The following is a 72,089-nucleotide window of genomic DNA, read 5'->3' as shown; positions in this document are numbered from 1 at the left end:
GCCACTCAGTTGGCCATCCCACCCACCCAACTGAGTCTATGTTTAGCTGTGGGCCTTTTCCAGTGACAGATGTCGTGATGTGTCACATTGGACAGATGATTTTTTCCTTTCTTGCCTTGGTACTGATGTATGTAGTCCAAGTAACGCCAAAAGATATACGTACATACGTATACTGTTTCTTGTAACTGAACTGTTCACCATGGCAGTAGAAGAAGACTCACCACAGTTACAACCTACGACTAACACCAAACATTCTCCCAAAGCGTTACTAACGAGATGATAATCAATAATTTGCTTATCTGCCCTAAAGCTAAGCCAGTACGCATACATAGTATCTGGAGTACACTATATCTCTGATTTTTTGTGTCTCGGCAGTAGTGCTCAATCGAACTGACTCACCCTGAGCGCCAACTGAGAAAACAAAATCTCCAAGACAGAATCTGGATCTGCTGCAGAGTCTGTTTGCAGTCATTATCACCGATTCTCAGTTAAACTTGACAAACATCTCAACCGGATTTAATGAATTAAGGAATGAACGTGGAAACATGCCTTGGCCGGAAGAAAATTAGTGAGTGAGTCAGTTTGGGAAAAGAAGACAAACTGACGTTTGTCAAGTTGATGTCTCACAATAAATGATATCAGAAAAGAAAAAAGAAATAAAAATCGAGTAAACACTTATGTACACACATGGTTCGCAATGATATATGCTGGTCACAATGAATGTGTTAACAGACACAAACTCTGTGTGCCAGCAACAAGAGCGTCTTGCTGCGGAATTACAAGGGGTAACAATTTGTGTAGACACCCACTCACAGTTGTTTCCCTTCATTTCCTGTTAGAAACATGGAGGCAGATAGGTTGGTAGGAGTTACTCTCCTGTTGAGTTTACTTGTTTTTCAAGTCGGGAGTGCAATTGAAGTTGATCTGACTGTTGAAATCAATGCTGGGTCCACAGACTGCTTTTGGCAAAAGATAAAAAGTCAAGTTTCAGCAGAACTTGAATACCAGGTATGTACAATCGCCGTCCTTTTGTCGTTGATAACGCATGTCCAGGCATCGCAATGACAGATCACTTTGACATCAGTGAAGCAGTCTTATGATCATCGTGATGAAGTATGTTCGCCACAGCAATTGACCTAGTAAAAGCAGGTGAACAACGGATTTTTCGTAATTAAAAAGAAAAGAAAGAGAATAGTTCTTGATTCAACAGGGGAACAGTGGTTTTTTGTTTCCAAAAGAAAGGCATTGACAGGCGAACAGTGAGTGGATTTTTAGTTTCATGTTGATTATCTTTTTGTTGGTCATGTTGAGCACTAGTGATCAAGTGCGCTAAACCAATGATCAAGTAGTACATTGGATTTTATGAACATCTGCTTACGTCAGTTGAGAAAAGAAAGCTGCACTGGTATGGCCACATAACAAGGTCCAACTGCCTTGCTAAAACTAGTAAAACAGTTGTCAAAGGAACTGTTGAGGGAAGGAGACGGAGGGGAAGACACACACACACACACACACACACACACACACAGGATGGACATACAACATTGCATAATGGATAGGAAAATCATTTGCAGAGACTTGAGTTTTGAGACAATACTGTCAGAACAGGAGGAATCTGGTGAACAGTTCTTGTGTGCAGCGCCCCAGTGATTGTCTGCAGAGTTAAGGGAGAAAAAGAAAAAGAAGAAGAAAGACCAGCATGACATTGGCGCCACATACACACTCACAAACACACAGTGACACATTTGCCTGTGCGGGCACACACACACACGTGTGTGCGCACACACACACACACACACACACACAGTGCATGCTATAAATCAAACTATCTTGTCCAATAATAAACTGCAAAGCAACATTAAGAACCACGAAGAAGAGGCAGACGCATCTTTACTTGTGCATGTCTGCATGGTATCTCATTCTCTGAGGATCCCTATTTGCTGGATTGTTGGGAGCAGTCATTGTTCCTGACTTTTTCATTAGTCCTAGTGAAAACTCATCAGCCAATCAATCATCATCCATGTCATTGTCAAAGATCAAATCAAGTTAGCTGATTCCCACCTCTTCTAATCTTTCTCATTTTTTGTCAGTGTTACACGCACATTTGCTTCTATTCACATGTGATGTAAACAAATTGTGTGTCTCGTGTGTGTGTCAACTGTGTGTGTGTGTGTGTGAGAGAGATCATAATTCAGTGCATTTTAATGTACATCTGCCTTGGGCCGCAACACACAAGGGAAATATAGACAACAGGGATCAATACTAAACATTTATTTAGATTTTGATATATGTTATAAATGTATGTCCTACTGAGTCCAAAATATAGCAGACACAGATCTCTTCCCATGTACTACATTACAGAAATATCATTTTATTACAGTATATAATTTAAGTATATAAGCCCATTGAAGATAGGATGGTATTAACACCACAACATGGTATGATAATATGATTTATGAGAAAGATGTTAGATAAGCAATATACTGACCAGTTATGAAATTGTAGCACGAGGAAGCAACGCGAGTAAAAGAGTAGGCTAATTATGTTCTTTTTTCCCCCTGTTGTTGGAATGAAAAATATACATACTAATCTAGACAGATTATGCATGTGGTAGCTATTTTTGCTCTGCATAGTTCAGAGAGTGGTGGCATAACTATTTTAAAAACATGTCTGAGATTGTGTAAATAAAGAATACAACACACAAGTATATAACTATTATTAACACATTTTTGCATAAAATGGACTTCAATTTCTACTTTTGTGATACAAAATGGACCATTTTTGTCTTGATCACAGTTGTTGTACCAGTATACAGTGATATTAAGGGGTCGAACTAGAACTTTAGAAGTACTAAAACATCTAATCTTACCTGTGTTATTGGAACTTGGAAACAGTACTTATGCATGGCATGGATATGACTTTATTTAATTTTATCTTTTTCAGATAATAAATATAACTTTAAAGGATTTCTTTTTCTCAAGATCACAAGCCATTCTTGAATGAATATATCTATTTGTTGTTGTTGTTTTTTAATTTACGCAGCTTCTCCTAAAAGAGTAATAATTAGTTACTAAGAGGAGTTGGAGTTGGTAATGTAAAAGCTTTCCAGGTGAATTAAACACACACACACACACACACACACAAACACAAAACAAAACAAACAACAACAAAAAACAAACAACCCCCCCCCAAAAACAAAACAAACAAACAAACAAAACAAAAAAAAACAACAGCAAAAAACCCCATCAGCTGCCAAGATAATATTCTAGCGATAGAAGTGAAAGTCCATTGAGAAGTTTGTTTACATTCTTCATTTTAGCTGTATCTTGCATGATGTATTGCGAAGCCCTGGCATATGTGTAAACAAGCAAATTCAAGCACATGTTACTGTTCGTAAGCACATACACACTATTCCCATCTACATCCCACTTACTGACTCAGGTGTGTCTTATGTAACTTTTACATTCAGCCAGCCATTACCTACATATAGAGCATGTCTGTTCTTTCAGTGCATCTGTTTCATTTTGTGGTTGTTTTATCAGTGGTTAGAATCAACCATGCAGTGAAATTATTCACTTTAAATTTAATACAAGTTACTTAACATTTTGGATATTTTATTATTTATGTCATGAGATCATAAAGACATCATAAGAATGTTTTGTCTGTGAAGGTGATAGATGGAGGCGACCTTGACATTGATTGTGCAGTGTATGCTCCGGATGGTCGTGTGCTACAGATGGAAAGTCGAAAGACAGAGAATGTGATCAGGTAAATAGTGTTAACCATTCATGTGCTTCACATTTTGTACACATCTCAGCATGTACTGCAATGAAAAGCATGAGTTCTGTTGGTTTTGTCCCTTGAATTGAAGCAAGGGAAAATTCACATTACAAATTGTAGACCTTATTTATATGTTTACGATAGAAGATAACCATTCTCATATAAATCTGTACATGTGTATATATGAATATTTTTTACACTGTGAAATCTGAGGGAGCCCCGAATTTGAAGCGAATATCTTGACTAGCAGCAGGACAACATACTGACCTAACATTGTTACACTGGTAACAAGCTTGAGATGATGATTAAGGAGTACCTGGCTGTTTGGTGCTTTATTATTGTCGGTGCTGTATATATCTCACATTTCTGTTTTTTTCATAAACAAACATATTGAGATTTAAATTCTGTTATTTTTCTTTCAGATTTGAAACAGATGTGGAGGGAGAGTACAAGATATGTTTTGATAATAGCTTCAGCCGAATGTCCACCAAGGTGGTCTTCTTTGAGCTGATTGCTGAGCATGACGATGACAGCGACGATGATGATGATGATGACTGGAACATAGACATGGAAGAAGTCAAGGACATGGTGGATTTCACGGTAGAAGACCTCAAGGTTAGAGTTCATATACATATATATGCATATATTTGTTTGTTCCAAATCATTCAAACAGAATCATTTGCCAAACACTACATTTAACCTTTCCCGTACGTCGTGGGTGTGAAATCACCCAGACAAGTGTTTTTGCTCTGTAACTCAAGTAATATTGAAGCCACTTCCACATAATTTCATGACTTTGTCCATAATATAGTTTACTACATATCCACTGAACATTATTTTCTTTTATACATAAACAAAGAAGTTATTAATCAATTAATGTCCCAGTACGTCGTGGGTGTGACGACACCCATACTCCCAAAGAATAAACCTTGCACGCCGTACGTCGTGGGTGTGGAGGCACCCATGCAAAGCTTGCGCGCCACGCGTTGTCGACGTGACGTCACTTGGGCTCGCTACAGAGAGAGGTCAGAGTGACCTTGTCTTTTGTTGATCGTATCCCGGTTCAAGTCTGCGGCAAGTTTTACTCTAAAGTTGTAACTAATTTCAGAAAACAATATTTATTGCACTAGATATCTTCAACAATATTGAATGAACTGTTTTTCTTGTAGAGAATGATCGGGAGCAACTGATTGATAGCTTTTTATCTAGTTGGAATTAAAGTGCCTTTCTAAGAACTGGATATTTTTGTAAGTCTGAAATCAATTGATCTAAAATCTAGTTGATGTAGAAATTTTATTCTTATCCTAATCTGTTCAAAGTAGAGAAAACCCGACTATGGCTAAAAAAAGAAAGATAGTTGATATAGAAATTTTATTCTTATCCTAATCTGATCAAAGTAGAGAAAACAACACTCTCTTCTCACGGGCAAAACTTATTCACAATGCGCCTGGTCAAGCACTGGAGTAAATAGCCTACACGCACAAGTGGAAACTGCGCATGCAAGTCTGCTGAAGAAAAGTCAAATTTGCTTTACGGACAGGTGTGGGTTACTGTGCACCCACGACGTACGGCAAGGTCTTATTTCTTCAGTGAAACCATGGGTGCCTACACACCCACGACGTACAGCAAAGGGTTAGTTCGTACACAGAAACCATGGGTGCCTGCACACCCACGACGTACAGCGAAGGGTTAGTTCGTACACAGAAACCATGGGTGCCTGCACACCCACGACGTACAGCGAGGGGTCATTCCTTCTTAGAAACCATGGGTTTCTGCACACCCACGACGTACGGCGCGCAAAATTTTAGGCGACGTACGGGAAAGGTTAAAGCTGTCATCTGCCACACATACCTGTGTCTGTTTGACAGCTGACCACTGCATCTCTTTAGAATCAACCAACACTTAATTTGATGTTAGTATTACCTGATCTAAATGCACGAGCTGTTTTGACCAATCTTTTTTTGTTTTTCTTCAGGGCATCATCGACAGAGCCAAAGAAAACCTGGACAAGTCCATCCAGCTTCAGAACCTGATCAAAATGCATGAGGCACGGGACCGCAATGTGGCCGAAGCTAACTTCTCCCGGGTCAACAACTTCTCGGCCTTCCAGCTGTTTATCATGATCACCGTGGGCCTGACTCAGGTGCTGATGATCCGCAGTCTGTTCCAGGAGAAGAAAGCTGCGCATCAGGGCCTCAAGCAGCAAACGTAACGCATACTCACCATCTGTTAGATCACGAAGAATGGGGTCATGTGTGTTCTGGTGCTGTTGGTGGCGTCTTATGCAAAGCAAGGGTGGTGTTTTTGTTTTTTTTGTTGTTTTTTTATGTTGGGATTGTTCAGATGTGTGATAGTGTGAGTGATATTTGGTGCTGCTGTCTTTTTTTTTGAGGGGGGGGGGGTGTCTTTTTTCTTAGCATTGGTTATTGAATTTTTGTCCTTTTCTCGTTAATTTATTTACTTACATTTTTTTTGGTTTGGTATGTTCTTTATTTGTTCATTGTAGTTTGGATAACATTCAGAGAGCATGCATGTGACCAGACATTTTCACGTAGTTTCGTAAGAAACTTTTAAGTAATCAGTTGTCTGCAGTGACAGTGACAATGAAAAATGTTGTGTGAGTTCACTGTTCTTCGACCAACAGACAAGTTCTTTTAGGGTAAATCACTAAGACAGGGGAATCTGTTTCATGGGTGAACATTTCCTTTATTTGTACAACTGTTGAACAACATGACAATTTATGTTTCACGTTATATGGGCTACGTCTTACACTGGTTGACTGTAATTGAAAGTATGTAGATAACAAGAACATGCCCGCACATGATGTACAGTCTTGATTCTTCTTAACATGTGCCTTCTGCTGTTTCTTCAGTTGAAACTCTGGTGTATACATCAAAAGTGGGGCAATATGCTGAATTTTTAAGGTTGGATGATGTTTTGATGACGAAAACTGAGGAAGGCCTTAGTTACAGCATACAACTAGAACTGTTTTGTGGTCCTACCTGTCTGTTGATGCTGAACACGCTGTAGGCTTTCTGAATATTTTTCATATTGCTGCTTTGTTTCACACCTTATCGGTGGCATTACTGTTAAACTGCTCATCCCAAATTCCACCATTATTGGACTCATTCTGTTGTAGTCCCAGTGCCAGCAGTCTACACAAAACTGTCAGGAAGATATTATTAACTTAGTTTGGAAGGGCAGAACCACATAGAGAAGTGTCATCATGAGTAATAAAGGAAAGGGAAAAAAAATCTGATCAACATAAGAAATGTTTGTGTGCAATCCTTTTATCACAAAAGGAGTTCAATATTGCCATTTAGTCATTTTCTGTGATTTACATTTTGTAAAAGGAGTACCTAAAATACTCTTTGTAAACATGGGAATAATGGCATTATTAAGCATTTTTGTCTCTCAGGACAGTTTTATAGTTGCTTGATTTTGGTGTGCTTCTGTAGACCTCAGTTAACCTGTATTCTTCAAGTTAATGAAGTAGATACTGCTGCCATAACACTTTTTGCTTTTTTTCTCTTTGCTTGTTAATTTGTTATTAGGAAGCAGAATCAGATATGAAATCATTATATTTGCTTGGGCTTAATTCTGACAACGAAATATTTTGTAGCATCTTGGTTGGGTTTTTTTTTTGTATTGATTAGCTAGTTTCCAACATGGGATTTCATAGTGCCAGTGTCCCAGGTAGCCTACTAATTGTTTTCCAACTACCAGTCTGCTCTTTTTCTCTGACATGTAGTTTGGTTTGTTACTAAAAATATAATGTTATCGTGTTGTGGTATCGTCACATGAATATGTGCATGTCATGGTTATCATTATGGAAGAGAAACGGAAAGTGTTTTGTTCCATCTACAGCAGTTAACGGAGACGCTGTGGCAGAGTCGGTTATGCGTTGGACTTTTGATCCAGTGTTCACCAGTGATTGGTGTTTGAGCTCCATTTCAGCATGATATTGTGTCCTTGGAGGAAAGGCACTTTACTCCAGATTTTCCTCACTCCACCCAGGTGTGAATGGGTACCCGACTTTGGATGGGGAAGGCTAGAACAGCAGAAAGAGAGGATTGGGCCCTACCTTCCTGTACCAAGCCCTAGACACAGCGGATATGAACTCACTGCCCTGTTGGCCTTAAAAGGCTATAAATATTGTAAGCGTTGAATGAAAAGTGTTGGGTATGTTCTTGTTCGAAGCAAAGCAGTTTTAAGTATGTCATCAGATCTGCCCGATCAGGGTGTGGAGAACAAGGACACTAAATTCTAATGGCTGTTTGGTGCGGGAGTGCAAGTACATTCGCACAACGCACATGACAGAATTGAGTGCATATGTGGTGTGAATGTGATGCATGCCATGCGAAATGAGGTGTTTCCTTATCAACAAAAACTGAATGGCACAAACATTGACAAATAGTTATTTCTCTTGTGAACAACATCACAGTGCACCTCCATTCATATCAGTGATAATTTTGAGGCAAGTAAATTTTCTGCATTTTTTTATATATTTTTTTATGTTCCTTTTTGTATTCCAAAGGGATTTGTTTGAACGTACATATTTTTGATAGCATGTGTTGTGGTTGCTAAGAAATCCTGGTGACTTACTTTCTCTGACCTCAGAAGCTGCGAGCCACGCCACTGAACACTTGCCGCTGCAATTTTTTTTCGTTTGTTTACGTTAAATAGTGACAACTGAATTGTATACTGAATTTGTTACTGAAGCTGCTACATTCATTTTCTCTTTTTAGAGGATAGCTTCCATCATTACATTTTATACATAAAATGATTTGGTAACATCAAGTTCTTTGTAAATTCACATTTTAGTTTGATTCAGAACTCATTTCAATAAAGAAGGGAATAATGTTTGCAGTTGTTCTCAGGAAGAATACCTGCACAAACACATCATCCCAGGAGATGAATCATTTGGTAAAGATGTGTCAAGGGATGGGCGGGAGACTTGATGGAGGGCAGTGGGAAGAAGTTAGATTGGAGAGCAGGGGTGGGGGTGGGTAAGTGGGTGAGAAGATGATCAAATGAGATGAATTTAACGCGAGGGTGGGTGAGAAGATGATCAAATTTATGAGATGAATCAATCCGACATGTTTTTGGTGTCACAGTTTTAAAGCTTGCAAGATTTGTCTGTGTGAAATATTTGGAGAAAATGTTGTTTTCTGCGTGCATTGGAGTGTGAACGTACCATGTTGACCATTTAATCAAAGGCAGTTTGTATGTGGGTACCAATGGAGAAATGGGCTGTTGGAAGTACATATGTGTAAAGATGACTTTTTTTTTTTTTTTTTTTTTTTTTTTTTTAAAATACAGTTTTGCTCAATTATCCATCTTCAGTGAAAATGCAGATGCACTGGTTCTTTCTAATTCTATGCACTCAGTTACTGTGTTATTGAATCTGTTCTAAGAACTTCAGTGTGACTTTGCTCATATTATTAGCTTTCTTTATTTTTCCACATTAAATTTCTTTTTCAGAAGGGAGTAAAACATTAGAATGATTAACTTTTTAAAATTTTCCTTCTGTTTTTCTTTTCAATTTTTATTTTATTTTCCACTTTCCTTGTTTTTTTTAACAAATGAGAGCCAAATGATACAAAAGCTTTGGGTTACAATGGACTGTTGTTTGGTTGACGTGTATCATAGTTGATTGGCATGATAGCCAAGTGGTTCCAGCATCAGTTTTTCACTTGAAGGGGTTCGAATCCTGGCAGAGCCTAGAGAGTGAACAAAGGGGATTTTAAACTCCTATCTCCTGAATCAAGAGATAATGTGCAGACCGGAGATGTGCTTCCTGTTAGTGAGCATGCTCGCATGCTAGTGGTGAGGGCGAGGACCACATGTGCAAAGAAATTAATGCGAGGCAGTAAGGAGATTTTATCCTTACCATGCAGCAAAATTGCTCTGAAGGCGACCTTGCCTTGACTTGTGAGAACCTGGCCACTCTTGCCGCAGGGTGGAAAAAAAGAAACGCACTTTTCCTATATGTCTCGGGAGAACCTCACCTAATTAGTGTGTCAGAAATGCACCTCTGTTGATGCCTGAATCCTGTACTTTATATTTACACTTGCAGGTTAGATTTGCGCTTTTAAGATCCCACAGCCCTAGTGAGATGTGCATGGAAACATGAAAATAGAAATACTCAGCATGCATTATTCATGACATGTCATCAGCAGACTGATGTTGGTCATGTGAAGGGAAGTAATACTACTGCATGCACATGGGTCATTCGTTCTCTGTGGGATTCATTCATACTTTGTTTCTATGTTTTTAAAGTAAATGTTATTTGAAGATCATTCTTCATGTTTGCGTGAGTTAGTTTTTATGCTTGTACATGTAACCCAGGCTTGTGTAGATGTGCCTCTTCTTGGCATTATGTTACCCAGAATGTCGTAAATGTGCCTGTGTGATATGTTGTGATGGATAATCATAACTCTGTTTTCATGACTACACTTTCAAAGTTAAAGAAGTTGAGTTTATTTAATAACTTCACACAAGTTGGAATTTACGCCCAACTGTGCAAGAGACCATTCCAAGAATGTTAACATTTCTTTGTGCTTTAGGTTGTGTTAAAACCATTTGATAATTACTTTTGCTTACTGAGAGAAATTGTTTTCAGTGTTGAAAAGTATTGAGCGGTATTTCTTTTTTTCTTTTTTCTTTTAATCGTCTATCAGAATTTCCTTGTTTATTTTTCAGATTAATTTTGGATAACGACAATAATAGTAGTAATAATAGTAATGATGTTCATAAATGATAATGCCAGAGACATAGCCAGCACTCTTTTTTTCTTTAAAAAAAAAAGAAAAAAAAGAACAGACTCAGTAATTATCAAACTGATGGGCTGTCTCTCTCTTGATACATACAGTACTAAATGAAATAAATGCCATAAGTGTAAGCAGCACACTTTTCCAACGTCACTTACTGCCATCAGAGATCATTTAATGGACAAATATCAGTATTAAACAACAAGTAATCATATCGTTGATAAGTTAGCCTAGCTATAGCATTATGTACAGTTTGTTAGGTACCCTGTAGACTGACCTGTGTATGTAACAGTTTCACTGTTTGTGTCTATAAACATGAAATGAATCCACTGTTGTTTGCATGTATGGAATGTTCTTCTTTTCCATTACAGTTGTTATTCCTTAATAAGCTGTGTTCATCTTTTCCAACGAAGTATTAAAACAGGAAGAACTGACGTGGTTTTTCACAATGTATAAGAAAGTCCTGTCATTCATTTGCTGCATTTGTGTTGGCATAAGTTTAAAGTGAAATGAAAACAACACCAACAAAAGATTAAAACAGGAAAGTGAACATGCCCTCCCATTGCATTTTGTACAAGTGGTCAGTTTAGAAAACTGATCAAAAGCAACATTTTTTAAACTACTGGTGATTAGTTTGTACCATATAAGCAATCAGCTGATTGTGAACAAATTTGATTGGTGAAGATATCTACCTCTTTCTTCTTCCAAATGCGCACACACACACACACACACACACACAGTGTCTCAACATATAAAAACTAAGAGGAGACAAACTAAGCACTAATTTTTTTATGTCGTTTTTCTGAATACATTTTTTTTTTTTACTGAGTGATGCTATCAATCATCAGAATATGTTTGTAAATGTCAGTGAATATCAATATTTCACTGTCAGTTTGAATATCTGTTTGATATTACACCATCCACCTTAAATGTCCCAAAACACATGGTTTTCTGATACAGAAATGCTTTGAAGTGTGTCAGATCATCCTTGTGGGGTATATGTTGGTAACAAGTGCAAACTTTATGTTATCAGCAGTCTTTTAAGTCACATTCCTTGAGGTCATGTAAGTAGACACTCAATGATACCCAAGAAACACTACTGAAGCGGCACTTTTTTTAGCACTGAATTAGGCACCATTGCGTCTCACATTGAGCAACTTTTTTCTGGCCTCAAGAGTTATTGTTCCTTCCTTTGACGTCAGCAGTTGTTCGTAAAACAATCCATGAGTGCAGATAAGATGAGAGATTTTAAGCGTGTGAATATATGTATGAAGAAAGAAGCACTTTCATCTGCATGCAGTCAATATGTGTGAAGAAGGAAGCATTTTCATCTGCATGCAATCAATTGCAACAGTAAATACAAAATAGTTAACAAAAATCAAACAACTACAACTGAAACAAATATGAATGAAATATAGAATAAAAAGAAACACACATACAAGGCAAGCAATTAAAATAAGAAGGAAAATGGGCCATGTGCACTGAACTTGTGTGCACCCACACATATACTCACTTACACATGCATGCACACACACACACACTTGCATACATGCATGCACACACTCTCACAAAGATACATTTTGCATAATCACGCTCCCTCATAGATGCCCTCTACCCAGACATATACATACCCCAGGCCTCATAGGACTTCGAATTGCTCTCGTCATAGTGGGCTGTTTGAATGAATTATTGAAGCAGACAAAATTCATTCAGCCGAGTGTTGTGCTGTTTTGTTTTTTGGGGTTTTTTTTTTTTTGGTCCTATGACTGAATTAGCATCAGCATGTACAATATTATGCATTTTTATATTTTGAATAAAGTTAACATTTCAAAGTGATTTTGCATGACATGCGAAGTTTAAAATCTTGTTTTGGTGACCTTAAAGTTAAACCACCTTTGAATTTTATTTTGAAGACCACACTTACTCTTCATTTCTGGCAATAACACTAGCAATAGGTTGTAATTATTTCTGTACATATTCTACGTGAGTGTCCTGCAATAGTTGGACTCATATCCATGGCACAGATAGAACTGATCTCTCCTGCAGACCTTTAACTGCTTTCAGTACTGTTCCCTATACCCCCCCTCAGAAGTGTTGTTGGTACTGGAGTGAAAGCATCTGCTGTGAATGTAGCTGTTGAAACATTCAGCTTTAAAATGTTCCATCTTCCAAAAATCCTTCATATGCCTTTCATTTGACCTGTCCTGAAGCGAGTCCTGATCCAGGTGCTAAGAACACTTTGTCTTCTTCATATCATTTTGTACAGATTTTGATATATTTTTGCAATAGTCAGGGTGGTCATTAATCATATCTTATTTCTCTCTCTTTCTTTGCAATAGTCAGGTTGATCATCTCTTTTTGTAGCTTTGGTTATACCCAGTTTGTTAGACAATCTGTCAGGTTTACAGACCATGAATCATCAGAACATTTCAAGTATATGTCTCATCTTATTCCGCTTACACTTCTTAACGGTAATGAGGTTATGTCTGAAGTGCCTAAAACGTTTATTGTATGGCCCTAATGTTTAAAAAAGAAAAGTCAATGTGCCAACTTTTTCATTTGGAAAGTGAAAACAACTCATATTTTTTGCTAGTTGTGCATCCTCAAGTACAGCGTGCAAAATATAAAATGTTATACTGTTCTTACGCACTGGCATAATTCAGGTTTGTCATTGTTACATGGCATGAAATGCATAATTCAGAATTGTATGTCAGTTGCGTTGTGTTTTTTTTCTGCAAAAAAGAGTCTTAATTGTTTGTAGACATTTTTTGAATGAAATAGTTATGACCTGTAGAAGTAGCTGTGTGCCATTATTGCTGTATCGTTGGACTGACAACATGTGAAGCAGGAACTGAAATATGACAGCTTCAATATTGTTTTTTCTTTGTCCTCTATTGGTTTTGCCATTTTTAGTCTTAAAATTAACAATGAATAAAGCCTCACCCTTTTTACTTGTTCCTAATGCAGCCTTGCCAGACACAAAGATAATGCGCTTGCTTGCTTATTTAGTTTTAAACAACCTCTGTGACGCTTTATGAACAACAAAAGTGATGTTTAAACTTAGCCAATTCAACTAATGAACCATCCTGTATGTTTTGTTGATATGGTAAAGAACAACAACATCAATGTTGAGTGTACATTACTGGCATGAAAAGCGGTGTACATTTAATATATATACTACTGAAAATACTGTTGAATAAAATGGTTCATTTTTTTAAGTCACAGCCAGTGTGTGTGTGTGGGGTTCGTGCGAGTGTGTTTATTCTTGGTGGAGAAATTTCATTGTCTGCATTATCTTTTCATGGATGTTGGTGCACGCAAATATTCATGGAACACACAGTGAGTTTCCCCTCTTTGTTTAACTGAATCAAGATGAAGGTCAAAATTTGGCAATCATTTCCAGTACAAACATTGAGCCTCACCACTGGCAAAGAAAAAACATTGTGAGAGAATCACTTTTACACTGTTCTGATACAGACCCAAATAAACCACCATGATCCTGACTTCATGTCAAGCTCACTTAGAAAGGTCCATAAGCCTGCAGGACATTTTAGAAGGATATATAAATGTCAGGCATCATTAAGAAGTGAAACTGTTCTCCAGAAATACGCAAATAATTTCTCAAAATCTGTTTTTCTTGATCTTGGCATCTTGAACAAATATCATGGTCAATACTGATGATTAACTACTTTCAAGTTACATTCAGTGATGTATCAAACCACATCATAATTGGTCCAGTGGTCAGTGGAAAAAAATCAGTCCTCATGCAGATGCACCCATATACACTTGAGTCCTGGCCTGGGTTTCTCCCATTCCAACCCCACTCCCCAGTTCTCATAAAGGGGAAAAGCAAAAACTGGATTTTTCACTCTAGTTGCTATGTCATTTCTGTCATATCGTTATTTCATTAAAATCTTCTTTAAATAAATAAATAAATATATATATATTACTTTTCCATTATCTGCACTGTTTCTGTGGCATTCTTCTAATACTACTGATCCTGAGTCACACAGAGCAACACTAAGCTTGTCAGCTACAGACCCTGTGCCAGCAGTCCACAGGGAATTATCAATGTAAAGTCTGTTCCAGTTTCTCACTGCATTCAGATAAATCCATGTATCCTAACCACATCTTCTCGGCAGATGCCTGACTAACAGCATAACCCTGGGTGCTTAGTCAGGCCTTGAGCGCATGCCTTTACATTTGTGAACCTGTCAGAGTGGACGTCTACAGAATTTGGCCAGAGGACAACCCTTATGTAGCCGTGGGTTCTCTTTCAGTGCATCATATGCATGGGACCTTGGTTTATTGTCTCATTCGGATGATTAGAACCCCAATTTGATTGTTCCCAAACTTGGGAGAAAGGGCAAGAGAGGGAACAGAACCCAGACTCATGGACACTGTATTGGCAGATGATTGATTTTAGTGTCTTAATCATTTTGCCACATTCCTCCTTGAATGTAAGGTTAGCAGGAGGCCATACATAGAGAACATCCTGCATTGCTGATGAGTTAGAATAGTGTACCCGAGCGCCATTTCTGATTCAATATGAGCAGAAAACACCACCTCCATCCCTATATATATGACAACAGTAACTTCGTTACCAAGCCAGGGTGAGTGAATATTCCCACTGGAGTGAAGACTGCCATATCCCTCTGGTCACAGTTCCCCATTCATCTGCCAGTGCAGATGACTTTGATAGGAACTTACCACACAAGTGTGGAAATGGAAACAGAAAAGAAGTTGCAAATGAGGTAATAGATGATGAAAGTCCACAGAATTCAGCTCAGTTTTGCTTTCTTATATTTGATGATGAGTATCAAGACCTGGCTAAGCATGTTGGGTTACTCTGCTGGTCAGGCATCTGCTTAGCAGATGTGATGTTGCATATATGGATTTGCCTGAATGCAGTGACACCTCCTTGAGTAACTGAACGGAATGGATGATGAATCATGACAATGCAGCAATTCAAGTCCATTTCATGTTTAGGAGTACATGACATGGCTACACATTAAAAAAAAAAAGAAAAAAAAAAGTACTTAACCAAAGCTCTACAGAAACAAAATTAAATATACTTTGTGTGTAAGGAAGTAAGAACATAATGGTGCTCTGAATATTGACACTTCTACATCAACATAACATAGGCAAGACAATATATGTTCATGAACATATTGATTACAAGATATTGAATAGCCTAATTTTGTACAAGACATACATATAGTACCCATTTTTGCACTAATTTGTTCTGTTCCATAGCTAAGCTAAAAGCATGTACTGACAAGGCTATATACTTTATGCTTCCTTTCATATTATATTCTGACATCAGCCAGGCCTGAGAGATACAGACACCTGCAGTTAGGAAATTTGAGAAAGTCTCAGATATGCGTTCAAGAAGTGCATGACCCTCAACTATGTGATCATACTCATAGTCTTCTCATTTGAGCCCATTACCACACTCTACTGGGGGTAGGTTCTGGCCAAGGCTGAAAAAATCTCACCTCTGTTGAGGCTCAAACCCGAATGTTGTCAGGTGTTAGTCCATGACACTGTTTTGCCACAGCCTGGTGTAAAGTTAATGATGGTTTAGATTACTTCTGTGTTCCCCCTACCCAACCCCTAAGTCACAACACATAGAACAGATGCATGGATGGTATGCAGAAACAAAGTAAATTATAGTGTGTAACTAATTAAATATAAAAAAAAGTGTTGATAGATATAAGTGCCTGGCACTGACATATTGTCACTGAAAATTCGAGTGGGGAAATTGTATAAGAGAGAGGGAGAGAGGTCGGTCAGCTTTATTGTCAGAGAATGTAAATTCGATCGTAACATTAATTACATCATACTTAATGACCCTTTAATTCGACTTTCTTCCCAAGTCAGCAAAAAAACCCAACACAAAAAAACAACCACACAAACCCCCCCCCCCCCCCCAAAACAAAAAAAGCAAACAAGCTCAGAAGACAGAAAATCTGGAAGAAAGAGAAAGCAGCCAACGATCCGAAACAGTAGCCACTGACGAATGCTATGCAATACCAGGGCGCGGAAGTTGCGTGGAACATTCCAGGTAAGTGACGGAAGTTTGGCATAAAGCTAACCTCGCCTCTCGGGTCACACTTGTCCCCCCGATCAAGGAGGCCAGTGAGGAAGTGTGTTGCATGCAGTCACGTGACATCCAGCTGCTTGTACAAGACCCCCTTTTCCGGCGGTTCGCGCCAGATTTTAAACACTTGCTTTATTTCATGGTAAATCGTCTGATAATTCCATAATGCCCTTGCTGGGAAAGAAACAGTTTAGCCTGGCAAAAGCCCTAACCAATATTGGGCCGGATGAGGAGATTTACACCATTCAGCACACTCAGGAACGGTTCCGATCAAAGGAGTATCCTTTTGTTACCTTTCGCTCGCCGCATCCAAGATGGCGCCTTACTTGGGTTAATGTGCAATATTATTTATTTTGTGTATATCTCCAGTATAAAGGTAAGGAGAAAGGTAAAATTTTGTATGTCGCCTATTTTGCTACAGAAGAAAAATATAGAACCGTTTCGTTCCGATAGGTTCTGTGTTTAGAAAGGAAAGAAACATGTGTGAAAATATGTACTTTAGCACAAAGATCGTGTTTACATCCCTATGGTGACCACGTGGCTGAAAAAATGAGTTAATATTGCCATAGCTAGTGTGTTTTGATAAAGATGTGCGTTTGCCGCAATGTATAAAATGAAATTAAACAATATTTTTATTGTGCGAAAATTTGGCGGTCCGCCATGTTTTCTTTGAGGCCGCATGTGTCGTCTGCTAGGCCTGAGGAATCAGGATAAGCTTTTCTTGCTTTTTGCCTTCATCTGCAAAGTATTCCTACGAGTGCTATTTATTGATCTTTGTTTTTTGTTTGTATTTTACTTCATTGAAGAAAATGTGTCTGTTTTAATCACCCTACATTGGCTAACAAGTTAATTTTTCAATTCGAAACAAAGCACGGACCACGCGGTAAACATGTCCGACTGCGATACGGGTGACTGAAAACTCAAAAAGTGAAAAGCGACGCGATCAAGTCTGAATTGGGGAGCGTGATCGGAGAAAACAAAAGAATGTTTTTCATACTATATGTGTTAACAGTTTCTTGAATTATATGTCATGGAATGTATCTTATCGACCATTGTTGATATGAATAATGAGTCAGATGGTTAAAATGGTAAATGCCATGTGGTTATATAAATTAAACATCTCATTAACATGCATCAGGAATATTATTAAGTAATAAGTTGTTTTTGTATAAATTGTAACCTTATTACATTTCATCATGATACATGATACACCCATGCTTGGATGCACTCCCCCCCACTACATCCCACCCACACCCCACCCACATGTTTATTCACACAGAAGTTATAGATTATTGAGGACAAACATTGAAATGAAAAGTCATATATTTCAGTGTATCACCTCATTAAACAAAATCAGTTTGCTTGTTATAATTAATTTATATACTGATTTTACTCTCAGCCAGAAGTAAAAATAACTTTACACGTTTTGTTTTACTGAATTCCAAGTTGTGTGACAACCGAAAAGAAAGGTTTTTGGGTATTGTTATTAATGTTAATTTGCCTTTTTTGTGTTAATATTAGTATTAAACCAAAAGGGCATCAAGAATGATATATTCCAGAAGAAAGAAATATATATATATATATTGTAGAACATTGCTATTCCCACAGTTGTGTGCAGTGGTGCAGTTTAACTGATAATATCAAGTCTTAGATTTGTCATCAGGATGAGATTTTAGATATTTGGATGCAGTGTTAACTTTAAAGGGGTTGGTGGGTGGGTATTGTATACATATATATATATATATATATATATATATATATATATGCATGGTTTTCACTTGCTGTTTTAGTTTCACCAGGTGGATCTATAAACTTGGTATTGCTTTGTTTAGTTTCACCAGGTGGATCCATAAACTTGGTATTGCTTTGTCTTTGTCACATTAATTGAAAACAAATTCTTTTCCTGTCAGGAAAGGTAAGTCTGTGCAGAATGCAGAGAAACCAATTGCCATTCATTGTATTTGAAAATCATTACACAATACACAAATAGCAGTATCAGAAAAAGAAATGGAATCTGGAAATTAACATGTTACACTGAAATTGTGAAGTTACATTTTTGCTTCTGCGCCTAAAACCAGAAACTTTAGTTGTTCAAAAAGTAGTACTGTATGATTTTAGAAAAGACTTCATTTGAAAGACTGAAAAAGGAAAGTCTGTTGTATCACGGTCTCAAGATTGTTGAAGTGTTTGAATAAAAAGAGAAAGAAAGCATACTGTCTTTAATGACAGATCTATGTATAATTATTATTACAGGTAAGTGCATCTAACTTCTCAGGAAAGTTTTGGATATGATTCTTAGCAGTACCTGTTAGAAAATGGTGGAGATTTTCCATCATGAGACCTGCTAGATCCATAATTCCCTTTATAATTTTGATAGGTTATCGGCTGTAGTACTTTCGTTTTCTCCACATAGGCGGATAGTAGTTTGCACAGGACAGGAATGTCAGACCCCTGCCGGAGTCTGCACTAGTTGGGTCACGGTAAGTATATTATTTAAACGTAATTTTAGATAGAAAAATCCCTTTGTGACACAGAAGATTAAAAGAATGAATGCACATTAAAGATTCTTTTATCGCTGCCAGTCTTTGGCACTCAAATACAAATACAATTAATCCTGATGATACAAACTCTGTTTTCTGAAACAGTTTCTTCACTGATTGTTGTCTGTCTATCTTTTCAGTCTGCTTTCTAATTCCCATCCTGACTGCTTCATCTTCTCATGACTTCAGAACACTTTATGTTCCAAAGAGTTGCACAAAAACTTTAACTTTATTCCTTTTATGTTGTTGCACCCAAACAATGGAATTCACTACTCTCACTCCTTTGCCACACTTCAACACCTGCATTGAAGAAGGCGCTCAAATGTCACATCTCATGACAAATCAGTTATGCGTGCTTAACCCCCTCTTTGTTCTCCCACCCCATCTAGCTAGAGAGCAGTGTGGATTGTGCTGATTGCACGTAATTTTCGAATCTCATTCTCAGTTCAGTCACTGAACTGAGATCAGCCTCTTCTTTGCTCGTCAGTGACAAGATTCTGGGCTTTTTGCCTGCGACTGTCACAGGAAGCAGTCCTGCCTGTGGTGCTCTCTTCAGGGCTGTTTTGCCCCAGTTCTGCGCTCAGTTGTGAGGATCCTTTTCCTCCGAGTGGCTCCTGTTCTTCTGTGTTCTCAGTGTTCTGTGTTCTGTGCCTTTCAGCATCTGGGTAGCAGTACCCAGTCGGCAGAACGTTCTGGGACAATCCAGTGAGAAGATCAGTCGTCATGGTGATCTAACGAGAGGATGTCCAATCAAAGACGCTGATCCAAAATAGCATAAGCTGTTCAGTGTCGTAAATTTTGGTTAGCGGAGTGGTAACTGTCTTTTTTTTTTCCGGGGGTTGAGTAAAGAGACGTGAAGGTTAAGTTTGAAATGAGTTCGTAGTGTGAAAAATATGCCTTGAATTGTTGTAGACTTATGTGATTTAAAGAGTGTGGTATTTTTGCTTGGAGGGAGATTAAATGGATTCTACTTCAGATCTGTTTCTCCATTCTCAATGTCTGTAAGTACTCAATAATTAATTTTTTGCTCATTGGGTTAAAGCAAGTTTACTGCCTAGTCGACATGAGTTCCACGAGTGGTTTTGAAATGCAGACAAATCTGTATGGTTAGATCTATGTTTTAATAGTGACGTTCACTGTTCAGATAATTATAGTTGAGTTAGTGTTGTTAAGTTTGGTCATTGTGAGATTGATTGCTGTCTAGTCAAGTAGATGTTCGACGATTTAGATCTGTTCAGTTTCAGATCTGCAGTTGTGATCTCCAGCACTGGTGTTTGGTCAAGCAGAGGTTCCACGGTTTAGAACTCTTGGGTTTCAGATCTGTAACTGTGGTTATCGGCATTAGAATAATTTTTTTGTTTCTGATTAAAAGTTTCTGGGTCAGTTTCTATCCAGGCTGAAGAGGGATTGTTTGGGGAGAGGTCAACAGTGTCTGGGTCTTCCTGCATGTAACATGAGGTGTGACTCTTGTAGAAGCTGAACACAGTGGTGATCCAACCTGATCTCTAATCTTTACACCAGAGAGTCTGCGTTCCCACTTTCCATGTCTTCCACTGACTTCCCTGTCCACCCACTGACTTCCCTACCCTTCCATTGACCATCCACTGTCTTCCCTGAAATTCCACTGCCAGCCTCCGTGGGTTGCTGCCGCCTGCCACTGCCTCCTGTCGCCAGCGTTCTCTGGCCTGGTGCTCGGCTGTTCCAGTGCTCGTTGTCGTCGTGGGCGGTGTTCTTCGTCTTCATCGTCACTGTTTCTCGTCGTCGTCACGTGCTGTTCTTCGTCGTCATTTTGCGTCATCGTCACGTACTGTTCTTCGTCGTCGTTACTGACTGTTACCTGTTCTTTGTCGTCGTCACTTACTGTTCTTCGCTTTTCTTTGTCGTCATCAAGTACCACTTCATCATCGTCGTCATTACTTCATCGTTGTGCTTGTGTGTACATATCACTCTACACACATATTCACACACTCACACACATTCATGTGCTATTCGTCTATTTCCCCCCAGAAGTGAATTTATTCATTCAGGAACCCATTGCCCTTCACTTGAAAGATCAGTTGTGATTATTTCCACGTTTGTAGCATTTCACTCTTTAATTTGCTGGATAACTTGTCTTCGTAGTGGTGTGCTTTGTTGTTTTCTGTTGTCTGTTAAACTCTCTGTGTATTGTCTGCTCCATGTGCTTAATAAATTTATATTGAACTCTTATCCTGTTATAGTCTGTGTTTGTGGTGTCAGGGTGTTAGTGCTGGGTTGGGTGGGGGTTATTCATCAGGTGACATCAAATCATATCTTTTAAAACTATTATTCTCTGTAAAGCTTTTGAATCTAATTTTGCTTGCTTTGATCTGGTCACTGGATGAGCTCTTCATGTTGATTTCTTTTTGTGCATCCTGGTTCCTTGGTGGATATTTTGACTGTGGTGAATGTGATTTGGGCCTATATGATGTGAGACTGATATTTTATTGATTTTTTTACTTGTACTTTTTGGTCACTTTTTCTTAAATTTGTATATTTTATTGTAAAGCATGATGAGCCCCATCTGAGATGGGTATAAAATAAGCCTTGATTTTATTTATTTATAATTATATAGTGAAAATAATATACATACTAAGTAACATAGTATGCAGTGAATGACACAGAATGCAAAACAAGGCCAAAAGTAAACTGTCCATCACTTAAATTTCATTAGGTTCAGATGCATACTGCTTATTATGACTTAACTTAGCATCAGGGAATATGAGAAACGCCTGGAGCTGTACAAGCAAGGCATCTGGACTTGCCGATGCACTGGTCACACAACGCTGACTCACGAAGAAGCGCTGAAGTCTGAGCAGGCAGCTTTGAAAACTCTCAGAGCTCAGTTTCACGAATCTTTTGAGAAGTCTGTGCTGCAGCTTGTCCATCACAGTAAGTTGATGGTCTATTTTCTATGAACATAGTTTTTGTATGTGAAAACTTTTCCTTTAAAAAAAAAAAAAGATTTAATATTCATTAATCCTTAAGATAGATTTTGCTTGGTCTGTCATTTGTGATATTTTTAGCAAGGATGAGCCATGATAATTGATAGTGATAATGCTTGAAACATCATCTTTTGTTGTGTGTAAGTGTATAAATGTACCCTTTATTGTCTCATGTAAGAAAATATGATGCAAAAGAGACACTTTTGTGTCATCGTAACGATAAAATGGATCAGCTTGATAAAAAAAAGAAAAAAGAAATCAACATAACAGTTAACACTGATATGTTTTTTATAAGATAATTTCATGCACTTTTTTCATATTAGATCAGACAATTGAAAGCAAATGTCCATTTCTGATATTTATGAAGTTACAGTTGATTTGTTTTGAAAGTTGCATATATGTAGCTTCATAAGTTCATTTCAGATTTTGTGTGTGTGTGTGAAATTGAAATAAGGTGGGCTGTTTCTAATATTAATCAAATTGATTCCAAGTTTGATTTGCTTGCAGGCACTGAATCCCTAGATTCTCTGAATGATCAGGCATGGACAAAACTTCACCAGCATCTTGTTGAAGGGGAGTCTGTCACCTTCAAAGTGAACAATGGAGCTAAAATGTATGTTATTTCTTCTCTGCTTCTGTGTTGTTTCCTTTCTTAGATATGGTTCAAGTTTGAACTATATGACTTCGTCTGCACTGTTGCGCTCATGCACAGCAGCAGTGGAGTAAATGCTGTGACTAGTGTCAGTGGTCACATTACATCAACCAAACAGACCCTCACCCCATGACCCCAATCATTTTCCCAGCCTTTCAGGGACTGTCCTGTTTGGGCATTGAGAACCTAAACAGATTTGATAAGGTGAAAACATTGACAGATTTTATTGTTGTAACTTGAATTGCAACATGTCGTGCAATTTGGTTTCATTCCAGTTCTTGCTAATCTGTCAAAAATAATATGCTGCTTGTGTAATACTCCAAAGTCAGACACATTAATGATGTGTGAGTCTGTAAGTGTATGTTCTTCTTTCTCATTGATAGGTGAGGTATATAGAAACTCTCAAGTCTTGCTCTTAGAAGCAGTGTGGATGATTTATATATTAAACCTGTCTGTGTGTTGCATTGTATGGTATCTTTTACTGACATTCATTTTTCTTCTTTCAGCTTGAAGGGTGCAGTGATTGGAATCTCACCAAATGTTGAGGTGGGTAAAGTGATATTTTGATTGTATTGGACCAGAAGAAAGTGCAGATTTGTTGTTAAAATTTTTTTTTTTTTTTACATATCAGTTGATAGATTTTTATTTCAGTATCACTGTTTCTTCCATGTTCAACTGTCAAGTCAAAACGTTTGGGTTGTTATTTTTATTTTTATTTTATCAAATTTTGATATTTTTGGTAGACTGAATTCAGTATTATAAAGAATTCATGCTGTGTAAATAACCATCACAGATTTGTGACTGGCTTTATGAATCTGTTGTTTGCTTTTGTTGAAAAGTGTTGTTTCAATTTTGATCTCATTTTTGGCTTTGCATGAATTTTTTTTTCCAACATATTGTTCATCATTTCACGAAGAGTAAAAGGTAAAATTGAGAAAGTCACTAAATTTCACAGTGTTTTGAATTGCTATCAAGTGATGAATAACATTACAAAGAAAAGAAGGCTTGAAAGTGTTTTTTTTCTGTTGGCAGTAATTGAATCAGAAGAATTATAGTTATGTAATAACATTTTATTGTGAATGTGTTGTACAGAACTTTAAAGTACTTTAATGAATTGTATTATACAGAACTTTTCGATGCTTTTTGTTGGAGCAAAAACATGCGTTTTGTGATAGACACTCCGGCCCCTTCCCTGGAAGTAGTAACATGGAGAGGTTTTTTGTACAGATTACTGGTCATATGTTGTCGCAGGACACAAGTACCACATCCAGCAAATGTAACTCCCCCTCCAGTGACAAGGAGAACAGCTCCGATGGGAAAAAGTCCCCCAAAAAGTGGACACCTCCAAAGGTAGGCACAAATCACTTGTAGTTTTTGGATCACAGTCAGCTGGTTCTCAGAACTTTCTTCCTGGGGCAGCTTTGCGTTCAGTGAATGCTTGAGAGCAAACAGCACAGAAATCTCACTAAAGACGTAAAGTCCCTTTTATTTGCCAGTTCTTTTTGTATTGTTGGAGTTAATTTTTTTTAAGGGAACATATTTTTGTGATTTATCAGAAATCTTTTAACACCTTTCTGAAGCAAGAAATAGTAGTCATTGAACTAACACAGGGAAAAGAAGCAAAAGTAGCAGAATTACTGAAGCAACACAGAAAAAAAAAGAATAGATGGAGAAGGAGATTCCCCAGAACAGATTGAAATTTGAGCTGATTGAGAGTAAGCAGGCAATCAAAAGAAAGATCATGATGGAGAAAGGTTTTAAACCTGTACAGACAGAAATTATGAACACTGACTTGGAAACCATATGAGATATTCCCAACAGATGTGGAGGAAAAATCTGACCTGAAAGATTTAATACATTTTTTCCAGATTGGGAAGAAAAATATGACCTGTGTTTTGTTATATTTGTGTGTGTGTGCAGTTGTTGCCCTACAAATACAGTGTGAAGCTGGAGGATGGGCCTGTCATCAACTCTGTCCCTGTGGAAGACCTTGTGTAAGGCCTTTTATGTGCTGAAGATATGTATTGAACTTAAGTGTAGTTCTGAAGTGCAGACACATAAACCTTTCATTCAATGATTCATAAGACTGAGGACTGTCTGAACGTCAAGAAATTATTTATTGACCAAAAAAAAAAAAAAAAAAAAAAAGCGTGAAATTTCTTTCCACTTTCTGCAGCCGGACATAATGGGCTAAAAACCTGCTGTACAAATTGTACTTGAATATATCAGTTTGAATAGTAAACAACAGGCTTGGACAAGGCTGTCTTTGTTTGACGTTGGTGTGACAGTTCTTTTGCTTGACAAGCGGTGCTTGCATCGTTTCAGGCGGGTTGAGAGAACGCCGTCCAAGGACCTTGTGCGCCTGTTCATCCGGTCGAACGCTGTGCGCTGTGGCACAACCAGCACCAGCCCCTGGGTGGTAGATGAGCCTCTGGTGAAGAAGTATGCCCTGCCCAGCAAGTTTGCCGACTTTCTCCTCTCCCCAGCTAAGGTAGGCAAACCAGGGCTGTTTAAGCACAGGGGAATAGTGTTGATGAATCGTAAGATCTTTTTATGTTTTCAGACCAAACAGGTGATCAGGTAGGCTGTTATTATTTTCTAAATTATTATTATTATTATATATATATATATATACATACATACGTACATATATATATATATATATATATATATATATATATATATAATTTGGTATATTTACATGATCTTGTATTGTTGTCAGGTCGAGTGTTCTGAACAGTAAAATCGAAATTTTGAAAACGGATGTATTATTGTTTTTTTTTCTATCACAAAAGGTCAACAACAAAAAAAGAGTATTTATGGCTCCATTGTTCCATGAAAAGTATGACAGTGAAATAAAAGATGACTGCTGAGTTTATAAAAGTTACAAATGGAGAAAGTTTCGTAAAAACTGTAGGTTGTAAAATAAGACTGGCTTTTGATAAAAGGCGTGCAGTGTTTCAGACCATAGGTATGTTTTCAGGAATTGTGTTCACTGGAAGTGAGAGAGGAGGTAAAGGCAATACCTCAGAGAGATGTTATGAGAATTCTTCAGTAAAGAAAGCAGAGATAGGTGGAGATGTGAGTACAAATCAAGTTATGAACATGGAAGAGAAAAAGAGCAGATGGCGGAAGGTCCAGAGCAAGGGGGTGGGTTGGGGGGGGGGGACATCTTTGCTTTCTTTTCTGAATAATACTCATAACTTCTCTTGGCTCTTTCCCTCTACTTCCACTGTGATATCCAGTTTACACAGCCCCTGAAACATTGGACACCTCTTATCAAAAGTGAGCCTTTTTTTTTTTTTTTTTTTAACAACCTACAGTTTACACAAGCTTTCTCCATTTGTGATCAGTAGTTTGTGTGGCCTTTGTGCTGGATAGAGTGTGGATGTGTATATCTGTTGGTGCATGTGTGCGTGTGTGCGTGTTTACTTTGAAAGTCACGTTTTGGTGTGTACATAACATTGATGTAATGTGTTATGTAAACAAAAGTGTTTTTGTAAAGCACCTAGAGTAGATTTCTGGATAGTGTGCTATATAAGTATCCATTATTATTATTATGTGTTTCCAGTATAACTTATTATGTATGGTTTTAAGAGAATGAAGTACTCAGCAGTGAATTATGAAGAAGAGTAAACTATCATGTGCGTTGGTGCAGATGGCAGAAGCTGCCAAACGAGCAGAAGAGCTGGGAAAGAAGCGTAAACGCCAGAGCCAGGATGGGGGAGCAGCAAAAAAGCAGAAGCTCGGAGACTCGGGTGACAAGGTCAAAAACAAGAACAAGCTGACGCCTGTGTCCCTGAACAAGAAAGTGAAAAACCCCAAAGACTCGGATAAATCGGACAAGAAAAAGGACTCAGACAAAAGCGAGAAGAAAAAGAAAGAAAAGAAAGAGAAGAAGGAAAACTCAGTGGATAAAAAATCTTCTCCCAGCAAGGCCAAGGCGAAAGAGGCTGTGATAGAGATCAGTGACTCGTCTGATGAAGAGGTCAGCCTGGCCAGCATCAAAAAGATGAAGACTGTGAAGGGTGGAAGCAATGACGACTCGGATTCAGACGTGCCGCTGGCCAACTTGGCAGAGCAGGGAACGCCAAAAAAGAAGACCACTTCAGGATCCTCCCCAAGCAAACAGAAGAAATCTGACACACCCAAAAAGGACAAGAAAACACCCGGAACACCCAAAGCGAAGAAAACGGATGACCAGAAGTCACCAGGGAAACGCAAACGAACAGATTCAACCGATTCAGATGTCCCTCTCAGCAAGCTGACGCCCGGCACACCTCAGAAATCTGGCAGCAAAGGCCTGAAGGAAAAGAATGAGACGACGCCCGCAAAGCCTGGGTCCAAAACGCCACAGAAGTCTGATGAAAAAAGGGGTCGGGGCAGACCCAGGAAGGTGGACGAGAAACAAATGAAGGTGAGAAACCTTTGAGGGGGAAGATTAGATAACACTAATCATCTGTTCTCTCCCTTGCTTGCTTGGTAAACCAGTTAGTCATGGCCAGGGAATGGAAAGGCTTGTGAGAGATCAAAAACGGGCGTACAAGTGTTCACAGTTTGAGGGTGAAAGCCTGCATAAAAATGATAAGTGCAAGATTGCTGTACAGTCTAGTTCATTGTTTTGTAAGTCAGTTTTTATTTCTTCCATAAACAAAGCCTTTGAACATGGTAGTTTGGCAAAGGTAATTGAGAAAAAAATTGTATACTGTTGCTGCTTTTTATGTTTTTTTCTCAATTGTTTTTGCTATCCCTTATGGTAATAGATTTTGGGGAACAGCAAGGTAGAGCTTCCAGTGGTTGGGAGGTTTTCAAGGCCTGACCAATGTTGCCCCCTCTTTAAAAAAAAAAAAAAAAAAAAAAAAAAAATCAAGCAGTTGTGGTGTAGCATATATGGATCAGTCTGCATGCTTTGGTGCCTCCTTACAGCTGAAACGAAAACTTGTAGTGAGAGAGGATGCCTGATTTTTTAGTTAGCCAGCAAAGCTTCAATGATAAAAGTATATACATACAAGACCTTGAGTCTACTTGACCTTGCTGATTTGTCCAGGCAGACTTTCTGTGGAGAGTTTCCCATGTTACATGGAATTACAGCCATTACTGGATTTGCCAGGAAACAGAAGTTGTTTTATTGATGTTCATCTACGATAGGCATTTGTTTTGCCCAAATTTCTGCCCCAGCGTTTTGGTGTCGAGCCACAATGAAAACTGCAAGGTTTCAACATTTTGTTTTTTGAGGTAAGTAGATGACATAGTTTTCCATGTTAGTAATATTATTCGTTTGTTTTTCTCTGAAGATAATTGAAATTGCCAGCCCTCAGATTCTGATTGACAGCTCAGTGTGTGGGTGTATGAATGGGCACTTGTTGAGTTGAATGCTTGTGTGTGAGTTATGTTCCATTCAGTAACTTCATTTTATTGTTACTGTGTGCTACTTTGACAACTGTGAGCATGTGTTAAAAAAATTACCAGAGAAGGATAACATCAAATGTTATGACATTCATATTGAACAATGGTTATGGCTCGGTTATATTTTGATTTTAGTGGCTGGATAAAGAAGTTAACCAGCTGACCTGTGTTCTATTGTTTCTAAACTTTGTTATCTTAATTTACAACTGTATTGTGTAAGAACAAAAGGTGCACAGAAGGACATTTTTCACTTTTGCTCTATTGTTCCTTAGCACAACAGTGTACACATATATTTATGATTGAATAGTATTGTGATTGACCAGTGTAAAACAAGAGTTTGGTAAATATGTTAAAGAAAGCTCAAGGCTAGTTGTGCTAGACTAGAGGTGAAAGATTAGCGGAATCTGACATATGTAAGCGTTAAGATACATTGGTTCAGCTTTTCTGGCAACATTTCCAGACTTCCACATCAAAAAAAAAATTTTTTTTTTTTAACCTACTGACACAACTGTTGCTGAACTGTGTTGGCTGCATCATAACAGCACACTTTATAGCATGCTGATGATAGGGATTACAAATTCACAGCAACCAGCAATGTTAAGAGGCTCTAGTAGCAAACGTTATAGAAATTGTTCAGCAACTCCCCAGCTGTTATGGGCTCCAGTAGACTGGGACCACACAGTCAAGTCACCTCACAGATGTGTCTTGGGGAGTTTTGCTTGATTTTTCAAACCAACATTGTGGTGTGTGTGTGTTTCTTGTGACTGACTGACACCATGATACATAATGAGGAAGCGTAAAGTATAGGCTTGTGACGTAATCCCAAAGTGAAATGGATCTCCATAGCAACATCATCATGTCATTGACAGCCATCATCATAAAAGAGTACTGAAAACGATCACAGGTTCTGTGGCCTTTTATGCCCTGCTCTTATGGTTTGAGTTCCCTTCACTTCGATGCCTATGGTAAGACATCATGTCAAAAGTCTTTACTGTCAGCAAAACCATAGACTGTTGTTGGAAGAATGTAGTGGTGGTCTCCACTTGACTCCAGGGGAGGCACTTACTCTGTCTGGTTCTGCATCTGAGTGATTATTGTCACCAGCACAGGTGCTGGTGCTGTCCTCCCTATATGCACAGTATCCACAATTTTCCCCCTCAAGATGGAATGAGCAGTGTTCACAACAAGGCGTGGACGTTGACTTTGCCAGTCACACAGAGGAGTGGAGGGGAAGTAATGTGGATATAGCTCCTATGTTTGAATTAGCATTATTGAACTCCACTGAAGTGACTCAGCATGAGTGCAGGGTCTCTTCTGGTGTTTGGCCTTATGGTAACTTGACATTGATAATTCCCTATGAACTGCCAGCCCTGAGACAGTGACAGTGGGGCAGGTTGTGTACAGAGGATTTGGAATGAGACTTGAGAGGCGAGGGAATCATGCTACTGAAACCTGCACCATAACATCCACACCCAGAAATCCTCTTTACACGTTAAAAGGAAAAGCAGCATGTGAAACGTCAACCTGGGCTCTGTATGTTACAGATTTCAACAAAGGTCTTAAGTAAGACGCTCAAGGGGCGTTACGCTACTATCCAGGAAGCTCTGAGCAGTGTAGAGAAGGGCGATTCCATCCGTAAAGCAGCGACAGAGCACAATATCCCGTATGAGACACTCAGGCGGGTTTCAAAGGTAAAAGGAAGATCCCAGTGGAAGGGTTCTTAAAGAAATTCACAGCTCTGTGTGTGTTGTGTATGACTTTCAGTTTGAAATTTGAACCTTTTATTCAAGTGTCTTAACTTGGGCTTGAAACAGACTTGCTGTATGAACCTGGTTCCTGGAGATTGTAGTATGTGTATGTTTCCCTCCGTGTTGGCATAAGAATGACACGCTGACACCATTGCAGTATTTGTCTTGCTTTCTCTTTTCTTTTCCTCTATGTTTTCCTTGAAATTGTCATACTTTGGTGTTATTAACTCCCGTGTTTATATGCTGCTTCTTTCTTTTCACTGTTTTCCCTCTGTGTTGCTTGAAATGTGCGTGAGATGGTGGGCAGTGTTTGGTATCAGATGGTAGTTGTGGTTCTTTCTGTTGTTGTGCTTTCTACCCCTCTTAATTAACAGGAGTGTCCCTTGGTTCTTCCGTTTGAATGTCATCTTGTGTATGCTGAGTGTACTGTGCTAATATTCCCACTCCCAGTAACAAATTCGTCAGTAGTTTGTTAGCACTTGTGGATGAAGGTATTACTCATTATTGTAATTCTTGGGGTTTTTAAATTTTTTTTTTTATTGCAAATGATAACACTTGTCATAACTGTATGAAGGCGAATGAATGGCTCAGAAATGATACCATTTTATAGTACCATGTGTCTTAATCACCACTTTGTAAATGGATAGTAAGCTAATGAGAAGAAGTAGAGGGAGGAAATTATAGTACTTTGGGTAAGTGGTAAGAAAGTCATGGAAGGGAGAAAGGGGGAAATATTTCCAAATCTCTTGAACATTGAGAACCACTAAACAGAGTCATAGCACTTGGTATTTTAACTATTGGAAAATTGTTTTGATTTGCTGGTGTTGTGTTTCCTTGATTTGGCCATTGTAATATCTTCTTTGTTTCTGCTTATGCTTAAGTTTTTATATGTCTGTTTTAAATTTTTTTGGTTGTATATTTGGTTTCCTTATTTGCTTTGTTGATTAAAGTTTGTTTGAAGTGGTGTTCTTGTGTTGTTGTTTTTTAGTGAAGTTTGACTGGAACTTGTTAAAGTGTATCACATAGTTCCCCAGTTCCCCTTTGTAGCTGTGCATGTGTGTTGTGGATATTCTGAGTAAAAATGGCAAGGGTTTTACACTGGGTATGAAGTAACTGATGTTGTCATCTTCTCCCAGAGGTTCAGATATATAAACATTGTTTCTGTTCAGTTCTCTTGTTCATTTTAGAAACCCTTGCTGTCTTGGAAGATGATTTGTTTCTGAGATAAGGCATATGAAGAACAATCCCTGTGATTTTACACTTGTTACCAATTAATTTTGTCTTGTATTCATTGATATGTTGCATGATGTTTTGGATATTCCATTTTTTTTTCCATACTAGTTGGAAGAAGTGAGCATTTGATTATTTGTAAGGTACAGTGAAGGATATGACAAGGATATGAAGGACTGACTAAAGTTACTATGTTTTGTATAATGCAGCTTGGTGTTGACTGTTTTTGTTGACAATTTATTATTTTGCGTACTGTTAAGCAAATGATAATTTGTGTTTCCAGCAAGGTTGGAAGCAGATGACGCTGCTGGAAATTGCCAACAAAAACAAAAACAAGGATGGCAAGTCTTCCACTCCTGCCACCACGCCGAACAAGTCCACACCAAGAAAATCCCCTGCCAAGCCTCAGACCCCTCTTATTGTGAAGAAGTGAGTACTGGCCTCTTACGTTTGACATGATTATTATTGTTGCTACTTGCTTTTAACTCTCTCCATACGAACGGCGAAAGAGACGACGTTAACAGCGTTTCAGCCCAATTACCATCATCAAAATATTGCAAGCGGAACGCTCTTATACTGAAGAGGTGAATGTTGACAAAGAATGCCACAATTCTGACGACGGAAGCTAAAGGTTGGGTCATTCAGACACGCATAGGACATCCGAGGGGTCTGTGTAGAGGAGAAGAGAGGACTGGCCGTACTGAGTGAGTTAATCTCTTGGTGTCCTGTGGCACATATTGGCCGCCAGCAGAAATCTCTCCACTGTGCTGTCTTGGTTACCATGCCTCGGGTATGACGGCTGATCTCCTTCAGGTCTTTTTCCCTTGGTCTTTCTTTTATTTTTTTCCATTTGGTGTCGAGCGAAGGGCCACTCTGAGAATTGAATCTGGTGGCGTTCTAAGGCCATTCTGCTTTGATACAAATAAAATTCAGGCATGAGATATTTTCAGACTACAGTCAGAAATGGACTGAGGGAAGGTTTGGAAAGTGAGACACTTATAATTCTACTTGTAATAATGGGGTTAGTGCATTGATTTCAAACAGAAACTATCCATCTCATCTCTGATATTGATGGAATTTTGACAGATGTTTACTGTTGCTGCTAATGAAGAACTGTTGTTGTTTTATTGATATCAGTATTGTACAGAATTGTGTCAACGTATTATCAGTTGTTGTAATATTGTGCCAATCATTTGTTGTAATATAGTGTCAAGAGTAGTGTTAAGAGTTTTAACAGTACCTGGTGCATGAGCATGACTGTTGAAAAAATAGCTCAAGTCCTGAGCACTTCTGAGTATGTCAGTCTCACCCATTAAACATGGTTGCCTCTGCTGCAACCGGTATAGAATAGTTTACAGTTTCACTTATTTTGACCATCCATGATGCAGTTCTTTAAGGTTTAACATGATTTACATAAGGTTGACAGTGTGAATGTTGGTCTGTCAGCTCATTTGATAATATAACCAGTTCCACCGCCAGCTATGGTCTTCGATCAACAGTTTACATTTTCGAAAAAAATTGTACGCAATTTTACATTGCTACTTCAGGCTGCAGATATATTTGTGTTGCTGATAAAAGTGATATATATAATGGTGTTTATTATGCTTTGCTGTATTTAATGTTACAGTGTGATGTCTTTGGTATAAGAATAAATAAGATGACAAATACCATGTATTTTAAGATTTTGAATGAAAACCGATTAAAATAGACACAACAGACTTGCTTCGAGCAGAACTATATAAACAAAGAAGGCAGTGAGTGGAAGATGTTGACGGCCCTGTTGCTTGCTGTGCCCCTACAGGATGATGCAGGCCCTCAACAAGTCTGAGGACCGCAGCAAGTTCAACATGCTGCTGAAGAAGGCAGTGATGGTGCTGACCCCCTCGCAGAAGAAGAACCTGCCCTCCCCCCTCAAGGAGAAAGTGCAGCGCAGAATTGACCTGATGGAGGAGAGGAAGGCTCTGTGGGTTTGAAGATTTGGGCTTTTTTCTCTTTGTGTGTTACCTTCATGGAGGGGAGTACAGCATTTCGAGTTAATCTATTGCATTACGTTTTTGCCACAATTGAATTGGCTGTGTGAAAATCGGGCTGCTATACCTGGGGAGAACTCGTCACATATTATATTTTTTCTTTCCCTATCTGCGAGTGTGTTTTAATATCAAAGAGGATTTATCAACACATACTTAACCATGACCCACTAGTGCAGACTCCGGCAGGGATCTGACATTCCTGTCCTGTGCAAACTACTCTCCGCCTATGCGGAGAAAACGAAAGTAGCTACAGCCGGTTTTAGTATCAAAGAGGATTTTTCAACAGATTTTTGTAGAGGACAACCTTTTGTTGCCGTTGGTTCTTTTATGTGTCTTAAGTGCATGCTGAACACAGGATCTCAGTTTAGTGTTTGATCCAGAAGACTAGCTCCCAAACTACCAATCAAGGTTTATTGGGAGTTAAGAAAGAAAGAAAGAAAAAAAAAGATCCCTGTCTGTATATGGGTATCAAACCAGTGGACACTTGCTTGCTAGATGGGTTCATTACCACTTGTTACTGCTCAGCTTGGAGTTAAGATTCTAGATTTGTATTGTTTAGTCTGTCTGTCTGCCTGTCTTTTTGTCTGTATTTGATTTTTTTTTCATCTTGCTTGTACCATGCTTTGCTTTTCCTTTCTTTGAAAAAGGATTGAGAATATGTATTACTGTAACAGAATGAACAGGTGACAAGGGTTGGGGAGGGGGGTTGTTTGTTGTTTCTGATTTGGAATATGTAATGTACTCATTTTTGGGGGGTTCATATTTTGATACTTATAGACTAAAAATATTTTGTTTTGTTAATATTTTTAATACTTGCAGATAAAAAAAAAAAAATCCATTAGAACATTGTGCAAAATCTTGTTATTGTATTCTGTGTCTAGTATTTGGAATGCTCACATTTTCAAGCCGCATCCATTATTCATTTGCAGTGAGAAGATGTCAGAATCTGAGAGAGAGGCTTACCTGAAGGAAAAGAAGGAGAAGCAGAAGACGAAGATGAAAGAGAAAATGAAGGAGAAGATGAAGGAGATGAGACAGGTAAAGATAATAGGATTTTTGGGGTTTTTTATTGACTGTTTTTCATTTGGCAAGGAAAGATTGAAAGGTAATGTTTTTGTGATGTGTGTGTGGAAATCAGCTTGTTTAAGCCTGTTTGTACATGAGTGCATGCATACTGGGTGTGGTGGGTGGGCATTTTGGGTGCAAGTGTGTGTACATGTAAGTGTGTGCATACATATTATTTGCGTGTGTTGTATAAGACACCATATATGATTTTACCATTTAAAGAAAGAAACGACTAATATATTACTAATGACTCCTCCAGCCAATACCGCAGGACTTCACTGTTAGCCTCCTCCCCTCCCCTCCCTCCCAACCCGCTCAGTGCCCCTTCCTCCCATGACCAACTCCACTCTGGTTCTCCACACACTTATGAGTGTGTGTGTCCTGAAATGATTAAATGTGTGCAAGTCAAAATCATCTTGTAGTGAATAGACAATAAACCAGTGAGGATAAAAAACAACAAAAGAACTCCCAACTTTTTATTGTTCTTTGATTTATTTGATTTTAAAGTTATGCACAGATGATAAGCTGCTGTTTTCTTGTTCATACTGTGCCATGCTGATCAAACGTGTCCCTTGCGTAGTCAAGAGATCCTTAAAGGCAGCAATACCATATTTGTGTAAAGTTTTTTGGTTTTTTTTTTTCAAATTGAAAAATAGATACTTGATTATTAAACCCTTTCGCTGCCAGGAAAATAAGATTAAAGTGAAATCAATTTGTCAGGGTTTTTTCATAAAAAAGGGTGTATCTTTTCACAAAATTTTGTGCTCTTCGTTATTAGAGAAAGACCCATAAAAGTATATATTTTCTGAAAATAAATGAATAAAGAATACAACACACGTTTTCCCATTTTATATATTTTCAGTGACATGCTGTTGTTTTCCCCAAGCTAAAGCTACCAGTATTTTTGTCAATGAACTGAATGCAAACCAGGGAAAAGTCAGAATATTTCGAGGACAAGTTATTTCGTCATTCTGGCAGTGAAGCGTACATGCTTGCACTAATGAATTATCTTGTCATATTGGCAGCCTAGGGGTTAAAGATGTGTATCAGTTCACACGTGTGCATATGTCAATTGTCTGTGAATTTCTCTGCGGTGTCAGCGCTATGAGGATCAAGATCTGACGCTGCAGCCACTACCTGCCCCCAAGCTGGTGCCCACACCTGACAACCTCCCCAACGAACTGTTTGGGGATGTTGCCATGGTGACAGAGTTCATCTCCTCCTACAGCGGACTGCTCATGCCGGAATCGGAGTATCCCATCCAGACAGGTAACAGCGCTGCGTCTGTGTTAAAGTTTGAGATGTGTGCGTTTTGGTCATAGAGCAGACATTACAGAATCAGTAACTTTGTTGTCTCAGTAAGAGAAATTAAGTTCATATTTGTAATATTGTTGTCTTATTTGGATATTTTCAACAGATTTGGGCAGATTGTATTTAAGTTTGGCATTACTAAGTTTTAAAAACTTTCTTCTTGGTATGACTTTTGACTATTGTGTAGATGAGGAAGAACGCAAATAAGGAATTATATGCTATACAATTTTTTTGTGAAAAGAAAAAAGAAAGAAAAGAGGGTGAAGAGTTTGTGTTACTTTGATAGATTTGTTAATGATTATTGTGTAGAAGAGAACACTAAACAGATTTTTCAATTTACATATTTCATGTGTGTGTGTACGTGAACTGTGTCTGGTGTGTTACTGTAAAGCTCTTTCAGAGGTTTGAAAGCACTGTACAGATATACTATTTTTATCAGTAGTACAGACTTGGCATACAGCGTGTGTGTTGATGCTGAAAGTTGTCATGGTTTATTCACTGAGTGATGTGGTGTGAAGGAGGCATGGTGAAAGCAGCAGTGGTGTTGTCCTGTGCAGATGCCCTGATGAAGGCTCTGGCCTCAGGATCTCAGGGCTTTGCCTACCTGTCCCGTGTCTTGGGCGTTTTGCTGCAGACACTGCTGCAGGATGAAATCGCTGAGGTACACCCACACTTGTCTTTTTTTGCTTGCCTTTGTCGTTTCTGTGGCGGTCTTTTCTCAGTCTGTGCATCTCTTGCTCCCCCATTGTCTCTTCTGTGCATGTGTTTATGCATTTTATTTAAATTGTACATTAAGGTTGTGAAGATGAGATGGTGACGTAGGAAAGTAATTTTCCAATTTATATGTTGTTGAAAAGCCATAAGCAGGTATGAGATTCTTCAGAATTTTGTCTGAAATCGGACTGAAGGAAGATTTGGACAGAGGTGAATTCTAAGATTTTATGTTTAATGGTGGAGGTGATGCAGTGATTTCAGACAGAAACAGAAAAAATCAGTCTGATCCCTGATAAAACGTATCTGCTCACCTTCTATCCATCCTTAAACCAGGTTCTTTGGGAAGGACGTTCTGTTCAGCGTGGTTTTGGAATGTGAGCTGAATTAATCTCAGGAGGTTGTTTTCTTTAAGCACTCAGAGCCTTGAAAATTGAACTTTCCTGGCACTCACAGTCCTATTGTTACTGATGGTATCTTCTTCATTCGTGGGCTGCAACTCCCATGTTCACTCGTATGTACACGAGTGGACTTTTACATGTATGACCGTTTTTACCCTGCCATGTGGGCAGCCATACTCTGTTTTCAGGGGTGTGCATGCTGGGTGTGTTCTTGTTTCCATAACCCACCGAATGCTGATGTGGATTACAGGATCTTTAACGTGAATATTTGATCTTCTGCTTGCATATACATACGAAGGGGGCTCAGGCACAAGCAGGTCTGCACATATGTTGACCTGGGAGATCGGAAAAATCTCCACCCTTTACCCACCAGGTGCTGTTACTGAGATTGGAACCTGGGACCCTCAGATTTAAAGTCCAATGCTTTAACACACTTGGCTATTGCACCCGTCACTGATGATATAATCAGTGATGGGTGTAAAGTTCCCTTCTCAAAACAGAAAACAAAAAAGTTTGATTTTATATGACTTGTTTCTGTGGTGGTTTGTATCAACAGGGTTACTCTGAGCTGAAGATGCCTCTGAGCGACATTGCCGTCAACCCGTACACGGCCTCAGAACTGGTGCGGTTGTGTCTGCGTAAAGATGATGCCGATGGTGCTGATGGCGATAACGAGGACGAGGAGTTGGAAGTGGTGAGTCTTCCCCAGCATTGTCGGGTCAGAGGCCATATATATATATATATATTCCACAGGAGCCAGTGTAGCTTTGGTTAAACTGGAGCCCATTGCGTGAAATGTTTTGTCAATGGGACTATAAAGATGTTCCTGTTGGCGTTTTTGCAGCAGTGGTTGGTGTTTTTTTGGGTTTTTTTTTTCAACCTAGGGTGGTCACTAGCCCCTGGTCCAGCTCTCCTTGGTTTGCGTCCTGGTTTGGGACCAGCACACACTTGATGGCAGCTTATTTCCTAGGCAGTGCAGTAGGCATAGAGAGAGGAAATATAGAACAGGGTCATTTGATGATTTCATTGGTTTTGGAGAAATGCTTGCAAGGCCACCCTGATGAGGTATTCATGGCGAAGTAGGTATTTAGAAAATGTCCTTGGTGATGCAAGAATGATTATGATGAAAAAAATGGCAATAGATTATGATGAGAATGGTGATGAAATTAATGATGATAATGACAACAGTAGTAATAACAGAATAATAATAGTGACGGTGATGATAGAAATATGATAATGATGATGAAAATGATAATTATAATGGGTATTTGTAACACACTCTACCTCCTTAGCACAGATACCCAGAGCTACCACTTAGAATCAGTAGTGGAGGAGAGAAAAGAGAAAGATATAATTTGAAGGCCTTTGTCTTTGGAATATTCAGATGTCTTTGTCTTCCATGCTGTGTGTTGCCCATAGATTGTGATGCTGTGTGTTGCCCACTGTGTTGTTTATGACAGATTGTGATGCTGTGTGTTGCCCACTGTGTTGTTTATGACAGATTGTGATGCTGTGTGTTGCCCACTGTGTTGCTTATGACAGATTGTGATGTTGTGTGTTGCCCACTGTGTTGTTTATGACAGATTGTGATGCTGTGTGTTACAGCCGGACTCAGTGATCCAGCAGCTGGACACACAGGAGTTTTTCCAGCTGGAGTGTGAGGAGAAGCTGCGTGTGCTGCGGGGGCTGTGTCTGCGGGTCATGGCCACCTACTCCATCCAGGACTACATGGAGGAGAAACAGCGCGAAGCGTGGACCCTCACGTGAGTTCTACCCCTGGCTGTTTAATACGATAAGGGATTGGATGGGGGTAGTGTTGGGGTTCTGTTGCTTTTCACTCAAGGACCAAGATCTCCTGCACAGGTGAGTGCCCTTGAGGCACAGGCATCCAAACCCCTGAGCACGTGTATTGTGTTTTGGATTTTTTGATAATGTTAGAGTGTTGTGTCCAGGGTAGGATACCCTGAAATCTCCCAGTTTCTGAAATTCATTGCTGTTTGTTATGCACACAGAAATATGGAAAATGTCTGGCTATGGTTTGAGGAGAGAAGCAAACAAAATCAAATAAAGAATTGTATCTAAACGCAGGCAAGGGCAAATGTGATGGCAACCTTCATGGAAACACAGACAGATACACATTTATGTTCACAAAACACAGCACATGCGTACATACACACTCACGCATACACCAAGGAGTATTGGCGAAACTGTGATTGATGATGAGACGAATACAACCAGTGCCAGAACCTACATCAGTGATAATGAGACTAACTACAACCAATGCCATAACATACCTCAGTTACAATGGGACTACCACAACCATTGCCAAGACCTGCCTTAGTGATAATGCGACTTACCACAACCGATGCCATAACCTTACTACAACCAGTGCCTTCTTCTTCTGTGTTTGTGGGCTGCAACTCCCACGTTCACTTATATGTACACGAGTGGGCTTTTATGTTTATGACCGTTTTTACCCCACCATGTAGGCAGCCATACTCCGCTTTCGGGGGGTGTATGCTGGGTATGTTCTTGTTTCCATAACCCACCGAACGCTGACATGGATTACAGGATCTTTAACGTGCGTATTTGATCTTCTGCTTGCGTATACACACAAAGGGGGTTCAGGCACTGGCAGGTCTGCACATATGTTGACTTGGGAGATTGGAAAAATCTCCACCCTTTACCCACCAGGCGCCGTCACTGAGATTCGAACCCGGGACCCTCAGATTGAAAGTCCAACGCTTTAACCACTCGGCTATTGCACCCGTCCAACCAGTGCCATAACCTACCTCAGTAATAATCACAACCACTGCCGAACCCATTCTCATGCAAAGGAGATATGTGTGTGTGCAGTAAGCAGCGATGGACAGAGATGAAGGGGTTCAACGAAAAGCTGAAGGAGAAGAAGCAGAAGGGTGATGAGAGGAACAGTGCCAACACCTCAGCTGCTGAGGACACCCCCACTAATGGACCAGGTAAATAATCACTCTGGTTGTCCTTGTTTCCATGTTATTGACACCCCTACTAACGGACCAGGTAGATAATCACTCTGGTTGTCCTTGTTTCCATGTTAATGACACCCCTACTAACGGACCAGGTAGATAACCATTCTGGTTGTCCTTGTTTCCATGTTATTGACACCCCTACTAACGGACCAGGTAGATAATCATTCTGGTTGTCCTTGTTTCCATGTTAATGACACCCCTACTAACGGACCAGGTAGGTAATCATTCTGGTTGTCCTTGTTTCCATGTTAATGACATCCCTACTAACGGACCAGGTAGATAATTATTCTGGTTGTCCTTGTTTCCATGTTAATGACACCCCTACTAACGGACCAGGTAGATAACCATTCTGGTTGTCCTTGTTTCCATGTTAATGACACCCCTACTAACGGACCAGGTACATAATCATTCTGGTTGTCCTTGTTTCCATGTTAATGACACCCCTACTAACGGACCAGGTAGGTAATCATTCTGGTTGTCCTTGTTTCCATGTTAATGACATCCCTACTAACGGACCAGGTAGATAATTATTCTGGTTGTCCTTGTTTCCATGTTAATGACACCCCTACTAACGGACCAGGTAGATAATCATTCTGGTTGTCCATGTTTCCTTGTTAATGACACCCCTACTAACGGACCAGGTAGATAATCATTCTGGTTGTCCTTGTTTCCGTGTTAATGACACCCCTACTAACGGACCAGGTAGATAATCATTCTGGTTGTCCTTGTTTCCATGTTAATGACACCCCTACTAACGGACCAGGTAGATAATCATTCTGGTTGTCCTTGTTTCCATGTTAATGACACCCCTACTAACAGACCAGGTAGATAATTATTCTGGTTGTCCTTGTTTCCATGTTAATGACACCCCTACTAATGGACCAGGTAGATAACCATTCTGGTTGTCCTTGTCTCCATGTTAATGACACCCCTACTAACGGACCAGGTAGATAACCATTCTGGTTGTCCTTGTTTCCATGTTAATGATCTGGATGAAAGGAATATGTTCTCTTGCTGTTAGAGAAAGAAATAGGAGAGAAGAAAAATGTGCACAGATTATTTATTTGCAAAAGCTCTCATGGTATAGTATGGAATAGTATTTGAAGTCGAGATTTGGCACCAAAGTACATAAATTGTTTATTTCCAAAAGCTTCATGATGTAGTATGTGAAGTACAGATTTGGAACCAAAGTGTATAATTTTCTGTGTGTGTGTGCTTGATAATATGGTATGTGAAGTAGAGTTTTAGCACCAAAGTATGTAATTTTCTTTCTTTTCTATTTTTATTTGTCCTATGTGTATGTGCATTAACATGACAGTGCTTGTGCTGAATTTTCCTTTCGAGGTTTCTTTCTTTTCAGGTTCTGTGTGATCATCACTGACAATGTTTTCGGCCCAGCTATGGTCAGCTGGTTTATAAACAATGATAATTACGATGATTACAGTATGTGTTGTTTTCTATCAATGAAAGCAACAAGGATACTGATGATAATGATTATGGTATGTGTGTTGTTTTCCTGTATTGACAATGTTAGTGATAATGGATAATGGTTTTTGTTATTTTCCTACGTTGACAGTCAATGAAAGCAACAATGATAGCAATAATGATTATGGTATGTGTTGTTTTCTGGTGAATGATTATGGTATGTTGGTATGTGTTGTTTTCCAGCATTGAAAATCAATATAAGCAACAATGATAGCGATAATGATTAATGGTATGTCATTTTCCAGCATTGACGATCAAGGAAAGCAACAATGATAGCGATGATAATTAAGGTATGTGTCGTTTTCCAGCATTGACAATCAATGAAAGCAACAACGATAGTAATAATAGATTATGTTATGTGTCGTTTTCCAGCACTGACGATCAACTCGTTCTACGGAAAGAAGCTGAACGACTCCTCAGCCAACGACTCCCCTGCTGACAGCCAGGGGGAGGATGGGGGAGAAAACCTTGTCTCCATCATCAAGCGGCGCCGACTGATGGCGGCCAAAGCAGCCCAGGAGAAAGAGAAGAAGGATCTTCAAAGGAGATTGCAGTAATGGGGAACACTTTTTTTCGTTTTTGTTGTTTTTTTGTATCGACTTTTTTTTTTCTCTCTCTCTCTCTCTCTCCTTTCACAGTGAAGTAGAATTCTTTTTTCCTTTTTTATTTTCATTCAATTTTCTTGTCTTGGCTTTGTTTTTTCTCTGTCCCCTCTTGGAGTAATGTGGAACTCTGATTTCTTTTTTTTTTTTTTTTTTCTTATTGCTCTCTTTTTCCATCACTTTTTGCTGTATGATGGAACGCATTTTCATTTTTCTTGTTGTAATGTCTCAGCTCTTTTTTCCTGTCTGATGTGGAATCAGTTTTTATCTTGTTGTCTTGACTGTTTTTCTCTTTTTCTTAAATTTTTTTTTTTTTTTTTTTTTTTGGTTGGTCTTTATGTTTCTTTGGGTCTGAAGCTTCTCTCAGCCTTTCTTCTCTCAGTCCTGATATGGGCCTGAGCAGTCGGCTGGGGTTGGAATCAGACTGAATTGAATCCTTTCTCTCTTTTGATGTTCATGTATGTCAGAAAATGATTGATAAAAAGAAGGGATTGCAGACCCACACTCATCTGATTTTCGTGGAGATTCTCTGGTCTATTTCCTGTTTTTTCTTGGTCACCGAAAGGCCGCTGTCCTGCTGAAAGGATTTTGAACAATTTTGGTGACTATTTTTGCAAGTTTTCAAGATATATTTGGTTTTATAATTACACCCATTATTTGCTTTAGACTTCTATGTTTACTGTGAGTGTGTTTCTTGTCAAATCTCTGCCATTACGTATTCAAACTGTCCCATTTTTTTTAACTTTGCTGAAAAGTTGTCCAAACAAAGGCAGTGCAAACTCAGAAAAGCTTGTTACAGTGGTGGGCTGCTGTGACGTCATATGACCTACTTCTAGCTCTGCAAGTGACGAAAGGTTGCCCACGAAAGTGGACCTGCAAACCCTCCCTAATGTTAAGTGTCAGCACTGTATGCAGTTGCTTTGAATTTGAACATGATCCCACAGTTGTCCTGAATATTAAAGTGAATGGAAACGAATTTGTTCACACTTGTTTTGTATACATATCTATTTTTATGTTGCTTGTTTAGAAAGAGAATGTGGTAATAAGATGCTAGAATTTGAAAGTTCCACGTTGTGTTGTCTTGTTTAATATTGAATTGACATCTGTTTTGCAGAAAAGAGAAAGAATATCAAGAAGAAAGAGAAAGAAAACAGCGAGAGATGTTTGAAACCAAGTACAAGGTAATCCGTTGTTGTCTTTGCAAGTTAGCTTTGACATTCTAGGAGAAATATATTAGTGAACAATTTGAATATGTATTTTGAACCACCTGGTTTGTTGATGAAAGCTGTTTTGGGTTCTTTCTTTGTCTCTTTCTGTGTTTTAGTCATAACTTGTTTTTCCAGTTTCAGAATAAAAAGAAACTGGAACTGTTGTTTGAACATTTCCGAGTTTTCATTTCTGGGCTTACAGTTACAGCGTATATGACTATAAACTGACAATGATAGAAGGCATTGCCAAGTCTTCATCTCTGAAGTCACAGTTGTAGCAGTTGTAACAATATGATATAACTATAGAAGAGTGAGTAGTTTTATTGCTAGATGTACAGCATAACTGATCTGAAGGATTACTGTATTGTGTGTGCTGGTTTTTGGTGTTGCAGGACAGCATCTACCTGGCCAGAACAGTGCTGAGACACACCCCCATCGGCTATGATCGCCACCACAACCGTTACTGGATGTTCACCTTCACCACACCAGGCCTCTTCATTGAGAAAGGTAAGCTTCTCTGGGAGTCGGATATAAGGTAACGATGTTTCAGACTTAGGTCTACGAGGCTGTAGGAAGATTTTTGGAGAATTGATTTTGTTGGGGTGCAGTTTGATATACAACTCAGGCAGCAAAGTATTAATGTGAGACTGAAGTTGCATATCCCAGTTTCATCCCTGGAGGAAAATTGAGGGTCATTTAGGTATGGATGAGTATATGTATAAGTGCTGAATGAAAAAGTTGAAACATTTATGGAACTGGCCTTCAGATTTTGAATAACTGGTGACATCAGTGTCCTCCATGGACTTAAATCATGTCTCGGAGACTTATCTATGCCATCTGTACCATAAAACCTGTTAAACCCTGCACCCATGTTCATCAAAGCTTGATTGATCTTGTAACTACACATCTGACCTCTGATCAAGTTCCTTTTTCAGGTGCTGTTTACATTGCAGTAGTTTGTATGTTACAGATAGAACTGGAGGTAGAAGTGAAAAGCTCAAAGTACAAGATTTTTTTTTTTTTTTTTAAACCAGGTTCACATGATATACCTTGAAGTAGTGTGATTTGATAGATTGACAGACTGATTGACTCATTCGCAGTGTGTGGAATGACAACCTTTATCCTTGTGTTGGTTTACCCCAGGCTGGGTTAGTCAGGAGATCAGCTACAACCCGGGTAACATACCCGATGAGAGGCAGGAAGAGAATGAGGCCACCGCCTCCACCTCCACATCTTCCTCCCCCAGCAAGGAGCCTGGGTCTCCGTCAAAGCGACTCCGCCTGACCAAGAAGAAAGCACTGGTGGAATCGACGTGAGTTCTCAACACTGTGCCGAACAACTGTTTTGGGTGTGATACCGAAGATGCCAGCATCATGTCTCTCAGCTTCTAAATATACGTCTTTATTGCTGGAAATATCTCTTTTATTGTTGGCTGTGGGGTAGGTAGGCCTGCCAAACTTGCTTGGTTTTATTTGTATTTTATTGAATCTTTTTTTTTCTGTTGGAATATTACGTAGAAATGAAATGTCTTTCAGGCCTTAAAAAGACAAAATGCCAGCAGCTTGAGGGGTGTTGCCCCCAAACCCCCCACCCTCTTATAGGTGGTGTTGGCCCTTGGTCTCCACACAGGGGGCCAATCTGCACTCCCCCTCACCCCTCCCCTAACCACACCAAGCGCAAAATTAAGAAAGCTTTCTTGTTTTTTGTTTTTTTGCTTTAGCTGTGTTCATCCCTGATACCTGACCTGATGAGTATAGCTACTTGACAATATAGCTGTGTTGTGGCAAAGTATGTGTAAAGGGAAAAACCCATGATGGGTGTGGTTTTTGATGGAACAAAATTCCCAGCTGCAAATCACACCTGACATTTTCAGTATTTCTATTTTATCAGTGTAGCTGTGTTTTTGCAAAGAATGTATGGAGTGAAAAATCGATACCTGTGTGGTTTGATGGAACAGCATCCCCAGCTGCTAGTCACACCTGACATTTTCAGTATTACTGCTTTATCAGCATGGCTGCGTTTTTGTGAAGAACGTGTGGAGCAAAAAACTGATACCTGTGTGTTTCCATGGAACAGCATTCCCAGCCAGGGCCAGAACCTGTGGTTCACCTACAACTCTGTGAAGGACCTGGACGCTCTGATGCACAACCTGCATCCTCAGGGAATCCGGGAGGCGGCCCTCAAGACAGAGATCCGCAAACGCTACCAGGACATCACCAGGGCCATCCTGAACTATCAGAGGTACTTTTGTATGATTCATTCAACACAGGGAGGCGTAGTTGATTAGGCATTGGACTTCTGATCGAGTGTTCACTGACGATCAGAGTTTGACGCCCTGTTTCGGCGTTGTATCCTTGGGAGAGGCACTTTACTGTGATTTTCCTCACTCCACCCAGGTGTAAATGGGTACCTGACCTGGGGGAGGTTATAAGGGTGGAAGGAGAGGATTGGGCCCCGCCTTCCTATGCTGAGCCCTTGACACAGTGGATATGAATTCATTGCCTTGTTCACTGTAAAAGGCTATGGAACCTTTAGCCTTAAAGCTTTTTGACTGTTTTATCTTAGTGGGGGTTACAGGGGAATTTATTTTCTGTCTGCTGCTTGGGATGTGTGTATGTAGACATGTACACAGTGGTTGGAACTGCCATCTGAAAGTACTGCTAAGAAAAGAAAGAAATGGTTGAGCATGTTGATAATGTGTGGATTTGGCAATTTGAATTTCATTGTGTTAGCTGTGTCTTTCTTTGAAATATACATACAAAAGGTGAAGATACACTTTTTTCTTTAGCCAGACAGCTGATCAGGAAGACGTATAACATAATTTTATTATGTAAGTTTTGTCTTTTTCTTACATATTCTAGTAACATTTTCAGCAGTTTTACACATGTTGGTATTTTGTAGAATTGTTTCTGGAAGAAAATTAATCATTTTACTTTCAACTTTTTTTTTCTTTTCTTTCATTGAGTTAAATTTGGTAAAATATTGGAAACGTTTTTTTGTTTTGTACTACAGCCATGAAGTTACAGTTAGTGGAACAATTTTTTTTTAATTTTTTTTACGTGAATGTATATGAATGTGCATATGTCTGTGATTTATGTATTTGCTTTTTTATCCTTCCAGAAATAACCTGGAACTGAGGGATTGTGATGGCAGTGAAGAAATGGTTTCTGGTTTCAAAAAGGTAAAGTTTATCAGATGTTTTATGTCACAAAACGACAGTTTCAAAAAAACAAAAAAGTTGGTATTTGATTATATCAGAATGCTTTATTAAAAGTAAATTCAGTTTTTAGATAATGAAAATGTTGAACATACTTATAGGACCAAAATTTATTGTGATGAGTACACACAAGAGCAAGTGTGTGTGTGTGTTGTTCCAGGATTGTGGCTGGATTAACAAAATCATGTTTGACAGATTCATTTGTGGTTTTAAGACCAGGATTCCTTTTTCACAGTGTACAAGATACACAGTTTAGACCTATAAAGGATATCGGAAAGTTGCTTACTCTGTATGTGGTGGACAAAAATAGCTTTTCTGATCAGTCCAAATCACCCAGAGTTGCTGCAGCAGAGCTAAAATTTCCCAGGCATGGAAGATAGCACGGTCTGCAGTCTTTGGAGGACAGAAAGGGTTTTAAATGCTGATGTGGTCTGACCGACATAATCAGATTATGCCCCAAGGGGGGGAAAACAGATGCCGACATACTATTTACGTAGAGCCGTGGTTGTGCAGGAGCTGTGTGACATTGAAACACGTCTGCGTAACGGAGGGCTTGGAGGTGTTCAGGACTTTGACAAGTGGGAAGCCAAGCTGATGGCGGCCACAGAAATCGCCACCATGGTAAGGGATGATCACAATGTGTGCTTCATCTTGTGTAGATGCAAAAAACAAAACAAAAAAAATGGGGGTGGGTTTTTTGGTTTTTGTTTTACAGAATTAAACTTCTTTTTTTTATTTTTATAATCATGTGTAGATGTCTTGGAAGTTATGAATGTTTGCCGGCTTATGCAAACACAAGAAAATCCGCAAGTATTTGTGTGTTTATTTTTCATACTGGTTCTTTTTTTTTCTCCTGAAAGTGACTGTCATACATGCACTTAGCATTTACACTTACATGCATGATTGCACAGACAGATGCTGTTGCGCATACACTGAGACACAGACGCCAGCACACACACTCTATTACACATGCACTGAGATACAGACACACACACACAGCACACACACACACATTCACTCACACACACACACGCTCCCATACATATATACACTCTCTTCCTCTCTGCCCCTCTCTCTCTCTCTGTGTGGGGAAAAAAGGGTTGTTGGTCAGTAACATACTACTTTCAGAGATTCCTATACAGTTTCAGTAGATTATTTGATATCGATATGGTACAACCTTTTGTGTGCTGTCGTTTGTGTGTGTGTGTGTGTGTGTGTGGCAACAAAGTCTGTAAGAGACACTCAGTACCAGTGTGTTGCGTGGTTCCTGACCTGTAGGGAGAGTGCCTGCTGGAGACCCATGAAGGCATCATGGACAAGTTCCTGCAGAAGTTCATGAAGCTGCCCAAGAAGGAGGGTGAGGACGACGGGAAGGACGACGACGAGGAAGCCGAGGATGGAGACGATGAAGAGGACAAACCTGAAGCACCAGGTATTTGTTAAACCTTTACTACTACTTCTTCTTTTCTTTTTCTACCCCCACCAGGGCTGCCAAGGGCTTGCCTACCCTTTGGGTTGTTTTTTATGTGCTAGAATCAGTTTTCACCCACATAAAATATAAATCTTGTATTTACTTCATTTTTTCTGTATATCATAAATATGTGTGTGTTAAAAAGATAGTACCAGTGTACTTAATAATGATAATAATAATGGATACTTACATAGCACACTATCCAGAAATCTGCTCCAGGTGCTTTACAAAGACGCTTTTGTTAACATAAAACATTATATCTATGTTACATACACCAAAATGTGACTACTCACACACACACACACACTGCATACATACATTTTAACATACATGTGTATCTAACAGCTACCCTAACACATACGCACACATAGGCAGGCACAAACTTACATATATACACACACACACAATACACATTCATATACGTGCATGTAGTTATGTACACATACATATGTATACACACATAGTCAAGCACAGCTAAAGCAAAGAAAGTGGACCTGCCACAATTGAACTTACTGCTGAGGGAAAAGGTGAGTTTTGAGACGAGATTTAAAAGATGTGAGGGAATCAGAATGACGGAGGTTATCAGGGAGCTTGTTAATTATATGTGTATATTGATTATATGTGTATATTATATATGTCTGTGTGTTAAAAAGACAATATATCTGTACATCATATCTATGTATTCAGAAGATACACATACAGAGAGAGCGAGAGAGACTCAGCTGAAACTAAAAGAAAAAAAATGTCAGGCCTTTGGGCTGTGACATGAGAGATGACATGCGCTGTGCAGAGAGAGAAATTGATAGATAGATAGAGGTGTGTGTGTGTGTTTCTTAAAAAGATAGTTCTGCATTATACCTGTACATTGTGTGTGTGTTAAAAAGGTAGTACTGCATTATATCTGTACATCATGTGTGTGTTAAAAAGATTGTACTGCATTATACCTGCACATCGTATGTGTTTGTGTGTGTGTGTGTGTGTGTTAAAAAGATAGTACTATATTATATCTGCACATCATGTGTGTGTGTGTGTTAAAAAGATAGTACTGCATTATATTTGCACATCATGTGTGTGTGTGTGTGTGTGTTAAGAAGGTAGTGCTGCATTATATCTGCACATCATATGTGTGTGTGTTAAAAAGATAGTACTGCATTATATCTGCACATCATATGTGTGTGTGTGTGTTAAAAAGATGGTACTGCATTATATCTGCACATCATATGTGTGTTAAAAAGATAGTACTGCATTATATCTGCACATCATATGTGTGTTAAAAAGATAGTACTGCATTATATCTGCACATCATATGTGTGTGTGTGTTAAAAAGATGGTACTGCATTATATCTGCACATCATATGTGTGTTGAAAAGATAGTACTGCATTATATCTGCACATCATATGTGTGTTAAAAAGATAGTACTGCATTATATCTGCACATCATATGTGTGTGTGTGTTAAAAAGATGGTACTGCATTATATCTGCACATCATATGTGTGTTAAAAAGATAGTACTGCATTATATCTGCACATCATATGTGTGTTAAAAAGATAGTACTGCATTATATCTGCACATCATATGTGTGTGTGTGTTAAAAAGATGGTACTGCATTATATCTGCACATCATATGTGTGTTAAAAAGATAGTACTGCATTATATCTGCACATCATATGTGTGTTAAAAAGATAGTACTGCATTATATCTGCACATCATATGTGTGTTAAAAAGATAGTACTGCATTATATCTGCACATCATATGTGTGTGTGTGTTAAAAAGACAGTACTGCATTATATCTGCACATCATGTGTGTGTGTGTTAAAAAGACAGTACTGCATTATATCTGCACATCATATGTGTGTTAAAAAGATAGTACTGCATTATATCTGCACATCATATGTGTGTGTGTGTTAAAAAGATGGTACTGCATTATATCTGCACATCATATGTGTGTTAAAAAGATAGTACTGCATTATATCTGCACATCATATGTGTGTGTGTGTTAAAAAGATAGTACTGCATTATATCTGCACATCATATGTGTGTGTGTGTTAAAAAGATAGTACTGCATTATATCTGCACATCATAGGTGTGTGTGTGTTAAAAAGATAGTTCTGCATTATATCTTCACATCGTTTGTGTGTGTGTGTGTGTGTTAAAAAGACAGTACTGCATTATATCTGCACATCATATGTGTGTGTGTGTGTTAAAAAGATAGTACTGCATTATATCTGCACATCATATGTGTGTGTGTGTTAAAAAGACAGTACTGCATTATATCTGCACATCATATGTGTGTTAAAAAGATACTGCATTATATCTGCACATCATGTGTGTGTGTGTGTGTGTTTATCCAGAAGACAAGAAGCTGACAGTGGCAGAGAGGAAGCTGCAGGAGTGGAAGGACTCTGTGACCAACTGCTCCACCATGTCCCGCCTGCACGTCCTCCTCAGCATAATGGACTCGTGCATCAAGTGGGAAAAGTCCGCTGAAAATGCTGTGAGTCTGGCTTGGTGTCTTTGTGGTGAAAATGCGACGAGGAGCTGAACGCATGATAAGTGTTTGCAGAATGGTGCTGCTAGGAAGTTATGTGTGGGTCAGTTTGCCTTTCAAGTTAAGGGGTGGTCTGCAGTAGTGAGTGCTGACAAATATTTGATGGATTGACAGGATCATAGGTTGTAGATGAAAAGGAAATGTGATAGAAGACAGGGCATTGGGGGAGAGAGGTGACCAGATATCCAAGAATCACATCATCATCCTTTTTCTAAATTTTTTATTATTTTTTTAATGTATTTATGAAAGACTGCTGTAGATGGTCGGAATGATTGTGTTGAATTGTATCCTCAGTATGTGCTAGTAATAACTCTTTAAGATGAATTATATTCCATTTTCCTTACAATAGATGGATAATAGTGTAATGTCTCTGTGGCTCTTCAGAATCGAAAGCGTACATTATTATGAGGATTTTCTTTTTTCACTCCCCATCTCTCAGAAATGCAAGATTTGCCGCAAGAAGGGAGACGACGACCGTTTGTTGCTGTGCGACGAATGTAACCATGCCTTCCACATGTACTGCCTGCGTCCTCAACTGATCCACGTGCCTAAGGGAGACTGGTTCTGTGCTGCCTGTGTAGTAAGTTTCAGTGGTCATTGGATTGGGTTCGGCTTGTTCAGAAGAGGGGTTGGGGAGGGGAGGTTGAGAGAAGAAGGTTGTAGAGTGTTATGTTTTCTGGGGTTTTATTTTTACTTCTTGACCACAGAAAAGGAAATTGTGAGATTCTGTTGGGTGCCTGGGTGATAAGGAAGTGTGTGTGTGTGTGTGTGCATAAAAGAACTAATTGTGTATGATTAAGAAAATGTGTTCATGAAGCTTGTGCTCAGTTTCTTGTGGTGGTATTGTTTTGGATCATGCATCTTGGGATTTTTGAAAAATAGATGAGGAGAAAGTATGCTTAAATGTGCAGCTGTGCTGCAGAATATAGTAACATAAAAATATCAACATTTGCGTTATAAAACAGATTTTGTTCATGATTCCTCATGACTGAATAAACGTTTGATGTCTATGACTGAATAAACACCTTGTGCATATGACTATGACCTATGACTCTGTATGATGTGCTATCAGCATAATCTGTGTACTTCCCTGGTGAAAAACGTGACTCATTTTGTGTGTTTGGTTTCTGTTCTGTTTTCAGCCTCACACAAAGCGGAGAAGCCTGGCACCAAGCCGTTTAGGAGATGAGGTCAGTCGTGTGTGGGTGTAAACTAACAGTGTGTTAGCATGCATGCTTGCTTTAGATTTGAATGTCTGGGTACAAGAACAGTCACAGTAATCCTCCCAGTTATATCAATAAATGTGATGTAAACAAGATATGTGCAAGAAGTATGTTTGACTGGATCAGTTACAAAAAAATATTGCAGTTGTATCAGTAGATGTGATGTAAACAAGATATGTGCAAGAAGTGTGTTGTGAACTTGAATGTGTTAGTTATTACTCACAAGTACATAAAAGATAAAGCATTCTGTTTACATGGTTTAGCACCATATCAGGTGTTAGCTTGTTGCTCTGCTGTTTATGTGTTCATGTTTGATATGTGTTCTGAATATAGATTTGTTTAAAACAATCAGACTGACATGAGCCAGGCCAACAGCGAGGTGCCAGCTGCATGATAGTGGTTTCTCCACTGTATTGGGAATTCATTTACAGCTTAGTCTTTGTGAGGGACTATGACTCTCAAACTAGGAGGCAAGATGGCACTGGTTCTTAGTGCTAAAGCCTTGAGGGGGCTAGTTGGTCTTTGGAAACAATCCCAACACCAGCTTTACTAAAGTCCTCTTGGCCATGAGAGTGGAGATGCAACTTGGGCAAGACACTATCCTGTATCCACTGTGATCAAATTCTAGCCCAGATCAAAGAAAAGAAAAGAAAAAAAAGTATACCAAACATCAGATAAGTCATATTCAGAATTTTGCTAACTGTTCTGTACAGATTTGTGATGTTAACCAGACAAACTGAAGAAGGGGAAGCTAACCTAGATAGTCCGGACAGCAGTTCACACCTCCGCTGTTCTGATGGTGAACACACACACACACACACAACCCCTTTGAACTGTGCAGAGCGATAGTGAGGAGGAGGAGCCGCAGCACACCAACTGCGAGGAGTGTGGGGGAGAGGCCGGGGAGGAGGAGGGGGAGGAACTGGTGGCCTGCCACAAGTGTCCCTGCGTCTACCACCTGGAGTGCCACCAACCCCCGCTGCGCCGCATGCCCAGGTCAGATGGTTGTAGTGTTTGACTTGATTTTAGTGATCAGATGCATCTCTGGTAGTACTTGGGTAAAAAGATGCTGCAACATACACACACAGTGTGCGTATAAGTGTTCCTGCGTCTTCAACCTAGTGTGCCCCCAACCCTCGCTGTGCTGCATGCCCAGGTGAGATTATAGTGTTTGACTTGATTTGAGTGATCAGATACATCTCTTAAGTGTTTGGGTAAAAAGATTGAACATTTGCACACTAGTCCCTGTCTCTACCATCTGGAGTGCCACCAACCCTCGCTGTGCTGCATGCCTAGGTCAGTGTTGCACATTCTGGTGTCTGATTTGATTTGAGTGATTGCATAGATCTCCAGGATTGTTTGGGTAGAAAGATGCCATATATGAAAACTGGAGGAGGGTTATGCAGATTATACTAGGAGAGTGATGGTTGAATCCGTCTTGTCTGCTGTGTTGTATTGCATGTCATGCATGCTTCAGAGAAAGTATTTATTTATGTGCAGGATGTAGACAGTACACAAACATGCCTACCATTCCAGAATGGCTGTGTTCATTACAGAGAAACTTAAAGAATTGATGACCTTTTTGGATGTCATGGCTTCCATTGTGTTAAACAAAAAAAAAACAACCAAAAATTGGTGGAGGCATCTTTTTTTCATGGGTGGACAAACCTGAAGCACAGAAAGTTATTTGAACAGTGAGCATTTGCGAGCAAGTCCATGACTGGCAACAGAAGAGCCAAAGTCACAATGTGTCACAAGTGAGTGTGTGAGAGTGGTGAAGAAAAGGGGGAGGGAACCCTGATGCCAGAGAAACAGAACTGATGCCACCAGACCTTCAGAAAGTAAGGAAGCAAATGGTGGCTATGTTTACAAGGTCAGAAAGGGGGAAACTTTAGTTTGTGCACTCTCTGCAAGTGTGAATTCTCTTTCAGTCATGGTGGTCATGGTGACTGTAGCCTTGATGGTTTTCTTATTGTTTCAGTGGTTTTCTTATTGTTCATTACTGGATTTGTGTGCATGCAAAAAAACCCAAAAAAACATCATCTGTGTATTTGGCACAGCATCACTTTTTTAAGAATATAGTGTTTCCTGCGAATTGAGGGTGCCTACTGTATGTATGCCTTGCTTGTTTATGTAATGAGATAGGGCATTGGTGTTTCCATATCATTCACAGTGTCATCTTGTTTTTCAGGGGTGTGTGGGAGTGCAACGACTGTAAAAATGGTATACGACGTCGCAAGAAGGGCAGGCTGCAGAGGAAAGGTGAGAGCCAAAGCCTCCTTTTCCCTATGCTTGCTGTCTCTCCAAATGTTAAAAAAAAAAAAAAAAAATGCGTCATACTTGTTCATATTTCCTCTATACATCATAATGGAACATCCATTTTAGCCACTTTTAACCAATCTGCATGTTCTGACACAGAGAGAAATATGTGTTAAGCTTGGTGTATACTGATACAGAGAAAAATATGCGTTGATATAGTTGAAACAGTTGAGAAATAAGCATTTTAGTTTCTCCTGACAAACCTGCAAATACCGATAGTCATCTAATGGTGTATACCTATGGTACCCCCTTCTACAACAATGGTAATTGTTTTCACAAACACAGAATTGCCTACCTGCATTGCTATTAGGTCAGAACTCAGAAGACGAAGGTTATTGCAGAGATGGAAAAAAACACCTGTATTTTACAAAAACCCACCTGTATTTTACAGCCGCCCCACGGAAATCGTACAAGAGTCAAGTGGAAGAGGATGACGAAGAATCTGAGGAAGAAGAAGAAGAGGAGGAGGAGGAGGAAGAGGAGGAGTCCGAGGAGGAGGAGTCATGGGGGAGGGGGTCCCGGAGGGCTGCCCCCAAGGCATCCAGGGCCTCCCGATCGTCATCCACCCGTCGCTCTGGCCGCAGCTCGGAAGGCAACACCCCTAGCAGCTCCTCTCGGTCCACACGTCACAGCAACGACCACATTGAGGCTCCCGTCCCTCGATCTCGTCGCGCCCCATCAGATCTCTCAGTGAGCTTTTGGTTCTTTTGTTGTTTTTATTCCTGTGACTAATGTTTGTGATGTTTCTGTGTGATTCAGAACGTTGTTTGTTTTTTTTTTCCAGGAGATTGGTAGAATTAGTTTCGATAGAGTGGGTTTTTTTTTTTTTTAACTTCCTTCGTGAAACATAGGTTTGAGTTCAGAGAGATGACCAATAACCTTGATCAGTATTGTACAAGCTAGGCTCCAGTGGTGAAACGTATGGTGCACCAATTCAACTTTGAAGAGAAGGTTGGTTTACTTTTGTTTATTCTGCAAGACTGTTCAAACAATAAGAGAGCATAAACAGATACAGTGCTGATATAGAAGAAGATGTAAAAAGTTAACATGCAGAAAAGATGACGATGAAATTGTGATTTGAAGATAAGTCAATATTGTTCCTCTCTTATTCAAACAACAACAGGAGAGCGAAAGCAGATACAGTGGTGATTTGGAGATAAAAGGTTTAAAACGTGCAGATAGAGGTGATAGAATTGTAATTTAAGATTGTAAATTACCATTGCCTGTCAATTAATTAAGAGGGGAAAGTGAGCCACAGCAATTAGAGCATTGTTCCTGGCAAAATTTGATAGTAAAATCCACTCTGATGTTCCTGTGTTTGTGTGTGTGTGTGTGTGTGAGTGAAGCCTGACTAAATGATACAGGAAACAAATGATGAGCGCCGACAGGCATCTCTCAGTTGGTTCTACACAGGTAGGCAGCCAGTTGTGCAATGACTCCTTGCTTGTTAAGCACTTAGTGCTCAGTCTCTGACCGAGGATAGGAGCTGTATAAGTATTGGTATCAGTCAGTCAGTTGTAATGTGATGTGTGTGTGTGTTCCAGCTGTGTGAGGACATCTTGCAGAAGCTGATGAAGCATTCGTCCAGCTGGCCTTTCCTGGAGCCAGTCAACAAAAAACAGGTAGTGTTTCTTTCTTTCTTACGAGATGGTTATGAGATTTCCCACTTGAGTTCAACCCATTCGATGGTGATGTGTTAGGGTTTGTTGTCTTTTAGTGATTGTGCTTGACATATAAATGCTGAAGGTAAAAAAGATTAACGTGAAATATTCAACCGTGAGGGTAGGTGCATAATTCCTTAAGTGTTTTTTTTTAAAATTATTATTATTTTTTTTTTATCAAATATCAGTTTCTGTGTGATTTTGAATGTCAGGATCTGTTGACATGTTTATAAGTATATCATATATCCTTGATACTTTAATGTGTTTTCACATGGGAGGAAAAAACATAATACATCACTTGTCTTCCACATTGTCTGTGTGGAAGGCCACCTGAGCCCGCATACCCCTTATCCACCTTCCTCATGCATGAAGCTTACCGCTTGTTTGTCTGTGGGTGGTGCATGTGCTGACAGTGTTGGGGTGACTGTACAGGTCCCAGACTACCACCAGATCATCAAGAAGCCTATGGATTTCCAGACCATGCTGAAGAAGTGTGCCCGCCTCAGTTACTCCTCCCCTCAGGAGTTTGTTGATGACGCCATTCTGGTCTTCAGTAATGCTGCCAAGTACAATCAGGTGGGTTGGCTTGTTCTGTGCTGTTCTGCACGCGTTTCACTGTTTGACTGCTCTGATTTACAGTTGTTTTTTTAAAGTGTTCTAACATTCTTAGCATTCACGTAATTAGCAGATGCATGTATCATTGTGAGTGAGGATGTGTGTGGGTGTGTGAATATTTGTTTGTGTGTGTGTGTGGCGGATGGGGCCTAGGTATGTGTGGTGTGTGTTGTGAAACTGCAAATTTGTGAATCTGTATGTGGGTGAACATGCGGACACGAGTGCACAAGGCCACTGAATGGTGGACCATCTTTCTTCCTATTTATTTTGCCTTTTGTGTATATTTCATCATTAATCTAATTCATTAATGTATTTCATTATTTGGGTAATTTTTTTTAAACATAATTTAACTTTTTTTTTTCAGTATTAGTGTGACTGTGATGGGTCTGTGCATCTGCCCCCTCTTTTTATTTTTTGTGTTCAGAAGCAGATACGGTGTGGCACAATTATGTCAATCAGTCCACATGTTTGGATGCTTCATTGAAAATGAAACTGAAGTTGACCAAATCCGTTATCAGAATCAGAAGCATCTAATATATAAATATTTGAGTAATTTGTGTTACATCCATACTGACAAAACTCATGTATGGTATGTTGCACTTGAATGCAAGAAAACGTATGCATGTGTCTTCTGAGTTCATGGTCTGCAGCTCTGACTTTCACTTGTATACATGTACAAGTGTGTGTTTACTGGTGTGACCGTATTTACCCTGCCATGCAGGCAGCCATATTTTGTTTTTATTATTAAAGCCATGAGCTTCCTGTCTGGTAGGTGTGAGCATCAGCTGGCATTATTATTGTTATCATTTTGTTTACCATCCAGACAATGAACCGTCTGGTAGGCGTGAGTATCAGTCTGCATTATTATTGCACAGCTGCCAACCATTCCTAGTTTTGATGAATTTTTCCACATTTTAGCGCCAATTCCGAAATTACAATTTCCTGCATATTTTCACCAGATTTTGAAATTTCGACAAAAACATGAGAAACTGAACCTGCTTGCTGGGTCCGTACACCGATCCATGTTTTCCATCTGGAAAACAGCTACTGCGCACACGCAAGGTGCCAGTGCTGTTTTACCATCATGGCGTCCAGCAGTGAAAGTTGATGTGATGTGGGCAGCAAATCAGCGGGGGGGGAAAAAAGGTTTATCAGCGCATTACTTCACAGTATAAGGGACAGTTTTCATTTATCAGTTTACGCCATGCCCCTCTCCCGAACCCACTCCCCGACAGGATTCCTAATTTTGGGTGTGGAAGGTTGGCATCTATGTTATCATTATCATTATTTTTATTGTCATTATGTTAACCAGCCGGACTGATGAGCACTGGTAGGTGTGAGCATCAATCTACATTATTATTATCATCATCATTATCACTATCATGATTATGATTATTATTATTATCATTGTGTTGACCAGCCGGACAGTGAGGTGTACACCTGCATGAAGGAGGCTGAGAAGTTCTTTGCCGAGCTGCTGGCCAAGTACCTGCCTGACTACACCAGCACCCAGCACTTTGTGGCCGACCGAGAGGAAGTGAACGCGCGCACCCGACGCTCTCGCCGGACCTGATCGGGGAGGGGGCGTGTGAACGCACGGCTGGTTGCAGGCAAGGGGTGTGGGTGTGGGTGTTGGTGGGCTGGAGAACCAGTGGACCAGGTTTTCATGGGGGTGTGGCAGCAGCGCAGCACCTCCACTCGTGACTTGTGAACTGTCCTCTTCGCTTGAACCCCTTCCTTTTGACTTCATGCCTTCATTTTCTCCCTCTCTCTGTCTCTCCCTCTGTCTCTCTCTCTGTCTTCATTCTTAGCATTAAAGTGCACATGCTGTTTTGATTTTTTTTTTTTTTTTTAATGTTTTTGTTTTGTTTTATGAATCAAATTTTGTTTTAAAACCAAGAATATTCTCAAGCTTTCCTTCCTGCTAGTTTCTTGAAGATCCCCCATACATACACATCCTTTTTATTTTATTACAGCCCAAAGCAGCCAGAGGTAAACATTTTTATAGGTGTGTGTGTCCATGAAGTGATGTGGAGATTTGTCCCGGGTGCTTTATTTCTGCTTTTATGTGTCTTTAGCAAATATCTTTTGAGGGAGAAGGGATGGCATTTGCTTTTGTTTTGTTTTGTTTTTCATTTAAAAAAAATAGTTTTGATCAGCCATTACATTGTTAGAACAGACAGAACAGAAAGGCTGCATTATGACTAGAAATGTTTACAGCAGGTTGTTTCTGTTGAAGACACATTTTGGTTATTTCTGTATTGTGTGCTTTTTGTCTTGTACAAAACTGAATTTTCGATAAAGGTAAAAAACCAACCAACATAAAACAGCATTTTTGAAGTTGACATGAAGCATAGTTGAGGGATAGATCAATGCACAGGGAACACCAATGGTGATTAATGAGTCTCTAATCGGTCATCTTAAACTCAGTACTGCCAGTTCGCTTCCCTGACTTTCCACGCAGGTGGTCCATTTGTATGGATTTTTGTAAGTAAAATCACCAACAAACAAACTGTTGGAAGTTATGAACTGAAATTTTTCAGACTGTTCTGTAACATAATGAGCTAGTTGGGGACAAAACATAAAAACTTCCTCCCTTCTTATGCTATCTTCCAGTGAGGTGGTGAAAAAAGTTTCCATACTTTTTTTGTTTGAAATTTGCACACACTGACGACATGTAAAAGAATCCAGGAAAGCACAAACAGTTTGACAGTTTGAATTGAGGTTTCACAGCCCAGATCCTTCATGTAATTCTGTTGTCTGCCTTGTGACTGAGAAGAAACTGGGTCAGACACCATTATTGACACGCACTGTTCACGTGAACCAGTCACCGAGAAAAGGACTCTCCTGCTCGCCAGCACAGCAACACACATTTGTTCTTCGCAGTGGAGAGTAGAAAGGTCAGTTATCAGTTAAGATATTCCTAGTTTATATCGTCATTATGCAAATAAGGTATGAATCCAAATATTCGAAACTTTATAAAGCCCCGGTCAGGGCTCCTTCGTCTGAAAAAGTTGTAAACAGAAGGGGGCCTTGATCGGGGCCTATCGTCTGGAGGGAATTAAAAACTCTTGTCCAATTATCAAAGATCAACACCTTCCTCAGGGCTTCTTGATGATCTGTTGGTAAGTCTGGGACTTGCACAGTCACCGCAAGTGATCTTCATTTTATCTTCTCTCTCTTCTTAAACCAGATTGAAACCTTTTTTTTATATAAAGTGGATGGTGGGGAGGGAGGATACTGTTTAATCCAGCAGAAGTTGCTGATGAAAGCAGTAACTGCACAAGTTTTTAAAGACTTTTTTCTGAATTCTTTTTTCACTGTGAAAACTTAAGAGAAGGCTTTTTTGCCCCTTGTTTATTTTTTCTTTTCTTTCTTTGGGTTCCATTTCAGGCCAGATCGGAAAGAAAACGATGGACAGAATTAGTTTTTTTTTCCCAAACCAATTCCACATTTTTATCAGGCAGACAAGTCAGTTATGTACATACATTCTTAGACATGGTAACTTTGCATGATGCAGATACGCACTGCGTCATGTTTTGGAGTGTGTAATATACATGTGAGTGTTGAGTGAAATGTTGAATAATAATTGCTGTTTTCATTATTATTATTTATGCGTTCCTTTTGGGGAAAAGTACTCAGATTTAACCCAAGGCCAAGCTGGGTATTCTGGTTCTCTGTGAGGGAATTCATACGAGGAAAAAAGTTTCAAAAGAATGAAATAGAACTCATCAAAAGTAGGTTTTTTTAAAATGGTTAAAATATAATACAAGAGATAGAAACAAAACACTAAAAACTTACTGCAGAAAAAAAATGGAAGAAAAAAAAATAGCTTGAAATATTTGTTAACAAATGTACAGAGCTTACGCTGTTTTGTTAATGAATGAATGACGTATTGGACATGTCATCTATTCTCATCTGTGTAGAAACTGCCATATTAAAAACAAAGAACTGTTTCAGATAAACTCTTTCTTGGCCTGGATAGAGAGTGATTAGCGCCTGCCTTTTATCTCCCAACCCTGATCCCATCCCCAACTTGCACTGCATGTTTTTTTATATCAGTGAGCAAGCGTTCAGTTTTAAAACGGTTTTGAACGTGGTACAGTCTTCAGTCCATGGTGGGAGATGACTGTTCAGTATGATGACTGTTCAGTATGATGACCAGCACATTTATGATATCGTTCATAGTGAGGAATCAGTATGATGGCTGTTCAGTATGATGACTGTTCAGTATGATGACTGTTCCGTATGATGGCCAGCACATTTATGATATCATTCATAGTGAGGAACGACTGTAACGTTGGGAATCACACATGTGTGTGGTGTCACACGTGTGGTATTGTTTATAATTAGGAACGACTCCAACATTGGGAATCACGTGTGTGGTATTGTTTATAATTAGAAACAACTGCAACATTGGGATTCACATGTGTGGTATCGTTCATAGTGGGGAACGTATGTCACATTGGGTATCACACGTGTGGTATTGTTCATAGTTAGGAATGACAGTAGCACTAGGAATCACTTAATGTGTGATATTGTTCATGGTTAGGAACAACTGTAACATTGGGAATCATACAAGTGTGGTATTCAAGGTCATGAATGACTGTAACATTGGGAATCACATGTGTGATATCGTTCTGGTTAGGAACAACTGTAACATTGGGACTGTCCTTAGCCGAGTTCGTCTGTCTGGGAAGTACAGGGTTTCCGCTATACTGGAACTTTTTTTTTTTTTTTTTTTTTTTTTTTGCAGTGCACAGATTTAAATGACTACAGTTTGTACAGCATACTTGGTAGATCACAGCAATGGTGTGCCATTATAGAAAAGGACTCTTGCTGGTGGAAAGTTTCTTTTTGTCATGGGTTAGTTAGGGGTGTAACGCTTTGTGTTTTTAACAGACAAGTAGTCAAACTTTTAAAGTCGCGTAGTAATCATGCATGTCGTATGAAACAGACAATATTGGGTGATGGTTGAGATTTTTTTAATTATTATTATTATTTTATTTTATTTATTTTATTTTTTTGTACTATCTTTATCTGTTCAGTACGATTCAGTAATTCTTTCTGCATGTATTTCTGTTGATCATGAGTGTATGCAAGTTGCATTGTGCATGTGAGCAAGTTGTTTTTCTTGCATGTTGCAGATAGGTTGAGGGTGTCTTGGGGGTTGAGGGAAGGAAGGGAAAGGAGGGGTAGGGGTGGGGGGGGGGAACGGGCACAGTGGCTTGGAGGTGTGTATGGAAAGACAAATGTGACCTTGTTTTAAGCTTCAGATAAACTGAAGGTGTGGGTTGTTTTTAACTCCAGAAATTCTTGTATTATAGCATTGCAGTGGACATGCTGTCTTTGCTACGTAACATTGAAGAAGAAAAAAAAGGACATCTCAGTTAACCAACAATTGACTTGGTTCTCAGAACATGTAAAGATGGTAACTGAGCACTTTGTTTTAAAAAAACTTTGTTGTTTTGTTTCAACTACTTATGACTGCTGGACAGATATTATTGTGTTCATTGCTTTGTTATGTCAGCTGTGTTGTATGTTTTAAATATTTTCTGGTCTGTGAAGTGAGTTGTTTTTATTGCATGAAAAAAAAGAAAAGAAAAGAAACTGGTTTGACTTTTGTCTTGTGTTCTGTGACTGTCCTTTTCCTCCTCCTGTGTTGTTGTGATAGTGTCTGTGAACAAATGCTGAACAAACAAGTTTCAGGGAAAGGTTTGCTTTTATTTTTATGTTGTATTTGAAACATAGCTGTTGTGTACAGTTGCGTCAAGAAAACATCAATTCACTTCCCCTCTACACCCCCTCCTCCCCTGACTTCTTTTTTTTTTTTTTTTTTTCATCACCATTCCCTCTTAGGTGAGAAAATATTATATTGTGTTTAGCCTGTTGTGTTCAAAGTACATTCATAGTTTTTTTGTTGTTGAGGATGTGAGATTGTTTTATTCGTTGATTAGGTTTTGAAGGCAGCGCTCTTCATCCTCATGTTCCTTTCCCATTCCCTGGCTTCCCTACACCCAGTTTCTGTCTTGGTCTACTGCGTGAATTTCAATTATTGTTTTTTTGTGTTTTTTCATTTACACAAGGAAAAAGTACTGTTAATCTGTACAAGACTAAAGCAGATAGTTCAAACCATTGCTGCTTGTGCTTGGTGCAAACCAGTCAAGCAGGGGGTATGTTGTCCAGGGTCTTGTGACATTTTCCTTCACTTTTGTTTACAGTTGGTAAGACTTTGCGAGTTTAGAGGTCTGGAAAGGATCATACAAATCAGGATTTACGGTTGAGTTGGGAATTCTCTTTCCTGTGTATGTCCTTTATGAACAGAGCACTTTGGAAATAATTATTAAATGGTTGTGGTGAAATATTCAAGAAATAATGGTAATGTTTAGAAGAAGGGATGTATGTTAAACGTGATAACTTTTCACACTCTGCTTCAGCCCACTTTGTGGTAGGGGCGTGCTCTTTACATTTGAAATGGAAAGGGATTTATCAGTTGTACACAGGTATGTATATAGTTAAATGCTCGAAGATTGGATTTGGCTAAACCTTCCGACTTTTGTACTGTGAACAGTTTTGGGTTTGCTGATAAATATGCACAGAAACTTGCACACATGCTGCTTTGCACTCAAACTTGCAAACATATCTGTCATACACATTTATTTGTCAGTATTTGAAAACAACACATTAATGATTTTTGCTTCCTATTCTTTTTTATTTATTAATCTTTTTTCTTGAACGTTCCAGTGTATTATAATAATAAATCAATGTACAGGAAAGATTTTGAATGTAAAAGAAAGGAATCCACAATTTGTAACACCTAAAACCTTGCTTTCTTGAGAAATGGATTACCCTGGACGTGTGTTCCCACACAGGGGATTCTGTGGCTGCCTTACATCACATCCTGTGTCACTGGCTTATCTTTTCCTGGCCCTTGTCCCCTCCCCCACTCGGCATCATCATCCCCAGCCTGTTGTTGGCTGGTGAGATTTCATCAGACAGTGTCCACTGGCTGTTTTTGTCATTTTCTCACATGTTGTACAGCGTCGTATGCTTTTTAATTTTTGAAACTTGTCCAGTGCTTTGTATTGTTAAGCTTATACTCCATGCTCTCTTTTTTTTTTTTGTTGTTCTTGTTGTAGATTGATGTGGAATGATTTTTTTTTTTTTTTAATTTTTTTTTTTGTGATGGAGTTAGACATTGAATTGTCTAGTGTGACCTATTCTCCCAGAAGGATTGTGTGTGTGTGTTGGGGGTTGGGGAGGGAGCAGATGTGTTGTATATGCTACAATGCGTGCATTATGTGTATGAACTTTCATTGCCATGTAATTCATCCATTCTATTTTGTTTGATAACACACGAAAAAGAAGGGGCCTGCTCGACACTGGGCATAATCTCAGCATCATTTGTTATGATGTCTTTTCTAAAGAGAAAAATATTATTAACTTGAAATCTGTTCATAGAAAATGAAGTGTACCTCCACTCATGTATCTTCCCTGTCCTTAACACAAAATGTTACATATATTCATATCTACAGGGCACACACACTCACTACTGCCATTTTTTTTTTCATTTTATTTTTTAAAGATATGTCATAAATAAAAAGGAAAAAGTTTTTGAATTGATTAAATGTACAGAATACACAGATGTATGTGCATGATGAAACATGTTGAATGTTGTACTACTGTACGGAATAAAGTTTAGTAGATGTAAACGTTTGAATGATGTGGGTCAGTCTGAATGTGTACCTCTTGTCTCCAGTGTCTGTCTTGAACATCTCAAAACTAACTTGGCTTTTTAACATACAGATACCAATTACTTAATCCTTTTATACGTCACCTTACTCAGGTTGGCGTAGAGGGGTGTTACAGAAACTGTAGCCTATCACGTTTGCCCCTATTCCGGAGAACAGAGTATGGCTGCCTAATTGTTGTGTAGGGGATGGGGCTGGGTTAAAAATTATCACCCACAAAAAAACACTCTTACAAAGGCGTGAATGTGGGAGTTGCCACCCCCACAAATGCGAAAGGTTTTTGCTTTGGATAAGTAAAATGGGGACGTAAGCTCTTATTACATATCCCCACAAATGCATAAGATACTTGTTTAGAATCAGCAAAATGATGGAGTAAGCTTTAAGTTTAACTATGTATGTATCTCTTGACTACAACATGCAACACAGACCAAGAATTTTTTTTATTATTTTTTATTGAGAATGTTGAGATGAAGGCACCATGCAACACCGTTCCAGTACAGTTCTGTTACCATCAGAATCACATCAGACTCGAATCACAAAACATGTCCCACGCTGCCAAAATTAGCAACTGAACTGGAACCAAGAGAGAATGCTAACAGAAATCCTCTTCTGTGTTAGTTCACAAAGAAGAATGCCTTCCCACACTATAAACATTATAAACAATCAAATATTTAACTGGCACAAAAACTGGAAGATATGCGAACAAAATAGATGGTCATGAACAAGGAGAATGCATGTGAGGTTTCCTAATCACCGAACATAAGGCAAGTGAAACTAAAACTCTTAGTAACATATGTCAGCATGAAAGTGTGCATGATTTTCTTGAAGTAAAAAAAAAAAAATCATGAATATTTGGTGTCTTCGAATGAAATGAAAGAGCAATCATGATTTCTATTAAAAATCTTCAATGACATGATTCAATTACTAATGTTTATTGACTGCAGCATTTCAATACTGTAAACAAGTGTTTGGTAGCTGCAACATGACGATGAAAATAAAGTGTCTGGCAGCAGCAACAGCGATGAGATTCTTGTCAATGAAAGTGTGCCATGATGGTAGCCTTTTCCTATGCTGCACTGAACATAAACACCAAACAAATCCATGTTCACTCCTACAGAAGAACCCAACTTCAAACAATGCTGCTCAACTCTTCCCGTAAGAAAATATTACGGCAAACCCTTCTATTTGTCATTACAAATAAAAGAAAAATTCAAGAAAAAAAACCTGGAATATGACTTGCGCACACAGCAGAATATAATGTGTGACTTTTACAAATGAGGGTTTAGTCAAAATTAGACTCTTTTTTTTATCTTGAACATGCCAAACTGAGTTTACAACGGAAACCAAAGAACATAATGCCTCAGTGAGTTTGACATCAAATCATATCCACCTAAGAAAAAGCGCATCCACAAATAAACACCAAACAATATTTTCCGAGTATTTGTTCACAGAACAACATTCACTTCAGGTTAGGAGAATCCTTTAATCTAGAATTTTTCCAGAAGTTAGCCTCTGGGAACTCGTCAATTTCAGAAAACAATTAAAATCACATTTTGATTATTATCTAATCAATTTCAACACAGCTTGGATCAGTAAGAACTGAGTGTAAGTGAAAAAGTTCAATGGGTTCAACAATCAGAAAAGCAAAACAAGAACACACCCAACTTGATGTTGATGAAACATTAACTCAGAATCAGCACCTGAACAGAAAGCCCTAAGCTCAGAAGTCCGGGTAACATTAGCAACACCCTGTTTGCCCTCACTGGCAAGGATTTATTGCCTCCTTCCACAGCTGACATGCTGTGTGTCTTCTTCGTTCATGGACTGCAACTCCCACGTTCAATTGTATGTGTAAAAATGGGCTTTTTTATGTATGACCATTTTTACCCTGCCATTTAGGCAGCCACACTCCGTTTTCAGGGGTGTGCATGCTGGGTATGTAATTGTTTCCATAACCCACCGAACGCTGACATGGATTACAGGCTCTTAAATGCGCGTGTTTGATCTTCTGCACGTAGGGGGTTCAGGCACAGGCAGGTCTGCACATATGTTGACCTGGGAGATCGAAGAAATCTCCACCCTTTACCCACCAGGCGCTGTTACCAAGATTCCAACCCGGGACCCTCACACTGAAAGTCCAGCACTCTAACCCCTCAGCTATTGCGCCTGTTGCTGTGTGTCAAAAGATGTGATTTTAAAACCTGTTCAAAATGGTTATCTTGACAGCTTTAAAATGTCCAAAACTACAAATGTGTCTTTCCCGATGCTGAACCCAACACAGCACAAATTTAAAAAAATTAACTTTGTATGTCACTGTTTCTCCCCAGGACTATTTGCTGGCCTGTGCATAGACATCTGTTATCTTGCCAGGTGCAGACTTTCTGGATTGTTTCGGAGACGGAGACTGTTCTAATCAGTGAGGATATCAGCATATTGAACATGTGCTTCAGGTACATAGTTCTCAATCGCATGTGGATGGTTTGAGAGATGATTGTGAGATGCTCATTTCCATGAGAATGAATACTACAGCATTTTGAAGATCTGACATTCAAGTATGGTGAGTTTTTGCAACCTTGGCAAGCATTCATGTCATGTTTATGCAGAAAAAAAACAAGCATTTATGTCATATTTATGCAGAAAAAAACAAAATTAAAAAACAACAACTGTGTTTTTCTTCCAAATTACATGTGGACTCGTCCAGAAATATTGTAAGTTGGTTTGCTTTCTTTGCAGTTTATGCATATATAAGAACATGAAAATTGTTTAAATGAGACAAATTTTGATGCCAGAGCAATGCTTGGGCACAAAGCTCAATCCTACCCTATTTTGATGAAACTTTACAAACTGGTGCAACACAAGTTCGATACAGGTTGGTTTTCTGGGCAACATTTTGGTAAAAAAAAAAGAAAAGAAAAAAAAAAGTTGAGGTCACTTGAGGGCCAGTTGTTCATAGCTTCAGTGTCTGATAGAATCAGACACTAAAGCTAATGACACAAATAACAGAAGTTGTGAGAGAATAACATGTGACATTATGTTTGGATTGTCTTTGCATGATGGTCAGTCCATGTCAACAAACTGAAGTGTATTTCTACGATTATAACACCGAAAAAAATACATAACTTCATTTTACACCACATACTGATGTTCAACAAACAAAAATAAGTAGGCAACCAGCATACAGGAAACAGAACAAGAGCAATGTAAACATAACAATATGACTACTTTCGCCTCTTTGCCTCATTTTCTTATCTCCTAAATTCCTGAAACTGAAAACCACACATCCTCCAGTTCTGTTGCAAGTCTGTACTTTATATGAATGTCAGTGTTATAGTATCTGCTACACATGGTATAGAAAATGACAGGAACATAAAATTACCACACCAATCAGCAAAAAATTCACCATGTTTGTTTGCTGGTTATTTTTTTTTTAACTGGGCAACCTCCACACAAAACAACTGTCCGAGTTAACACCGTTTAACACAAATATATGGAGGATTTGTGTAAACCTGGGGTTAAAAGACACGGCAAATAGTGCAACACAGGCAGGAACAATTGTAAAAGCTGCACAGTCTGTGATGCAATATATAATACAGCACTGAAAGCAACAACAGCAGATGACTTAAAACATATCTCCTTTAATTCAAATGCACACACACACACACACACACACACACACAGAGTGATTTGTTATTCCTTCACAATACAAACCCCCAAAATATTATTTCTTTCATACTGTCAAAAGCATTTGTACAATCAAACATGTCAAGAAGAAAAAAAAAACCGACACACACACTGGCAGACACACAAATATACATATAACATTACTACCACTGAGAACACACAGCGTTGGTGTCTTTGACGTATATCTCAAGAAAGATTTTTTTTATAAAGTTTCAAGCATAAACAAAAGAAAAACAAACTATTCCATAAGTAGTTCTTGAAGTAAAAAAAAATTTCTTTAATTTCTCAAGAAAATTTTTTAGCAGAATTTCAAGTTAGAAAAAAATGGACAGAAAGGTAAGTAAATGGATCAATACTACATAAAAGCTGAACCCATGTCACATGGTACAACAACACAACACTGCTACTATCATATGGGCTTGGAACACAAATGTGGTTATTATTGGGCTTTGGCATAGCAGTCACGGTAACAAATGATGAAAATAACAACCACTGGTTAGTTTAAACTGATACAACATTTTAAAAGTGATCAAGCCGACTTGGCAAGGTACAAAAAAGCACTATCAAACCACCAATTCAATCCATGTGTTGCATAATCTTCACACACCACACACGGATGCAAAAACAAAACAAAAATCTGCACCTAGTATATCCATCCATTCTTAACCCCACCCCACCCCCAAAAAAAAGAAAAAGAAAAAAAGGGATATGGCTATTCGTTGAAGTCACAAATCAGTACCGGAAAACAGTTACTTGTAACAGTCAAAACAGAAAAATAGTACAAAAGTTTGTAACAATCAATACTCAAATCGGTGGATATCATTTAAGTAACATGATCGACACAGAAAGCAAAAGGAATCTTGGCTGCAGGTTAAAGTTCAAACACAGTAAAAAAAAATATATAAAAAGTTATCATAAAGTCAACGGTGATCATGAATGCAAACAAGATTCTGATTAAACTTTGGAACAGTTTTCAAAATTCCTATGATGAAGTTGACATGATAATGTGATAATGTAAACACTCCAGCTAATTCAGATCAAACCTGATTTTAGCTTTCAGTACAGAAATTTAAAGATCTGTTTTACATTTGTCCAGGTGATGTTTATTGAGTCATCACGTCAACTAAAACTGATATGTTTATAATTGGCAAAAAGCAATTCTTCGTGAGTGGACAGTTCACCAGCCACAGAAAAAAAGCAGATTTTTTTTTTTTTTTTGCTGTGCATTGCATACTAAACCAAGTAAACTCTAGCTGCTTTCAAAAGACAATCAACATGGTAATTCCTTCCCCTATCCCCATCCCAACCTCCACCCCTTAAGTCCTGTTTACAAAAGAGTAAAATTAGTACTTTATTTTTAGTCTATTTTTATTATTCTTAAAAAAAAATTTTTTTTTTTTTTTTATACAAAACCGATGGTGATCATAAATGTAACATGATGCAGATTAAAGCTGCTTTATACTCGTACAAATTGTGAAAAATTCATGTGATAAAGTCAATGGTGATTGATTTCTGATTAAAAAAAAAAAAAAAAAAAAGTAACACAATTTCAAACTAAAGCTGTTTTACTTTTTTTTTTTTTGGAGGGGGGATGGAGGGGGAGGGGGTGAAAAAATTTCAAGAGCTGCTTATATAACAGTTTAACACCCACATTTTGTGGCCCCAGTTATCTTGAGCCTCCACATCCCCCTGACTAAAGGCCTTTGATATGTTGAGGCTTAACTCTTTCCATACGAACGGCGAAAGAGACGACGTTAACAGCATTTCATCCCAATTACCATCATCAAAATATTGCAAGCGGAACGCTCTTATACTGAAGAGGTGAATGTTGACAAAGAATACGACAATTCTGATGACGGAAGCGAAAGGTTGGGTCATTCAGACACCCACTGGACATCCGAGGGGTCTGTGTAGAGGAGAAGAGAGGGCTGGCCGTACTGAGTGAGTTAACCAATTCCTCAGCAGAGCGGAAGTTCACTATGTTTATTGATCGTTGTTACTTAAAGCCCATCCAGTCTTGCAGGGCCATATCGGGGCTGAAAACACCAAACCTGAACAAAAGTATAAAAAACAACAACAACAACAACAAAAAGAAAGAAAAAGAAAGAAAGAAAAAAAAAGAAAGAAAGAAGAAAAAAAAAGGAAAAAAAAAGAAGGGAAATTAAGACCAAGTGGTCACTTTCATGCAAACAAACTCCAGGCTTCGCTCTTTTTCAGCAGAGCATTAAAAAGCGAGTCAAAATTAATACATGACACAATTATACTGAAAACTCCAAATCATAAATACTTAAGTCATACAAAATATTTATAAAAAAAAATATCAAGAGGGGCAACTGATTCATCCTTGGTGCAAAAAGGAATACGGGCATAGAGGGAAAGCTTACCACCAACAAAAAAGAAAAAGAAAAAAAAAGAAACTCAAAACAAAAAACAGGTACAAAAACAGAAACCACTGGCACTGCATTACGTAAACACCAAATTAAGTAATCTTTAGCCGCTTTCAAATTTAAAAAAAAAAAAAAAAAAAAAAAAAAAATCACACCCAAATTCATGAGTACCGTTAATCAACGTCTCATACCCTTCATTCCACATAAAAAAGATAAATGATATGGTTGGCTGCCTAAGTCACAAAACAGTATTACTTGAACTAACAAAGCTGGTGGTTATCCTCGATGTTACATGAAGGAGACTGAAGACCTGTGCTGACGGGCGCCCTAGCCGAATGGTTAAAGGGTTGGACTTTCGATCTGAGGGTCTCGGGTTCGAATCACGGTGATGGCGCCTGGTGGGTAAAGGGTGGAGATTTTTACGATCTCCCAGGTCAACATATGTGCAGACCTGCCAGTGCCTGAACCCCCTTCGTGTGTATGCGCAAGCATAAGATCAAATACGCATGTTAAAGATCCTGTAATCCATGTCAGCGTTCGGTGGGTTATGGAAACAAGAACATACCCAGCATCCACACCCCCGAAAACGGAGTATGGCTGCCTACATGGCGGGGTAAAAACAGTCATACACGTAAAATCCCACTCGAGTATATACGAGTGAACGTGGGAGTTGAAGCCCATGAACGCAGAAGAAGAAGAAGAAGAAGAAGAAGAAGACCTGTGCTTAATGTTTGGGGACAATTTAAACATTACTGTGATAAAGGTACAGCTGACACTGACAAAAAAAAAACTTAGATCAATGCTGCTAGACTTTTGATACAAAATTCAAAGACCTGCATAAGATTTGTTTCAGAAATCTTGAACCATAAAGAGCCATAACAAACAACTGATATGTCGAGACATACAAAAACAAATTCTTATCCTTCCATGGGAAACGTTCACCAGGAAAGAAAAACCAAACACGAAACTGGTGGTGGTAAAAAGCATAAAAACAGAAACCGGTGGCATTGTGTCACATGTATAAACCAGTTAATACCGCCAATCAATATATGTTTTCAAAGAATAATACTAAACAACACAACACAACTTCATTAAGTACCCATACAGTGCACCATCCACCACCACCCCCTTCACCCCACTGCCCCACCCCACCCCTCAAAAAAAAAAGAAAGAAAAAAAAGAAAAAAGGGGGACTATGTTACTTATTACCAGGTACTTGTTATAATAAAGGTGGTGGCTAATGTAAATTTGACATTCAGTCTGAAGCTGCTTTGTGCTTGGGACAATTTGAAAATTCTTCTGATAACATCGACAGCAATGATATATCACTGATAGCAATCAAGGTCAAAATTGATTTGCATTTGATAAAAAAAATAAAAAATTTTTAAAAAATCAAAAGGAACAACCATTCATCTCAATAATACTGAACCACCACATCTCCAACGAAACATTGATATGCTGAGGCAAAAGTAATGTGTCTGGGTGAATTCTACAAACACACATACCCCCACGACAAAAATAAGCAGGGACATTGTTGAAAGCATTATTGGAAATGGCATTACATTATATACATACATATACACACACACACACACACACATATATATATATATATATATATATATATATATATATATATATATATATATCTGGAGTGATGGCCTGGAGGTAACACGTCCGCCTAGGAAGCGAGAGAATCTGAGCGCGCTGGTTCGAATCACGGCTCAGCCGCCGATATTTTCTCCCCCTCCACTAGACCTTGAATGGTGGTCTGGACGCTAGTCATTTGGATGAGATGATAAACTGAGGTATCGTGTGCAGCATGCACTTAGCACACGTAAAAAAAACCTGCGGCAACAAAAGGGTTGTTCCTGGCAAAATTCTGTAGAAAAATCCACTTCGATAGGAAAAACAAATAAAACTGCACGCAGGAAAAAATACAAAAAAATGGGTGGCGCTGTAGTGTAGTGACGTGCTCTCCCTGGGGAGAGCAACTCGAATTTCACACAGAGAAACCTGTTCTGACAAAAAGACAAATACAAATACAAACACACACACACACACACACACACACATATATATATATATATATATATATATATATATATATATATATATATATATATATATATATATATATAACACCAAACTAACTTTCTGATCTTCAGCAACGTTTAAGGACTGACATCGATCAACAC

The 72,089-nt window shown here is 38.9% G+C and overlaps 2 protein-coding genes across 2 annotated transcripts; both read left to right on the top strand.

Annotated features, from left to right (window-relative positions):
• Positions 1 to 843: 843 nt before the first annotated feature.
• On the top strand, positions 844 to 13,777 carry LOC143301601 (transmembrane emp24 domain-containing protein 1-like). Its single transcript, XM_076615995.1, has 4 exons — positions 844 to 1,008; positions 3,671 to 3,768; positions 4,203 to 4,395; positions 5,756 to 13,777. The coding sequence occupies exons 1-4, from the start codon at positions 844 to 846 to the stop codon at positions 5,990 to 5,992; spliced, it is 693 nt and encodes a 230-aa protein (XP_076472110.1). The 3' UTR covers positions 5,993 to 13,777.
• Positions 13,778 to 16,769: 2,992 nt separating this feature from the next.
• Positions 16,770 to 61,225, top strand: LOC143301464 (tyrosine-protein kinase BAZ1B-like). Its single transcript, XM_076615771.1, has 34 exons — positions 16,770 to 16,934; positions 21,931 to 22,106; positions 22,667 to 22,772; positions 23,318 to 23,357; positions 24,063 to 24,161; positions 24,732 to 24,805; positions 25,137 to 25,302; positions 26,470 to 27,228; positions 29,762 to 29,908; positions 31,479 to 31,624; positions 32,997 to 33,158; positions 34,155 to 34,263; positions 35,391 to 35,559; positions 36,159 to 36,262; positions 37,270 to 37,407; positions 38,319 to 38,476; positions 39,570 to 39,691; positions 41,579 to 41,759; positions 42,923 to 42,989; positions 43,409 to 43,523; positions 44,160 to 44,328; positions 45,093 to 45,257; positions 46,137 to 46,197; positions 46,747 to 46,854; positions 47,512 to 47,665; positions 50,058 to 50,200; positions 50,694 to 50,834; positions 51,397 to 51,444; positions 52,319 to 52,473; positions 53,669 to 53,739; positions 54,188 to 54,486; positions 55,341 to 55,418; positions 55,890 to 56,033; positions 57,493 to 61,225. The coding sequence occupies exons 1-34, from the start codon at positions 16,822 to 16,824 to the stop codon at positions 57,643 to 57,645; spliced, it is 5,040 nt and encodes a 1,679-aa protein (XP_076471886.1). The 5' UTR covers positions 16,770 to 16,821; the 3' UTR covers positions 57,646 to 61,225.
• Positions 61,226 to 72,089: the final 10,864 nt, after the last annotated feature.

This window comes from Babylonia areolata, chromosome 27 (genome assembly GCF_041734735.1).
Source record: "Babylonia areolata isolate BAREFJ2019XMU chromosome 27, ASM4173473v1, whole genome shotgun sequence".
In the NCBI taxonomy this organism is placed as follows: Eukaryota; Metazoa; Mollusca; class Gastropoda; order Neogastropoda; family Buccinidae; genus Babylonia; species Babylonia areolata.
This window is presented reverse-complemented; position numbering and strand designations above follow the sequence as displayed.

Excerpts from the sequence above, each read along its gene's own strand:
- LOC143301601 (XM_076615995.1), top strand. The coding sequence starts at position 844 with ATGGAGGCAGATAGGTTGGTAGGAGTTACTCTCCTGTTGAGTTTACTT. Across the intron at positions 1,009-3,670 it reads CAGCAGAACTTGAATACCAG|GTGATAGATGGAGGCGACCT; the intron begins GTATGTACAATC and ends TTGTCTGTGAAG. Across the intron at positions 4,396-5,755 it reads TCACGGTAGAAGACCTCAAG|GGCATCATCGACAGAGCCAA; the intron begins GTTAGAGTTCAT and ends GTTTTTCTTCAG.
- LOC143301464 (XM_076615771.1), top strand. The coding sequence starts at position 16,822 with ATGCCCTTGCTGGGAAAGAAACAGTTTAGCCTGGCAAAAGCCCTAACC. Across the intron at positions 34,264-35,390 it reads AGATGAAGGAGATGAGACAG|CGCTATGAGGATCAAGATCT; the intron begins GTAAAGATAATA and ends CTGCGGTGTCAG. Across the intron at positions 47,666-50,057 it reads GGACAAACCTGAAGCACCAG|AAGACAAGAAGCTGACAGTG; the intron begins GTATTTGTTAAA and ends GTGTTTATCCAG.